Below are 72,089 nucleotides of genomic sequence, written 5' to 3'. Positions count from 1 at the left end.
GATACTAATCCTAAAGTTTAAATGATGAAGAGCAATACTTAAACTAAAACTTACTGTAAATGGTAAATACGTAAATAAAATGGGCTTTTGACTATTAACCTTTTGGAATCTTACGAAATAAATATATTATTTAAATAGATTAGCTTCTCCTACCCCAAAATTATATATTGCACGTCAAATAACTCATTCTGGTTTACAAATGAGACCCGATAATGCCTCGACGGACTCAGGGGCCCAAACAACATAATTCAGGGAGACCCGAGGTGGGTCCTGCATGTACCCGGCACCCCCGGGGGACATCGGCCCTGGGGTGAGCCATCACCCCGAGTCCAGCGACCGGCGAGGCCTCACCGCCATAGCGGGCCGACAGCCCGTTTTCGGCAGAAAAATTCTTAATGTATGTCCGACTTTGAAAAATCATATCTCTCTCGTTATAACTTTAGGTGATTCAAAATCCATATTGAAGCTTGATAAGTCTAGTTTTATATAAAAATAATTAAAAATATATATAATAAAATACTAATATAGTTAAATATAGGTCATTGTGACAACTATTCGAAAATCATTAGTTTGGACAACTGCTGCTTCCAGAATTTTTAAAATTTTTCTACAATATGAAATCTAATAAAATTCGGTAGGAATGAAGTAGACTTGATGATGAACTATTATAAAAATAATTAAAATAATATACTAACTAAAAGTGCCAGAAATGAGCGTATAACTGCCCTAGGACCTTATTCTATCGTAATTAAGGCACGATTTAGTTAAGTGCTAAATTGAACAATCAATAGAATTAGCTCAAATTACTTTAAATATGAACTACAAGACTCAAAATGTATAGAATCATTAACGCTATATTATCTTAAAACTTAAAATCCATCTCAAAACCCAGTTGCTCTCGAGAGCACACCGAAACTCCGTATCAGACCTGGACCACACGTCAAAAGTCTAATTACCCCGAAACTATACAGTTATGACAGCATTACTGAACTTGAAAACTCCTTCGGAAATCAAGTCTTGATTGTATCTAAAAATGCACAACTTGAGCCTAGAGCAAAGTGTGTGAGAAACGTGACAATATTTAGAAATAAAAATTCGAATTTAAGTAATCTGAGTCGTGTCGCTTGCGAGCCAAATATAAAGATTCAGACCATCAGAATCTGACCCAAATATACCCTTGGATAAGGAGAAATGTCTCACACATGTCGATGTACTTGTGGCCCTGATCGAGTGACCGTGATCGTTGAACTGAAACTGGTTCGCTACGGTTTATCTGTAAATTCGATCGAAACGAAAACTCAGCCTGACCTAAATCCATGGTCAAGGAGCTTAAGTCCGACCCCACGTGAAAAGGGGGCCGCCAGAAGTGCTCCGTTGGACCTGAACAGTCCACCTTTGAAAATAACCTAAGTATACCTTGGCCCTGGGGCCATTCCGATCAAACACGGGCCTATATAAGGACCTTAAACACTCCCTCTCGTATGTCATATGAATTTTACAAACCTTAAGGGAAAGAAAAGAGGAGAGAGAAGAAAGTGAGGAAGAGAGAGAGAGAGAGAGAGAGAGATGTTGGGATCTTTCCCTGACGCTCCACGTGCTTAGCCACCACTCCTGTGTTGCTATACGGGCGATACCAATCCCGTTCTTAGGTAAGAAAACCTAACCCTAATCTGTTTTAGGGTTTCAAATAGTGTAAGTTATGAAATAGCTAACCTAATTTATGCTATAGGTTGCCAATCTGCTGTAGACAAAGACTTAGCTTTAAAACTGAGTTTGTTATGAGTCTACCGACGAAAGGTGCGGACTATAAATGTATAGGTTATGGTTTTCAAGGCTTTCAATGTCGGTTAATGGTTTATTACTGACGTGGGTGCTATTTCACATGCCAAATGCATTGTTTGTATCGCGTTTCTGATATATATGAACTATATTGAGTTTAGTGTATTCCATGTATATGTAGAAAGTATCATATACGTATGGAATTTGAGCGTATATTTTTCATGATTAATTGTCGTATGTTTATACTAGTTGTATGTGTAACAACTCCTTGGCAAAAGGATTTGCCCTAATACGTGCTATCACTAACATACGTTTGGAATATGTAGTCTAAGTGTTTGTAGAAATGTCTGAATGAACAAGTGTGTAATAAATTATACGTTATATGGGCGTTGAGAAGAGATTCTCAACTATCTTAACGATGTGTATGATTTCCTCCATGTAACTTACATTCTTTGTCTGTTTTACTTAGACACTGCTTATGTGTGAATTCATGTTTAAGTTGAAATCCATCAAATGCTCACATGCTTGTATGATTGGAATTGTTGATCCATTACTGTTCTGATTAGCTTGTATGATTATCTGTTATAATTGAATGTGTTTGGGACTATGGAATAGTCCAGGCAATCGGTAACGGGCACTGAATAGGTGGTTGAGGTTGTTTCGCCACATAGGACGTGATCGATGAATCTGAGCCGTACTTGGGATGTCGGCAGTGGTTAGGCCACACGGAGTGCTTACGCACTTCATGTCGATCAACTCAACGTGCGCTCGTACTAATCGAGCTCGTCAAGTAACCCGATTGACCCGATGTATGTTCACCATGTATGGACGCTACTGCTTGAATCTAAGATACCAAACTCACTAGTGAAAACTCATTTAACCTTGGTACCTCGATCCGCTAAGACTCATGAGCCGGGAATGGTGGTATGGGACACCATGGTCGAGTTGTCGGCCTACGCTGGGGTGACGAGCCTCCCCATAGTGACCAGTGAGCAACCCAGACTCGTGAGCCGAATACGGTGGTATGGGACACTGTATTCGAGCTGTCGGCCTACACTGATAAGGTGACGAGCCCTTTGTAGTGACCTCGAGCGTACACTAAGACTGGGTAGAGGTGAGAGCCCTTACATAGCAACAAGAGTAGATTACACCTGCACTGATAAGGTGACGAGCCCTTTGCAGTGACATAGAACCGTATCAACTTATGAGATTTACTAGGATTGACAACCCTAGAATGGATCATTATTTGGGAATTGATATAAGGGAGGTACCTTAGCTTTCCAATCCTACTGTATGAAAAGGACTAATAATAACTCGATAATCACGCTCATTACATCGCACTGCATGTGCCCCAGGTTGAAGAGCACAGAGGGAAGAAAGCATGTCGTGACCGTAAGATGGTGTCGCACGAGGGAGTATAGGTGAGGGCATGCATCATGATTACATTTCATCCTTGCATTAATAAGAGTATCTAGAAATGTCTGATATGTCTGCTTTATCATTACCGCTTGACTGAATTGATAACATGTTAACCTTTGCTTTATTGTTCCACTGAGTTGATCACTCACTCCCATGTTACGAGACAGTGTTGTACACACTAACCAGACCCTGTTGTAGGTTCAGATGATGGCGTAGCCTGCGAGGCGGAGCCGGACTTTTATGATGATGAGGAGGGTTTCTCTTATATGCAGCTATCAGGCGGGTCTATATAGACCATGTTCTGATCGACAGGGTTACAGGGATGCTGATTAAATGCCATTATACTTGTTATTTTGCACTTTTGGAACACCATGGATATTCATTTTGTTCATTTTTGGAGTATACATGTATATATTTAACCTGGTAACATGTTCACACTTTGGAGACTTACAACAGTTTATACATTTTATATAATTATTGCAATCTTCCGCTTGCGTAATTTAACAGTCTCTGAAGTATGATATGTTGTTTGGTATAATCCCACTCATGTTTAAGGCACTAATACAGACAACATTTAATTATCATTTTCTATGTTGCGTAAGTGATGTGTTGGAACTCGGGAGTCGAGCACCTGTTCGACCCTCAATTTTCGGGGCATTACACATAGAGATTCGGCCCATTGACTCGGCCCATTTGTATCGGCCCAATTGACTTGGCCCATTGATTCGGCCCATTGACTCGGCCCATTTGATCCGGCCCATTTGATACGTCCCAATGTTATAAATATATTAGCCCATGAGTGAGGCCCAATGTGATGTTTATATGCCTCATAAGTGAGGCCCATGAAGATGTATATTAGGCCCTTGTATGAGGCCATGAGCCCATTATACGATTGGCCCTATGAGCGCCATTCTTTGGGAGCAATGTTGGTTAAAGGTCCACATTGATGGGCAATGATGGTTGGACATGCACATTATGACCTTTCCTTAGGCCTTGTTAGGCCCATTCTCATCATTCTCAAGTGGGTTAACCCAAACGCTTGGGCCCTATTGATTTTAATTGATCCATCATCAACCGTCCATCCATGGTCTCCACCTTGCGTCGAGGTTGATTATTAATGCCGATTATCGATGCCGATTGCTGATACCGGCTACCGTTGCCGATCATGAGTTTGTGATAGCATAACATCATGATACATGCTCATACGCATCATTTGTATGTTTATCATGAGATGTGATTGACCATTGCATATGACATAGTGCAAGTAGTTTATGAGACTCCCTGATAGACGGAGTTACCCCACATGAGCGCACGGTATGCGTAGGATTGATGCATGATTGGACTATGTGACTCATGCACATTTACATTTGTATGATTGTGATTACTGTGTGCCCTACCAACATCAGGGCTGTGGCCTCCACAAACATATCGTGGGTGGCCGGATTGGATACCAGAAATACTGTTTCTAGCATCGAGGCGCCATGGATGTCCCTAAGTGAAAATCCCTAAACCCGATGGTACCAGAGGATGAGTTCCAACGTCGAAACCGAGTGGATACATGAGCCCGCAAGGGTTACCAAGAGGCTGCGTCTCCCACCGTGTCGTGGTCGGTTGAAAAGGGTGTGACCTTACCCGTCGATTGAGGGGTAATTTCGAGGTTAAGTTTGACCACTTGAGGCATAGGTCCGCTATCAACGAGCCAGGCCCGATATTGGCGGCGGATAGTGAGGTCTCTTCCACTCACCCGGTTGTGTGTTTAGATAGGGCGGTAAGTGGTGTAGAGTGTAGTAGACCCCGGTGATTATCGAGAATGAGAACTATATTGATATTTGATGAGTTGTATTGATATGTGGATTTGGATGAGGATTGGCATGCTTGAGTTGCATCTCGCATCGCATGGTCTTAATATGGCTGATAGCATTCATACCTTGCACCGCATAGCTTTGGTACGGCTGATTGCATTTACGTACTCATCAGCATGATTCTGCATTACTCTGACATTGTATTCTGAGCACGTTCATACTACACACACACTTACACTATCATCTAAGCTTTCTATAAGCTTATGCACGATTGACGCGTGCAGATGACACCCGGACGTGGTCGTAGCCTCGGCGCAGTTGGAGTGTGCAATCGAGCTCCTGGAGTTTTTATTATTATCATTATTTTGTATTTCCCTTCATACACATTGTACTCAAAGTTCTTTATCAATGTGAATTTTATGATGGTGTTCTTGTGGTTATTATTCGTGGGTTATGCTTATTGTTATGCTCATTACGAATTAAAACTATGTTAGAAATTCTCTTTGTAGAATCCCAGGATATGAACCTAGTGTATGGGTACTGGGAGCCGAGAATGGGGTACTACGGAGGTCACACCGGATTTGGCGATCGTGAATTTTGTGAGCTCGGTTTCGAGTTTGGGTCGTGATAAAAGTTGGTATCATAGCACAACTTGGGAATGCCTGAGAATAACATCACATATCTAGTATGAGTTTAGATCAATTAGGTTCCGAGTGTGTAACCTTCCGATTTAGTCCCTTAACGTACCTTCAAGAGTTTTCAAGATTGATAGGCACCGAAAATCGATCGAGAGGACCGCGGATGCCTATGGAATGGTATGGTCTAGGATACGGGCCTTACACCAATGACTCCCACTCCACCACCAGATATCCCTGCTCTCCGATCTAAGGATATCCCTCCACCCGAGATCGGTGCGGATTTGACCGTACCCGTGAGTGTCGCCCAGCTACAACAGATGTTGCAGGCTGTAACAGCCACCCTCTAGGGGCAGGGCAGGCACCCCATTGTTACGCTAGCCCAGGCATAGTAGGAGCGTGTGATTGCCCTTCTTCGAGAGTTCTGACAGCTCGATCCACCACGTTTCTAGGAAGAGCCAGACCCGATAGCAGTCGCGAGATGGCCCTCTGAGGTGGAGAAGATTTTTGATATAATGAAATGTACAACCTAGCAGCGAGTCCGATTAGCTATATTTCTTCTCTAGGGTGAGGCCAAGCACTGGTGGACCTCCATCACCTGTGTTGTTAGAGTTGATTTCGTCTGGACATATGAGGATTTCATTGACCGATTCGACCAGTAGTACTTCTCCGACCACATTCGTCGGCAGCGAGCGTTAGAGTTCGAGACCTTAGTGTAGGGAGACATGTCTATGGCACAGTATGCAGCTCGTTTCGTGGCGTTATCGAGGTTTGTGCCGTATTTGGTTGATGATGAGGAACGGAAGGCTCTCCATGTTGAGAACAACTTAAGTTATGGTCTTCAAGGTCGTGTTGTTAGGCATGAGCTCCTGACTTTTTAGGCGGTAGTACAAAGAGCTCAGATTTATGAGACTGAGTGGGCCGACACACAGAGCGATCGAGATCTGAGGAGAGACTGGAAGAGGCAGGCCCCCTCTAGTAGCCCCCATCAGTAGCAGCATCGTCAGTAGCAGAGGCGCACAGGCCAGCTAACCGCCAGAGCACTAGCAGCACCACGGCACCCCCGGTACCACCTCAGAGGCAGCTTCCCGATGCTTGTTATAGATGCAGTGGGATAGGACACTGTAGGTGGGAGTGTCATCGACCGCAGCAGCAACAACAACTGAGAGCATCGCAACAGCCTCCACAACAGCAGCAGCAGCAGAGCCTCCACAATAGCGGCGACAGATATCCCACCATTGAGGCCCCTCAACAACAGATCAACACTAGCCTCCGAGACATCGGCAACAGAGGCGGTAATTTGAGTGCCTCGGGGACATCAACAAAGAACAAGATCCTTAGAGGGGACATACACCTCCCTACCCGACTCAGGCTAGATTCTACGCAGCCCAGCAGGATCCTTAGTCATTTGGAGGGGTCATTGAGGGTATACTTCCAGTCTCTGCATGCATCGCTCGAGTTTTATTTGATTTCGGTGCTTCGCATTCGTTCATGTTCGAGGGATTCTTTCGTTTGACTGGATTGCCGACAGAGTCTGCTTAAGAGGGGTTGACCGTATCGACGCCCTTGGGGAAGAGTATAGTGCTAGGCTCGCTTCTTCATCTTACCCCGTGTTAGTGTGAGAGATTTTCTTGCTCGCCGACTTGTACGTGCTGCTAATGACAGATTTCGTCGTTATCTTGGGCATAGATTGGCTTGCCGAGTACCACGCCATCTTGGACTGTGCAGGACAGTCACGTTCTCCATACCAAGCTTGCCGCAGTTTCATCGTTGCAGAGTCCCGAGGAGAGCCATTGTCTTGCTTGATGTCCTACGCCGTTGAGGAGCCTGTTGCTACTTGTATCGATCGGTGGTCGATTGTCCGTGATTTCCGACATGTTCAAGAGATTCTCGTGATTGCCGACGCACCGTCATATTGAGTTCCGGATAGACCTTGTGCCTGGTAACTGTATGGCACCGATGGAGTTACGAGAGCTGCAGCAGCTGGACGAGTTATGTGAGTTGTGATTCATTCGTCCGAGCAGTTCACCTTGGGAAGTGCCAGTACTCTTCATCGGGAAGAAGGATGGCTCGTTTGAGGCTTTGTGTGGATTACTGTGAGCTCAACCAGGTCATAATCAAGAACAAGTACCCACTCCCAAGGATAGATGATTTGTTTGATCGACTTACAGGTGCACAGTTCTTTTCAAAGATTGACTGCGTTCAGCTTATCATCGATTCGGATTCGGGAGGAGGACATCTCAAGACGCTTTCGGGACACGTTATGGTCATTTTAAGTTTCGGGTCATGTCCTTCGAACTGACTAATGCACCCGCGGTCTTCATGCGATTGATGAATGAGGTCTTCCGTCCATAACTCGATCAGTTTGTTATGGTCTTCATCGACAACATTCTAATATATTCGAGGACCCGTGAGGACCATATGCGATCTGGAGATTGTATTGTAGACCCTCCGTGCCTACCAACTATATGCGAAGTGGAGAAGTGCGAGTTTTGGCAGAGGAGGTGAGGTTCCTCGGTCATGTAGTGACGAGGGAGGGTATCGCAGTGGACCCCTCGAAAGTTGAGGCAGTGCATCAGTGGGGCCAGCCCACGATTGTGTCTAAGATCTGCAGTTTTCTTGGTTTAGCAGATACTATCGGCGTTTTATTGAGGGCTTCTCCCGTATTACAGTGACCCGGTTGACTCGGAAGGGCGTAGATTTTGTTTAGACTGACGCATGTGAGTAGGCATTTGTGGAGCTGAAGGACCGTCTGACGTCCGCTCTTGTCCTCACTCTTCCCTCGGGAGTGATGGATTTGTTGTATTTACCGATGCCTCACATATTGGGTTTAGGTGTTGTCTCGATGCAGCATGGGGACCCGTGGCCTTCGCGTCTAGCTAGCTCAAGGTTCATGAGCTAAATTACCCCACGCATGATTTAGAGCTAGAAGCAGTCATCTTCGCATTGAAGGTGTGGAGGCACTACCTCTATGGGGTTAGATTCGGTTCTCCGGCCACAAGAGCTTAAAGTATCTATTCTCTTAGTCCGAGCTGAACATGAGGCAGAAACACTGGATGAGCTTCTGAAGGACTATGACTTTGATCTCCAATACCACCTGGAGAGGCAAACTCGGTGGCGGATGGTTTACCGTCAACCATGAGGCCTGGTGGTACACATGATGATTCAAGAGTGGAGGATGCTCGAGGATATAGTGGAGTATGACTTTGAGTTTGGTCTCCAAGTCTTCTATCGTTCGGCTATCGAGCCTGCCGATTCAACCTATCGATTCAACCCTCTCTTGTTGCAAGGGTGATCGAGGCTCAGCAGGACGAGTCGTTACAGGATTACCGAGCGAGGCGATCTCGAGAGTCGAGATAGATTGATGATTGGTTACGACGATGGACTTTGCTTGAGAGGCCAATTATGTGCCCCGGATATTCCTGATTTGCGCAAAGATCTTATGATCGAGGCACATCGATCGCAATTTTCTATCCACCCTGGCTCGACGAAGATGTATCATGATATGAGGAGACAGTTATTGGGCGGGGATGAAGCGTCGATTGCCAATTTTGTAACCGAGTGTGATACATGCCGGCGTGTCAAGGCGAGATCATCGAGATCCCCTGGTCCATTACGGTTGAACGTCCCAATGTGAAAGTGGGAGCAGATATCTACCGATTTTATCATGAGTTTACCGAGGACTCGGCGCGGTTATGACGCCATCTGGTTTGTCGTGGACCGTCCGATGAAGTTGGCACATTTTCTTGTGATTTGTGAGACTTGGCATTCAGACCAACTTGCCGATCGTTTGTTGATGAGATCGTGAGATTGCAGTATTCCTATCTCGATCGTTTCAAACCCGAAGTTCATGTCTTAGTTTTGGGGGAGCTTTCAGAGAGAGATGGGCACTAATTTGTAGCTCAGCACCGCTATCATCCAGACCGATGGCTAGACCAAGAGGGTCAACCGGATCCTTGAGGATATGCTCAGAGCTTGCGCGATCAACTTCTCGGGTAGTGGGATGAGCATCTGCGATTGGTGAGTTCGCATACAACAACGGTTATCAGGTGACCATTGGTATGACTCCTTTTGAGGCATTGTATGGCTGACTGTGCAGATCTCGAGTTGTTGGACCGAGGTCGAAGAGCGGCATCTCCTAGGTCCCGAGCTTGTGTAGCAGACGTCGGAGGCTATTGATATCATCAGGCCGAGGATGCGCACAACTCAAAGCCGGTAGAAGGTTTTCTGATCGTCGGTGTCGTCCCTTGGAGTTCACTATTGGGGATAGAGTGTATCTTAAGGTCTCACCCATGAAGGGTGTAGTTTGATTTGGAGCGAAGGGCAAGCTTGCCTCGAGATTTATAGGACCTTTCGAGATCATTGGACGTGTTGGCGTCGTAGCCTATCGGCATGCCTTACCATCTCGGTTGTCTAGTGTCTACAACATTTTTTATGTCTCTATATTGAAGAAGCGTGGGTTAGACACCATTCTAGTAATTGATTGGCAGCCGCTGGAGGTTCGTGAGGATGCTTCTTACATTGAGCAGCTAGTTCAAATCCTTGATCGGAAGGAGTAGGTCCTCCGGACCAAGGTCATTCCCTTGGTGAAGGTGCAGTGGGGTCACCATTCTATTGATGAGGCATCTTGGGAGTATGAGACTGAGATTCGAGAGTGCTATCCCTATCTCTTTAAGGATTAATTATATGTTGTATCTTATATGTTGTCTCCGATTTTATATGATGATGCTTTGTTTCCTCTTCCTAATGAGTTATGTCTAGTTGCGGTGATTATGTAAATTTCAAGGATAAAATTTTTAATTGGAGGGGAGAGTTGTAAGACCCGTATCCTAGACCGTACCATTCTGTAGGCCTTCGCGGTCCTTTTGGTCGAATTCTGGCAACCCTCGACCTGTATCCGACGTTTGCCCGCGATCCTAAGCCGAGTCCTGCATACCTGAGTCGACTCAACTCGAAACTTGTACCCTAGCGACCGCACCGTCGCCATTATTCTAACGCAACGAGTCACGCACCGATCCGATACCCGAGCCAGGAGATGTGGGCCCGCGTTCATTCCAAAGAAACACCGCGCGTTGGGAATTTCAAGAGAATCTCTACGACCCATCACATCAAATCAAGCCAAGTACACCACCATACCTCAATGCCACCTCACCCTATCCCAAGTACAAATGACCACTCTCTCTTTTTCCACAAGTCAACTCTCTCTCCCTACCCATCCCACTTTTTCCAAATTTCAAACAAAACTTTACCTCTCCATCCCCTTCCTTATAACACCCATCCCATATCAATCTATCATTCCTCTCTCCCTCTCATTCTTTAAGCAATTCCCAAATCCCATGAGAGCTTCCAACATCCAAGCTCTCTCCCAAAAACTAAGTGTGGCCCACCTTCTCATCTCCCATCTCAACAACTCATTTTCCATCAACCTCTATTAAAATGGAAGACAATGAGCATAAGAGTCGAAGGAGCTAAAGAAGAAGGCCGATAGGTGGGTGATCCACCGTCGATTTCAAATTTTTGGGACCACATGTGGTGGGACCTGTTTGAAGTATGTAATGTAAGAAATGGAGGGCCCATAGTGGCAGGGTCCCTCCTTTCTCTCTTTCTCTCTCTCTCTCTCTCTCTCTCTCTCTCTCTCTTTACGATCAATGGCCTACCTATGATGTGTGTATTTTATCCATGCCGTCCAACAAGTGGGCCACCTTGATCCCGTTTTGGGGCCTGCATGACCGGATGGTCGCACAAGCCTGGATGAAAGGGAAAAATACATTTCAGCTTGATCCAAATCTAGTGGCCCACTACGTGGGACCACCATGATGTATGTACATCATCCAACACCGTCCAGCTTGTTGGACGGTGGCTGGACGCTTTATATTATAATCATATAATATGATATAATTTTATATTATATTATATTATATATATATATATATATATATATTAGATCTGTATATATACATACAGAGTTACATTTGCGCGTGTGGGCCACACGTGGGACCCACCTTTCTAAGATATTGGATGGCTGGCTTGCGCTGATCAGCAGCCAGCCATACGTCTAATGTACGTGGGATAAATCCACGCCGTCCATCTATATGGTGGGACCCACCGCTGATGGATATGTTCCATCCAAGCCGTCCATCCATCTGGCAAGCTCATCTTAGGCTTGAGACGATAGCACCTCCAGATGGGTCTGAACGGTGGGTCTGGGCCGCCTCCTGCCATGATATAAGTAATGCATTTATACATAATATATAATATAATATATTATATTATATTAAAATAGATGTTATGTGGGCCACTCTCACGTGGGACCCACACGTATGTGTTATATCCACACCGTCCACACCATAGGATGGTGGGACCTCACACGGATATTGTTGCACATGCAGCAGCAGCTGCATGCTCCACGATGATGTATCTATTAATCCTGGTCGTCCATTTAACGTTGGACGGCCAGCAATTGCTGTATTTTGCATCAACAAGTTCTATAAGCTCCCGCCGATATATGTGTTACATCTAAATGGTGAGTCCGTCTTAAGGCCTGAGACTAAAAATGAGGTAGATCCATATGTCAGGTGAAAAACACTACAGAAAACAGTGGAGGATTGAATGCCTACCATTAAAACCCTTTTGGGAGTACAGAAGTTTTGGATCAGTATGAAATTTATTTTTTTCCACTTAAATCAGGTCTTTGTGACCGTATGAACAATTATATGAAAAATAAACATTATGATGGGCCCTGGGAATTTTTAACAGTGGAAATCTTTATCACCACTATTATTTGTGATATGATCCAGATGATCTTTTGGATATGATTTTTAAAAAATAATGCTCTAAAATGATCTCTAACAATGGATGAAGGGTGTAGTAGGTACGTGTAAGACCCGTGTCCTAATCCGTACTTTCCGTTGGCTTCCGCGGTCCTTCCGGTCAAATTTCGGCAACCTTCGCACCATATCCGATGTTTGCGCACGATCCTAAGCCAGGTCTCGCACACTGACGTCGGCTGGATCCGAAACTTATGTCTTGGCGATCGCGTCATCGCCGCGGTTCCAACGCCGTGACTTGCGCACCGAACCGATACCCAGGCAAGAAGATGCCGATCAGCGTTTATTCCGAAGAAACACCGCGCGTTGCGGATTTCGAGGGAATCTCTACACAATAAGTCCCATCAATCAACATTTAATGCATCCCATACATCAAGTACTACACCCATTCCCTCTTTTTCCAAAAGTCCACCATTCTTTCCACCTCACCACTCCTCTTTTCCAAATTTCAACAACAACCATACACCTTTTACAATTTTTCAACCCAACCCATCACTCCATCACCTCACCTCACCCATCCATATCTTCTTTCTCTCCCTCATTTCTCAAAATCTCCAAGCAACCCCCAAGCCTCAAACGTCCAAGCTTCCTCTCCCTCTCAAGTGTGGCCCACCTTCCATCTTCCATCTACACCCTCCCATCTCTCATCCACACCATTAATCCCCCATCATCCACCATCCAAGGCATAGGCAAGGTGCATTTGAAGCCAAGGGATCAAGGAGGAGGCCAACGAGGTGGGTGACCCACCGTTGAAATCTTATCTTTAGGGCCCACTTATTGGTGGGACCCATTTTGTTGTATTTGATTTAATCAAGAGGGGCCCATAGTGGCGGGGTCCCTCTGTCTCACCGTATCTCTCTCTCTCTCTCTCTCTCTCTCTCTCTTTCTTTGTAATGGTGTGGATCCCACCAATATGTGTTACATCTACCCCATCCATCTACATCAGATGGTGTGGCCCACTCTATTGCAGGTGATGATCCACACCATCCATTGTTTGGATGGCCCAATGCATTTTTTTTAAAATATATATATATATGTATATACATATATGTTATATTTTATATAATATATATATAATATAATATGTATCATATATATAATATAACATATAATATATACATATATGATGGTGGGCCACATCTACGTGGGACCCACCATAGCAATGTGATTAGGAGTGTCGTCCAGCGTCCAGGGGACGCTGGACGTTGGAAAGTGAAGTGTGTGCACTGACGTGGATGTGTACTAGCAAAAAAAAAAGGGGGTTAGTTGCCGTTTTGGGGTGGGCCACCTATGTAGGCCCCACCTTGATGTATGTGCTCAATCCAACCCGTTCCATTTCTCCACTCATTTTAGGCGTTGAGCCGAACTTTGAGGGTAATCGATTCTCGGGTGGGCCATACCATAAGAAATAGCGATATCACCCTTGAAAACCACCTAGATCCTTTTTCTCGCAAAAACAAGCCGTATATTAGACTCATTTGATCGGTCTTGGACTGATGAATCCGATGGTCGGAGTGGATTTCACGATGTGGGCCCCACACAGGAGTTTTTGCAAAAATGATTTTCTTTAAAAACAACAAATTTAGGCGGCGCCGCCGCATTGTCGTGACGCCGAGGGCGGGCAGACGATCGGTTCCACGTCCAGTCGTGGGCCCCACCATGATGTGTATTTTGCACATCCACACCGTCCATTCGTTGACCACCTCCCTGGCCGTGGGCCATTCAAAAAAATCAGCCTTATATAAAATTCATGTGGGCCATACCATCTAAAATCATGTGAAGACATGCCTAAAACATATAAAATCGTTGGTGGGGCCTACCTGAGTTTTGGATGCAAATGAAACTTGATTTGGACCCTTAAAATTGTGGGACACACATAATGGATGGGCTAGATTTGTGAACCACCTTTTGATGGGCCCCACGTCCACCCCATTCGGGTGGCCCTATAAAAAGGTTAGACGTCAAATGCATTTTGGTGGGCTCCCTGCCCGCGCGACCCGATCAACAGGTCAGATGAAAAATAAACATTTGGGTGGGCCCCTCCCTGGCTGCATGGCCCTGTGAACAGGTTGGGCACAAATAAACATTTCAGTGGGCTCCTGGTCCACACAATCTATCAACAGGTTATATGGGAAAACAAACATTACAGTGGCCCATTTTGTATGAAAAATAAATATTAGTGGGCCCTATCCAAGCCCATGTGACCTTATGGTTAGATTGGATGATAAATAAACACTACAGTGGGCCCTACCCTGGTCCACATGACCATATGAACAGTTGGTTGGAAAATAAACATTATAATGGGCCCTAAGTTGGGTGGAAAATAAACATTATATTGGGCCCTAGGCTGGGTGGAGAACAAGCATTATGGTGAGTCCTACTTAGGACCCGCCTATGTATGTATTGTAAATCATGCCCTCTATTAGTGTGGGCTCCATCATGATGTATGTGTTTCATCCAACTGTCCAACTGTGTTGGAGATAATTTAAAGCCCATTGTGGAGGCCCATCTTCATGTATTAGTGGTCCTTGTTGAGGCCCGCCTTGATTTGTATTAGGCTCGTATTATGAGGCCCATTTGATGTACTGGAGGCCCATGGGTCAAGGCCCAATAGGATGAACATAATGTCCCTTATAGTGTGACTCCACCATAGCATATGTGTTGACACTTATAACGGGCCACGCCTTGGGAGCAATGCTGGTTTGACGTCCACATTGATAATGTTGGTTAAATGTCCGCATTATAGCTCTCCCTAAGGCCCTCTGATAGGCCCATAATTATGGTAAGTAGGCCGTCTAGAGCCATCTCCATTATACCTAGAGCTCATCTCTTTATACATGTTTAGTATAGATCCATGATTCATGATCATTCGCACCATATGTATGCCTGATGTGAGGAGTGACCGATCATAGCATATACCTTTGGATAGACTGTTTATGGGCTCCCTGATAGGTGGAGTCACCTCATATAAGTGCATGGTATATACAGGGCTGTTGCATGACTGATAGTGTGATTCATGCACTTGCATTTGTGTGATTATAGTTACTGTATGCCCTAGCCACATCAGGGCCATGTCCTCCACAGACACATCGTGGATGGCAGGATTGGAAATCGAAAATATTTGGTTCTAGCATACGGGCGCCATAGACGTCCCTGGGTGAAAATCTCTAAACTCGATGGTACCAGAGGATGACTCCAACGTCGAGACCGAGTGGATATATGAGCGCACGAGGGTCGAATACCAGGAGGCCGTATCTCCCACTGTGTCGTGGTCGGTTGAAAATGGGTGTGGCCTTACTCGCCCGAGGGTAGGGGGCAATACTAGGCTGAGTTTGACCAGCTCGTGAATGGGTCCGCTATCGACGTGCCGGATAGGTATTGGCAGACTATTGGCCAGGCGGATAGTGAGGTTTCTTACGCTCACTTGGACTGTGCGGCTAGGAGAGCGACAGTGCCATTTGGAGTGTATTGAACCCCGGTGATTATCCAGAATGAGAACTGTACTGATACATGATGAGGATTGGCATGCTTGAGTTGCATCTCGCATCGCATGGCCGTATTATGGCCGATAGCATTCATATATTGCACCGCATAGCCTTGGTACGGCTGATTGCATTCATGTACTCATCGCCATGATTCCGCATTACTCTGACCTTGCATTTTGAGCACGCTTATATTGCGCACATACTCACACCACCCTCTAAGCTTTCTATAAGCTTATGCACGATTGATGCGTGCAGGTGACGCCAGGACGCAGTCGCAGCCATAGTCTCGCCGTAGTTGGAGCGTGCAGCCGAGCTTCTGGAGTCTTATTTCTTTCGTTGCATTGTATTTTTCCTTACTGTCGCATTGTACTAAAAAGTTTTTGATCATAGTGAATTTTGTGGTGTTCTTGTGGTTATTGTTTGTGGGTTATGCTTTTGTTATGTTCATTATGAATCAGACTAATGATTATAAATCCTCCTTGTAGTATCCCAGGATCGGAACCTGGTGAATGGGTGCCGGGATCCGAGAATGGGGTTCTACGGAGGCTGTCGGCGCCGGATTCGGCGATCGGGAATTTTGTGAGCCCGGTTTCCAAGTTCGGGGCGTGACAGACGACGCATTGGTATGACCCATTTAATGTATTATGGGCCCACTTAATGAGGCCGATTTGATGTATTTGGGGTCCATTTGATGAGACCCGATTTGATGTATTTGGGGGCCCATTTGATTCGGCCCATTTGATCGGCCCAAATTGACTTGGCCCATTTGATTTGGCTTATTGACTCGGCCCATTTGTATCGGCCTATTTGATCAGCCCAAATTGACTTAGCCCATTTGATTTGGCCCATTGACTCCGCCCATTTGTATCGGCCTATTTGATAGACCCAGTTGATTTAGCCCGATATTATATACATTAGTCCATGAGTAAGGCCCATTATGATGCATATATGCCCCATAAGTGAGGCCCATGATGATGTGTATTAGACCCTTGTATGAGATCGTGAACCCATTATACAATTGACTCGATGAGCATCATTCCTTGGGAGCAATGTTGGTTAAAGGTCCACATTGATGGGCAATGATGGTTGGACGTCCACATTGTGACATTCCCCTAGGCCTTGTTAGGCCATTCCTCATCATTCTCTAGTAGGTTAACCCAAACACTTGGGCCTCATTGATTTTAATTGATCCATCATCAGCCATCCATCTATGGACCCCGCCTTGTGTCGAGGTTGATTATCGGTGTCGATTGCCGATACCGACTACCGTTGCCGATTATGAGTTTGTGACAGCATAGCATCATGATACATGCCCATACGCATCATCTATATGTTTGTTATGATGTATAATTGGCCATCGCATATACCATAGTGTAGATGGTTTATGGGACTCCTTGATAGGTAGAGTTACCCCACATGAGTACACAGTATACGCAGGATTAATGCATGATTGGACTACGTGACTCATGCACTTTGTATTTGTGTGACTATGATTACTATATGCCCTAGCGACATCAGGGTCATAGCCTCCACAGACACATCATGGGTGGTAAGATTGGATACCAAAAATACTATTTCTAGCATTGGGGCACCATAAATGTCCCGGGTGAAAATCTTTAAACTTGATGGTACAGAGGATGACTTCAACATCGAGACCGAGTGGATACATGAGCGCGCGAGAGCCGTATACCGTTGGAAAGGGGTATGACCTTACCTGCCTGAGTGAGGGGCAATTTCTAGGTTGATTTTGACCAGCTTGAGGAATAGGTCCGCTATCGACGAGTCAGGCCCGATATTGACAGGTGGATAGTGAGGTCTCTTCTACTCACCCAGTTGTGCGTTTGGATAGGGGCGAAGTGGTGTAGAGTGTACTAGACCCTAGTGATTTTCCAAAGAGGAACCGTAATGATATTTGATGATTGTATTGATATGTGGATGTGGAAGAGGATTAGCATGCTTAAGTTGCGCCTCACATCGCATGGTCTTGATATGGTCGATAGCATTCATATCTTGCACCGCATAGCCTTGGTACGGCTGATTTGCATTCATTTACCCATCAGCATGATTCCACGTTACTTTAGCATTGCATTCTGAGCACGTTCATACTACGTACACACTTACACCACCCTCTAAGCTTTTTATAAGCTTATGCACGATTGATATCTGCAGTAATGCTCGATGCGCCGTAGCCTCACCGCGATTGGAGCGTGCGCCGAACTTCAGAGTTTCGTTATTATCATTATCTTGCATTTCCCTTCATACGCATTGTACTCAACAGTTTATTTGTGACTTAAATTACAATAGATCTATGATGGCTTTGAGTATTTCCTTTTTCTTATTATGATTATGACATTAGGAAGCCTTGTTGTTCACCATCGTCTCCTGAACATGGTTGGATGACGGAACCCTTCCTAACCTTCATATATCTTTCTGATTGGTTATACATTGGTTTAATTCCGTTGTTTACTTTGTCTCATGGGTATGGTTTGGTGATGGAATCTATTCTAATTCTTATACCTCTCATCTCTTGAAAACTAGATCAAAGGAAGTTCAGATTTGATTTTCATGGTTACATCTTCCAACTGGATGAAGATGGGACTCTAAGTCCAGTTGAGTTCTTGAATTAAGCATACATATCTCCCTGATCTCTACAAGTGGATCTTCTGAATCCCTGGTTCCCTACCTTTGAATTCCCTAAATTTTAGATTAATATTTCACCATTATTCCCTCAATTTCATTCGATTTAGATTTCATCTTAGTCTAGTTTTAGCCTTAGTTAGTTTCAGATTGCGTACAGGTTTCAGTCCCTGTGGATTTGACCTCAGTCTTACTGAGTCTATTACTACATCACAACCCTATACTTAAGGTGTGAACATATATAACTAACATAACTTACACATATGGTATACGGTGCCTACTCGTACGAAATGAGCAGATTTGGTGAGTCTATTTACAATTACCTATATCGCATCGTGGCCATTCTTCGATCTTGTCAATCCTAGAACGAAATCCATGGTGATGTACTCCCACTTCCATTTAGTTACTGGCAATGGCTGTAACTTGCCTGCTAGTTTCTTGTGCTCTGCCTTAACCTGCTAACACGTAAGGCATTTAGACATGTATATTGTTACATCCTTCTTCATATTCCTCCACCAATATTGCCTATGCAGGTCATGGTACATCTTCGTCTCACTTGGGTGCATGGTGTATTTTAACTTGTGATCAAGGATCTCATTTCTCAAACTTTCTATTTATGGGACATATAACCTTCCTTGGATTCTAAATCCATAATCTGTTTCGATTTTTCATTCCACTTCCCGCCCTTTTGTCTTTTTGGCTAAACGAGCTTGAATCCACGAGTTTGACTATTTTGCTTTTATAACACGATTTATGAGAGTCGAGTGAATAGTTAAATTAGAAAAGCGAGCCATGGTATTCTGTGTTTATAGTTGAACATCAAAATCCCTTAATACTTCTAATGCTTTCCATTCTTGTATCTACATTTGGACTATTAAAGCGGACGGTTTATGACTAAGCGCATCGGCTACTACATTGGATTTTTCCTGATGATACTGCAGTTTGAAATCGTAGTCTTTAAGAAACTCCATCCAACGACATTGACGCATGTTAAGCTCTCTCTACGAGAATAAATATTTCAAACTTTTATGATCCAAGAACAGTTCAAACTTTTCTCCATACAAGTAGTGCCTCCACACCTTGAGTGCAAAAATGATGGCTGCCAACTCAAGATCATGTGTTGGGTAGTTCTGCTCGTGCACTTTCAACTACCTTAATGCATAAGTTACCCTGCTGCGTAAGAACACAACCCAATCCCCTGTTAGAGGTGTCACTATAAACTACGAAACCTTCACCACTAGAGGGTATGGTTAGGACGGGTGCTGATGTCAACTTCTTTTTTTAGCTTGATGAATGCCTACGCACACTCCTCATTCCATACATACTTGACTTCTTTCTTTGTCAGACAAGTCATAGGTGTTGTTAGACGGGAGAAATTCTCAATGAAACGACTATAGTAACCTGTTAAACCTAAGAAACTACAAATTTTCAATACATTAGAGGGTCGTCCCTAGTTCCATATAACTTCTACCTTCAATGGATTGACGGAAATTCCTTTATGAGAGATGACATGTCCTAGGAATTTGACTTCCTGCTTCTAAAATTTGCATTTTTTCTACCTTAGCATACAATTGATGGTCCCTCAGTGTCTGGAGTATAATCCTTGAGTGTTGCTGATGCTCCTTTTCCGTCTTCGAATATATCAAAATGTCATCGATAAATACCATCACAAACTGATCGAGGTAAGGTTTAAACATACTGTTCATCAAATCCATGAAGACTGATGGGGCATTAGTCAGTCCAAAAGGCATAACAAAGAACTCGTAGTGTCCATACTAAGTTCGAAAAGCAGTTTTCTGAGCATCTTTTTTCTTAATCCGTAACTAATGATACTCTGAGCGCAGATCAATCTTTAAAAAATATTTATCTTCCCTCAATTGATCGAAGAGATCGTCTATCATAGGTAGATGATACTTATTTTTAATGGTCATTTTGTTAAGCTGGCAGTAATTTATACATAACCTCATGGATCCATCTTTTTTCTTTACAAACAATACGAGTGCTGCCCAAAGAGATGTACTGGGCTGAATAAACCCTTGCTCTTATAACTTCTGATCTTCTCTTTTAATTCCTTCAATTCCACTCGCGTCATTTGATATAGGGCCATATACACTAGCGTAGTCCGAGGTATCAGTTCAATCTCGAAATTAACCTTCCAACATGGAGGTAATCCCAGTATGTCCTAAAATATGTTATGGAACTCACATTCAATAGGAATTTGGTCCATATTATCTTTTAGTTACTGACTTCTATCTTCTTTTTCTTTAATCATCGACATCAATAGTCCTTTTGACGTTCTATCCTTCTGCTTACTTAAGTATTGGAAGGATTGCTGCTTGGGTATTTGAAAGGTGATCGTCTTCTCTGAACAATTAATTTGGGCACAATATGTTGTTAGCCAATCCATTTCTAGTATCACTTCAAAATCTTCCATCTCCAACACTATTAAGTCAGTGGGCATTATGACATATGAAATTTTGATAAGATAGGACCTGCATACTTGATTTATCACTAAGGATCTTCCAACTGGGGTGGAGATCACTAATTCTTTTTCTAATTTCTCAGGAATCAAGCCTAATGAGTGGATATAATGCTTAGATATAAAGGAATGTGTATGTAGCGCCCCAAAAATCGGCACTCGAGTACATAGAGTCCGATCCTGAGTTACTAGGTGTTGATCAAATGAAAATACATATGTGACCTCATTCAAATTTAAATCCATTTCACACATGAGCAATCTAAGTAGCACAATTCAAATTAGCAGATCAAATGCGAGGTATAGATAACAAAAATCAATGAATGTAGGGATAACAATCATGATACAATTAAAAGTGTTATTCACCCAAATGAAGATTATACAAGCCACAATATACATACCTAAGATGATTAAAATGTAAAGTTTTCAGTTTTCGCCCTATCCTCCAAAAAATAACGACGGTGACATAAGTCGTTCTATGCCTACCCATTTGAGGTCTCTCTAGTACCTATATCAATAATATTACCTGTTTGATGTTTTAAAACATCTTCCTAGGTGGGAGTGAGTAGCTTAGTGGTTTCATTAGTTCTAAGTAATACATGTTATCAACTCAATCAGCATAGTTAATGATAAACAAGACATCAAGTATTTCCTAAAACTTTTTTTAAATGCACGAAAGAGATTATGTAATGATGCATGCGCCTTACAATCCAACACTCCCTCATAAGCGACTTCAACGCCTATTTCACAAATGCCAACACTCCCTCACAATTGGTTCTAACGCCAAATCATAACATCCTATCTAATACATTGCGGTGAATGTGTATGTTATCCAACTAATTAATAAGTTCCATTCATCGAGCATATTAATGAAGTTAGGATACCGATGTTATATCATGAGTCCTTATCCGAATCATGTGGCTCGTTACGACACGTTGCGGCTCATTACGACACGTTACAGCTCTTCACTAGTGTCCATTGATCCAAATTTAGCTATCACCCGTTTATCCCATAAATCAACGATTCCAAAGGTATAACATAATACCAAAGGTATGAGGATCAACTCGGTATAAGTCGTCACCCAAATACCGAGTATGATCACTCAGTTCCGAGGTATGGGCTTGTCACATAAAACTAAATCACATAAAGGAAATGACCCATCGTCAAATTTCATTAATGTCCGGGTCGTTCGAATGGTACCCTAACACGAAACCATTGGCCGGATAATTTGACGGGGGTCGTTCGAACAATAATCTTTCACCTCCATCAGTGCTCACTGGTCACTACGGAGAGGCTCGTCACCCTAACATAGGCCGACAACTCAGACATAATGTTTTATACCACTATTTTCGGCTCATGAGTCTTAGTGGGATCGTATTGCACTGACGATTATGAATGGACTCATCAATTGAGAATGAGGTATCCTAGATTCAATTTAATCGTGTCATACATTGTGAACATACATGATTAGTCGGCTAGTAGACTAATTTAATTAACTTGGGAGAACTCCAGCGCAACCATCATTGGGTGCAAGCATCTCGTGTATTCCATCTACTGTCGATCATCCACGTTTGGCCTGGGTCGATTGAATAAGCCTAGACTGGCGGACCTAACTCGGGCCATCCCTTGGTTTAGGCGATTTACCAACTGACCCAACATTGTAACTAATTATAAACATTTTTAAAGACTAATAATTCATCAGGCAATCACAACAAGATTTCACATGAAACCTAAATTTAGCAACACAACCACCTAAGCATTTTATCGAACATGTGAGCATCAATAACATAACACCATCACTTAGGCATTTTATCGAACATGTGGGAATTAATAAAACTACACATTCACCTAGGCATTCCATTAAACGTGTGAGCATTAATAAAGTAATACATTCAATCATTTGGGCATTTCATCAAACATATGAGCATCCATAAACAAGTAATAACACATTTTGCGATCAAATTGAAATGTGAACATGTTATCATATACCAATTTATATACAAATAACAAATTATTAACCGATACCCTTAAGGGTCGATAAATGACAATGTAGGAATAATTGTCTGCACCTTTAAGAAGGAATCAACAATTTTGAGCTCCTTGGGTTATGAATTTTTGAAAAAATTATTAATTTCTAATATGAAGTAAGAAAGTATCATTAATCGCAAGTAAAGTAGGTATAAGTTACGAAATCGAATGGTTGAATGCAAGTCTTACTTCTGGTTGCAAGTGTCAATAGATTCAGTAAGTTCAAGGGTTTGATCGATGGGATACTAATCCCCAACTACCAAGATCATTCCCTCTCTCTCACACTCACTCTCTTCCTCCTTCCCTCTTCTCTCTCTCTCTCTCTCTCTTCCTTTTTCTCTTTCTCTCATAAGACATGAAATTCGTATGGAGCAAAGGAGGCCCTCAAATGCCTTATATATAGCACCAGATTTGTTACAAATGGCTCCAAGGGTTGAGTTTTTACTATACTAGCCCTAGGGGAGTGTGTTACTACCCTTTGAGGGCCACCACGGGGCATAGGGGTCGACACCCACTGTAGGATAGTTGGCCCTAGTGATGATCTACGCATAGACACAATCAGCTTGCCATTTGGAAGCATTGATCGATGGGTATGATCAGAAGTCAGTTTGATGGTCACCGACCATCGATTGGGCTCGCGACTATATAAATCTGTGTAAGACATTACTATACGTTGTTGTCCTAAATTTGGTCAAATCTAAAGCCCAAAAGCCACAACTTTGGCAAAGACTAGACACACAGGAAACTAACTTAAGTTCTAGATTAATTTTAAGAATATTCACACATCTCATCACTAGCCTTGCAAGTCTAAGTTGAGTAATTCGAGATGCGATCTCAGCTCGATGTCCCGCAATGGATATTAAGCCCACTAAGATTGTCTTTCTAAATCATCAGGTTTTGTGGCCTGCTAATGAGCGATTTTGAGCATGTTTGGATGGTCAAGGCATTTCTTGAATGAATTGGGTATCAAGATTTCTTAAATGCAATGATTAAGGTGTGGATTAGCTAAGTTCTTAGTGTGGCTTATTTGTAATTAGCGGAAACGGTAATTCGATCCTAATAACCCTAAGCCGTTAGTTTTTAGGCTAAAGGAGTAACTAGATTAATTTAGTTTGTTAATTAAGATCTGACCCTTAGTTTTCTTAACTTTTGGTAGGTCTTTATTTAGTTGCGGTTGTCTTAATTAGTTAGTAATAGGACGACTGGATTTGGGATCTATGTGAACAAATCACGTAGCTAGACTTGAGGTTTAAGTACTCGGGTAGATTCATTGACTTCATACTGTTGATTAATTAGATTTGTGCGGTTCTTTACTAGTACCACCCATGTATACTCTCACATTGAGCGTCAAAGTTAGTAAGTGACAATGTAGGCTAGTTATATGAAAAATTTTCAGGAATTTTTGGAAATCCAAAATATCAAAAATCTGAGATGTTAAAATCTACCCCCCTTAAAAATAATTTTGTCCCCAAAATTGCCTAATGTCAATATGTAAAGATATTCTAATTTCATACGCTTAAGTTTCCATTGATTTCATGTTCATACACGTGTTAGGGCGTATACTAAGTACACAAACCTGTTGCCTTATTACAGTCTACCCCCCTTAAAAGTTTTGCCATCAAGATTACCTAAAAAATTTCAAGGGATTAGGATTTATGACGATAGTTTCCCATTATTCGGAGTAATTTTTTTCAGTACTCGGCTAACATGGAGAGACGGTTGTAGTGGGCTTGAATCTGATACGTCGATCCTCTACCTGACCAGGGTAGAAAGCTCGTTGTATCCCTTCCTAATCCTGGTGGATTCTGATCTTCTACTCGATTAAAATAGTAAGTCCATAGGTAATTGCCCAGGATTGAGAATTGGGTCAAGCCGCGAATGCCTCGCAGGTGTATAGTTCCGTATTTCCGTAATCTGATTATTTTAGACATTTTGGGAATATCAAAATTTATTAGGAAGTTTAAGTTTCACATTTATAAGATTATCTACCGGGTCTTATTCAAAGAGAGTTCTTGTTTAATTTATTTTTAACTTAGTAGGTAATGAATCTCCCATGGTGTCAATAATCAAGCGACTATCTTAGAAAGGTTTCCAATACATCCACTGAAAAATTGGCTTTCGGTTGTCATCTTCACCACCATCACCGCACCACCATTACATCACTATCTACAGTCCTATTCCATTTTTTGTCACTTGCTTCCTCAAATTTCATTTTCTGTCATTAGCATAATCTCTCGATTGGACTTCACAACCCCGACACCTATTACAAACCCAACTTCATCTAATCATTTATGACCAACTTGAAAACTCGACCTCGTTCTTGAAAATTTGCCAGTGGTGTAATGGGATTACCATGGTTGCACGTGCGGAGCTAGCTGAGCTAAGGAATAAAGGCTATGTCCTAGAGGGGGGTGATTAAGACCAATTAAAAATTTCATCTTTTAAACCTAATTACCTACTTAAGCAAATATGCAAATTAAGCTAAGCAAGTTAATTAACTTTAAGGCTTCCAAGCCAATAAAGAGTCCAATTACCTAGACTACAAATGATATACTAATTAAACAAAGAGTCTGTAGACATGATAGTGTATATTTGTGTGTAGGATGTGCTAATTATCAATTCCTAACATTAATCTAATCATGCATATATATAATTAGACATTTAATCACATAAGCATAACCAAATAAGTGCTTAAATAACAATCTTAAACACAAGCATATATAGTGGTTTGATTGCCCTACTGCACTCTCGACGGACGTACTCAACCCATGAGTGTATCAAATTTCACTATCGGAAGGTTTAAGTCAGGTGCACCTCTAACTTTTACAATCCTACATAAGGACCAATTCTCGTAAGAGACTTTATGTGGTTTTTCATATGTTCGCCACAAACCTCAGTCCTACACAAGAACCTACTAACGTACACTCCTTTTGAAGGCTCTCGCAACAGATTTTAGTTGGTTTTCTATCGGCTAAATAACAACCTCGATCTTAATCCAAAGACCTACATTTACTCCTGTCAGACACTCCCATGGAGACTAACACGCACACACCCGTGTTCGATGGCTTATACAAGGACTTTGATTTAGGCCCTATACAAGAACCAACTCAAGTTTAGTAATTTAAACTCTACACGTAATCCTAAATAATGAAGGAGTGTACCTGCTTATAATTGACAACTTGTTGGATTGAGCCCATTTTGTAGCGCCTTCTCAGGTTACTTGATTGATGCGCTCCTGTGCTTTAATCAGCTCCCCTTCGCTCCCCCAATCATGATGACGATACTTTGCCAAGGCTTCAGCTCGAAGATCAAATACCTTGCATGTAGTGCTCCCTAGAGGTGATCAAGGTGATGGGAAATTGGTTGAATCTCCTTCAACTAATGGAAAGCTGTAATTTTTAGGGGATTCACCTAGATGGGTCTTGTAGAGAATTTAAACAATGATATGCTTATAGACGTTGAGTCTAATATGTAGAAAGTAGTAGAGTTCAATCTTATCTTTAAGGTAGAGGTTGGAATCCTCATTAGAGTGTTAATCTCAAAAAAGATGACTTAGAACTCATTGGTTTAGAAGCTGAGGGATATGATCATAGAATCACCTAAACTTCTATTACACTAAAAACCTATACATATGCCCAAGAACCGAATGCCCTTTATAAGAAGTTCAAGTTCCAACAGTAAAAAAAGGTAGATAACGGTTCTTTTGATGGGATCGAGCAAGGCTTCAATGGCATCGAGTAATGATTCGATAGCATTGAAGAAATTAGATTTCCAACTGAATTGTTGATGGACAGTTTACACACTGTTATCCGGTGCTATTAAGTGGTCTTCGATGGCATCGAGAGTATATTTTGATGTCATCGAAGGTTCCTCGATTCCATTGAGAAACTTAGATAACTTTATTGGACATGTCTGAATTACCTACTCGATTCCATTGAGTTATCTTTGATACCATCGAAGACCCGTTGAGGTCTGCTTGATAGGATTGAGAAGCACTCAAAATTTGTTGTTTTAGGTGTATGATTTCACAGCAGCTTTGTACCTCTTCTAGCCTTTTTAATCATGTTCCAATTAGATTTCTAAGGAAGCTGAGAGATATGATCATGGAATCACCTAAGCTTCTATTGCACCAAAAGCCCAGACATATGCCCAAGAACCGAATGCCCTTTATAGGAAGTTTAAGTTCCAACAGTAAAAAAATGGTAGATAACAGCTCTTTTATTGGGATCGAACAAGGCTTCGATGACATCGAGTAATGATTCGATAGCATTAACGAAATTGGACTTCTGGCTGAATTGTTGCTGGATAGTTTACACACTGCTATCCGATACCATTGAGTGGTCGTCGATGACATCAAGAGTATATTTTGATATCATCGAAGGTTCCTCGATTCCATTGAGAAACTTAGATAACTTTGTTGGACATGTCTAAATTACCTATTCGATTTCATCGAGTGGTTTTTGATGCCATTGAAGACCCCGAAGACTCCTTAAGGTCTGCTCAATAGGATCGAGAAGCACTCAAAATTTATTGTTTTAGGTGTATGATTTCACAGCAGCTTTGCACCTTTTCTGGCCTTTCTAATCATGTTCCAATAAGATTTGTAAGGCTATGAGATGATCAACAAGGTTTACCTATTAAGCTAAGATCATGTAGAGGTTCAAAGGTTGTTTTGGGTCAAGGGTTAGGGTCACTAATGCACCTCATTTACCTATTCTTTACTCCTTGATGCTCTTGTTCTCTTGTGTCTTAAGTGTTCAGCTTCCAAATGTTCAACCAACTACATGACATAAGGACTCACGTGATTGACACACAAAATGCACAAATCAGTGCACTAACAATTCTCACACCATCTCCCTACCTAAAGCATATCTCTGTCATCTTCGACTAGCTTGAAAACTGATCAGATCTCCCGTTACCGTAAAACCCCCTCTCGACCGACATCATTGTAAACATCTCACCTAGGAGCCGATAAGCTTATGAAAGCACCCTGTCAAACTCAATCAAACCTTGTTAGCCATGTCAAACATAATCAAACCCAGTTAATCTACTCAACTCAATCATCTCTAAACTAAGCCTAGTTCAAGCCCATACCTAAGCCCAATAGTACTTATGACCACAATAATGCAAGTACGGGAGAACTAGAGGGAATACACAACCTTAGGGACCCCCTATAAAAAATGGGGACAATCCATGTAGTGGGTGGCGCACAATGTGTTGCCTACCATGTGAACAACCTCCATCTTTTGCAGGAAGGTTAGGTGGGGTGATGACGTAGGCTAAGCTCCTTAATAAGCACATTAGAAGAGAAAAAGACCCCATTGTCCCTACCTTTAACCGAAATTACACCTTTACCACTTAATCTAACTACTCTGATTATACCATGTGGCAATAGCTAATCTTAGCCTTTGAAGCCTCATTCACCCTTAGCTTTCCAAGAATAATCAAAATGCCACCCTAAAAGTCTATAAATACCTCATTCCATTTCATTCTAAACCATCCTCCACATCTCTCGATATTGTAATCCTCCACACACCAAATCACCTCACATCCTCCACTACACATCTCCCATCTCTCCACCAAGGAGAAGCAAGAGTTGAAGGAGAGGAGTTACAACCTACATTAACTTAGCCAAGCCTAGCCACAGCCACATGAGACACCAAAACACTAATCCATCCACTCAAGTCTACGCTTGTGATAAATTACCCACCCATTCACTCAACTCTAATCGGTTTCACTCATAATTACATTGGCATCATGCATCATTCTCTCCACTCCAACCTCTTATTGGTCTAGTTGGTCTCAGTGTGTACTCTGCAACTCATTGATTTACCAGATCTTGCTCATCAAAAACTTAGATTGACTAGGCTTTAACCACTTCTTCAAGTGGGTGAGTCAGGGCAGATTTATCTAACCCAGTCTATTGCTTGCTGTAGGCATTACATTGTCATACTGCATTGCACACACATTTGTATCATTAATGTATAAGAACCCAAATAATCTTTAATATTTCGTTTAGTCTTGTGAAGTGGAGATTGTACAATTTTATGGGCAAAGAGAGTGCCTAACACTTTCTCTCTTTATAATAGTGGTCCCTTACCCAAAATTTTCGATCGTAGATCGGGAGTCATTTAGGATAGGGAATCCAACAATTCCTTCTCATAAGGTTTCTACAAGGTCTAGCCAACTATGAAAATATATATAATTGGCTAGTGGTGACTCCAAGTCAAATATAATACACACACGCCTCAAATATACAACAAAAGCCCTGAAAGGTACTTGTAGCGTGATTTACCTGCGATTTAGCGTCCACAGTCATCCAACTGAAACCTCTCCCCGCCCAAACCCTATCCCCGCCTGTTGTTTCCTCTGGAACAAACCCAACACCGTAGCCCCGTGCCTGCCACATTAACCCACCTCTGATACCCATAACTGTAACCCCTTTGTTGCTGGCCAATTTTCCCAACCACCAAACCCAACGAGCTATTAGGCTCTGATACCACTTGAAAAGGCCAAGCTATATGTCCTAGAGGGGGGGGGGGGGGTGTGAATAGGACAATGCCAAATAAAAACTTATAACAGCGGAATAATAAAGAAAATGATAGCCAAATTAAATAACAATGCAGGAAAGTAAAACAACCTCAAAATTCAGATCTTGAGAGGTTGATACAAACGTTATTCTAAGGACAACCTTACACCAAAAATAGAGTTTATGGTAAGACAACCTTATTTCTAGAAAGGTCTTTGCATCAAGTCTCAAATCGAAGAGGAATACAGAATTAAATATAAACTGAAATGAAATAACTTGTAATTGAAAATGTATTGTTCTAGGGACAGCCATACACCATAAAAATGGCAGGGCAACCTTGCTGGAACAACTTTCAAATGAAATTGAAAATCAAGCTTATAAAGAAATAGCAGAAACTAAATTCTAAGCTATTACAACATTCTCACAAAGCTTGAAATAATTACAACATTCACCACCATACATACATCCCACAAAAATTAATTAAAAGATTAAAAGAATAAATCAATCAACCACAACTCAAGGGATTATAGTGGTTCCCCTGTGTGTTCACCAACTGTTATACAACAGCCACACAAAAAGCTACTCCACTCCTAATATCCTCACACAGGGGATATTAGCGTTCACTAAAAGTAGGTTTTCCCAGGTTCAACCAAAACCCTTACAATTGTGTCTTTGTCTGTGGGCTTACACAATTAAAAAAACCCCACTTCTGATTTTCCTGGCTTTCCTCAGATAACCAAAATAACAAGATTTTTCGCAAATCTTGAAATAAACCAAAATAATATAAAGGAATTTACAATATGTAAAATACCGAAAATCTCCTTCGTTGTAGCGCGGTAGAACCAAATCAAAGTAGATGATTGAATGTCCAAGTTCAATGTCCAAGACTCGATTACAATGGTTCTAGTTCTAATAGATTTTAAAGTAAACAAAATAGGGCTTGCCTTAATTGATTTTGATTCCAAAGAAAGGGAATAATAATTCCTCTTTATCAAATCGATTGGAATATAAGAAACAAAATCAATTAAAATAAAGCTAAGGAAAGAGAATATTAAATAAGCACACTTAGCTTAGATGGAGCAGAATTATCTCTCGAAGTTCGACGAAGATTGGCTTGAATACTTTAATTAAATCGATAATTTCTTCGAGATTCGTGCACTATTTATAGGTGAGAAGATCGGGTCTTCGATTCTAAAGTGCTCTTCGACTAGTCGAAGCAACAAAAGATATTTGAAAAATCCGGCGGAATATGCTCTGACCATTCTACGATTGGTCGTAGCTCTCCTACGACCGGTCGTAGGTTTCCTTCGATCGGTCGTAGGTCCTGCAAAGGTTCGTGGACTTGAATCGTAGATTGTACGACGTCGAAGATCGGTCGACATCGTTCCTACGATCGGTCGAGCAGTCTCTAGTCGAAGGCTAACAGATTTTATCCGAAATTTGTAACAAACTTACGACTGGTCGAGGAATATCTTAGACTGGTCGAAGCAAGTCTAGGACTAGTCGAAGAAGGCCTAGGACTAGTCGAAGAACAGACCAATCACATGTAAAATAACATTCGGCTTATGTATCCGAAATGACCTACTTCTAAGGTCAACCTATGGTCAAACAAACCTCAATCATGAAGTATGGACATTGAAGCATTAGGAACAAGTGACCTTGAAGTATCAGTCTTGAAGTCTTGATGTAGTTGAACTCTTCATGTAACTCAATCTTGAAAGTGGCTTGAGTTTCAGCTTGAGTCTTGAGTTCAGCTTGACTTTCAACTTGAGTCTTGAGATCAGCTTGAGTTTCAGCTTGAGTCTTGAGATCAGCTTGAGTCTTGCCTTGTACTTTCTTTTCAGCTTGAGTCTTGTTTTGTGAGCAGTTCTTGCATTCAAGAGTCTTGTCTTGTGAGCAGTTCTTTCATTCAAGATCTTGAGTCTTGTACTTGAGAGCTTTGCTTGTTGTGAGCTTAGCTTGTTAATGAATGTTGATCCTTGAGAAAGCTTCACTTATGCAAGTTATATATAACAGAGTATAATAGTGATTTTGGCACTACAAATTTGACAACAAAGAGGGATAGAAACTATAGCACTTACAATCTCCCCCTTTGTCAAATTAGTGACAAAACACATAACCATAATAAACAAAAGTAAAACAACTGGTTAACACCTGCAAATCAATATTCAATATTCAACATTCAACCAGTTTCAACATTCAACCATTATCATTCAACAAGATCAAACATATATTCAAGATCAAACATATATTCCCCCTAACTCTTCAAGATCAAACATATATTCCCCTTAACTCCCCCTGGGTAACATAACCACTGCTACTCCCCTCACAATCACATTAAGAACAAACCATTCTCCCCCTTTTTGTCACAATATGACAAAGGAGAACTAAAGAAAGGAAGTCATGAGAGGAAACATGAGGAAGTAAGAGAATAAGAGGAACTCAAGATAGCATCACATATATCCAACATTACATCAAGAACAAATATTCAGCATAAAACATAAATAGAATCCAAATCAAAATCAGTCAAGTGCTAAGTAAGAAAGTTATTACATACAAAAAGTCTCATAGAAACTAGTCAGAACTAGAACTTGAAGATGGAGCAGGAATAGAAGGATCAAGTTGGTGCATGCCTTTGTTCAAGCGCCTAAGATATTTGCGCATATACTTGAATTGCAAATCATGAGCAATGGACATGCTTTCCAACTTAACATTAATATTCTCAACTTTACCCTCTAATGCACTCAGACGTGCATCAACATCAGATGGTACAAAATCTGGATTATTAGCTGAGTCAGAATCCGGTTCCTCAAAAATGTCATCCATATTAATATCAACACCGACTTCTTCAGGACCACCACCACCACCACCACCTTGTTCAGGAAGCAGATCCAACTTCATCTTATTAATATTTGTATTGTTGAAGATCAGATGATGGATTGGTGCTTCATCAACAGGCATATCGACTAACATATGAGTAGCCAATACAGTCATAAAGTATGCAAATGGAATGTCACTATGACCAGGATGGAGACGAACTGAATAATATGATGACAGATAAGGATGGCAAACAAATCCGAGTACCATTTGAGATAGCATGGATAACACGAACCATAAATGAAGTCAGTAGATTTATTACCCGAACGAGGATACAGATTAGACACAAAGATTCTGTGAAGAATTCTGTATTTGGGTAACAAATACCTTGCGGTGAGCGCATTCCCTTTTTGAGTCCATTGAACATCCATATTGCACAAGTCTTTAGTTAGCATACGTTTTTCAGCCATTGAGGGTTTATCAGTCAAGTTATGAATTGGAATACCCTCATCATTCACAGGAATTTCCATAAGGGCTAAAATTAAATGACGATCAACGTCAAATGGCCCTTCTCTAGTAGAAATTTGGAAAGTTAAATTATCCTGTGAAAATGCACTAATACATGAAAACATGGATTGGGCAATGGACCGGTATGCAGGCCCACCCCAATGCAATAAGTTAGTCCAACCTACAGCTTCAAGCATAGGAAGGATGTCAAATGGAGCAATGTGATTGACATCAACAGGATGTTCAACGATAACCTTACGAGATCTAATGTCCCTAACAAATGATGGATCATCATTGGGAACAAGAAGATGACGTTTAGATATAGGGGTTGATCTGGAGGAAGAAGAAGGACCACGTGAAGTAGTTTTTCTTCCTCTAGAAGCCATTTGCAACAAGGAATTAAAGGAATAAAGAAGTTGCAAAGGATTGAGATGAGGGTTTGCTCAAAACAGATTTTTCACAACCCAAACCCCAAATCTCAATGATTTTCAAGATAGAAAGCTTCAAGAGAGAAAAGGAAGCAATCTTGACACAAATATGCAAGAAAAACGGATTTGGAACACTAACCTTGAAGAACTTGAAGGATGGGTTCGACGAGTCGAAGTTCGGCTCCAAGGAGAAGAAAGAAGAAATGAGGAAGAAAGAGAAAAATCCCCAATTTGAAGTGAAACCCGTGCTCCACGACTGGTCGTGGGTATCTACGACCGGTCGTAGTACGACTGGTCGTGTATACTCACGACTGGTCGTATAAACCCCAAAAATTCAATTTTCTTGCAATTTTTACAAAAATTGAAATACAATCTAGCAAATATATACAATATTATACAAGAAGGCATAAATTATCAATTTAAAATGCACATGCCAAGATCAAATTTCATCTTTTTGAACCTACTTTTATCAAGAGGTTTTGTGAAAATATCAGCACGTTGATCTTCAGTAGGAATATATTCTAGAGATATAACATTTTCTTCTACTAATTCCCTTATATAATGAAATCTAATGTCAATGTGCTTAGTACGAGAATGCTGAATAGGATTTTTTGAAATATTTATCGCACTGGAATTATCACAATGTAATAACATAGAATCTGTTTAATTCCATAATCACTTAGCATTCGTTGCATCCAAACAAGCTGTGTACATGCATTACCAGCTGCGAACTCAACTCCAGTTGTTGAAAGTGATATAGAATTTTGTTTCTTACTAAACCAGGAAACTAGACAATTTCCAATGAAAAACAACCACCACCGGTTGATTTTCTATCATCTAGATTGCTAGCCCAGTCAGCATCAAGTACCCAACTAATTGGACATTGGTTTCATGAGGATACCAGAGCCGAGATTTACTATCTGCGACATATCTAATAATTCGCTTGACAAAGAATCAAGTGAGATTCTTTTGGATCGATTGATATCTTGCGCAAATACCAACACTTAGAGAAATATCAGGTCTACTAGCAGTTAAATATAACAAACTACCAATCATACTCCGATAAAGTTTTGAGTCAACATTTTTACCATTAGAGTCTTTTGATAGTTTCAGGGTAGTACTCATAGGAGTATCAAAATTTTTGCCATTTTCAAATCCAAATCTCTTGATTAGGTTTAAGGCATACTTAGATTGAGAAATGAATATTCCTTCAGGTTGTTGCTTTACTTGCAATCCAAGGAAATAAGTCAATTCCCCAACCATGCTCATTTCGAACTGTGATTTCATCAAATTTGCAAACTCAGTCAAGTCAGTACAAGTTGATCCATAAATGATATCATCAACATAAATCTGTACCATTAAGATATGATCATTATGTTTCTTAACAAACAGAGTTTTATCAACAGATCCCATTTAAAAATTATGAGTTAAAAGAAATTTTGTTAGTTTCTCATACCATGCCCTAGGTGCTTGTTTTAATCCATAAAGTGCCTTTTTAAGCCGATATACATGATCAATATTTTTAGAATCTTCAAAACCCATTCTCTGTTCAACATAGACTTCTTCATATAAATCGCCATTTAGAAAAGCACATTTCACATCCATCTGATAGATCTTTATCTTTCTAAAACATGCAATGGATATAAATAGTCTGATAGATTCAAGACGTGCTACTGGTGCAAAGGTTTCATCGAAATCAATCCCTTCAATTTGAGTATAACCTTGTACCACCAGTCTAGCCTTGTTTCTAATTATATTTCCACATTCGTCAGACTTATTTTTGAAAATATATTTTGTTCCAATGATGTGTTTATCTTTAGGTCTTGGTACGAGATACCAAACATCATTTCTTACAAATTGGTTGAGTTCATCTTGCATTGTAACGATCCAGTTCTCATCAGCCAGAGCTTCTTTTACGTTAGATGGTTTAATTTGGGATGTAAAACATACATAATTACATATATCCTCAAGTTGTCTACAGGTGCGAACACCGGTGAGAGGGTTTTCAAGAATTTGTGTGGTTGGATGATCTTTAACAGTCCTCAACTCAGAATCAATCTGATTAGATGAAGTATCGGGTTTATCAATGATTAGTACTTCATCATTATCTGAATTAGAAATTGGTGTGTTTAAGTGATCATCAATGACAACATTAATGGATTCTTGAATCACACCAGTCCTTTTGTTCAGAACTCTATAAGCTCGACTGTTTAAAGAGTATCCTAGAAAAATACCTTCATCACTCTTCGTATCGAACTTTCCCAAATTTTCACGATCACATAAAATATAGCACTTACTGCCAAAAACTCGAAAGTATTTAATAGTAGGCTTTTTATTGAACCACAATTCGTAAGCCGTTTTATTATTATCTTTGCTAGTGTATACTCGGTTAATAATATAGCAAGCTGTGTTGACTGCTTCAGCCCAAAGATTTTTAGAGAGCTTCATGCTATTCAACATGACGTTAGCCATTTCTTGAAGCACCCTATTCTTTCTTTCTACAATTCCATTTTGTTGTGGAGTTTTGGGAGCAGAGAATTCATGTAATATTCCTTGGTCGATACGAACTTCTCAAAATTGCTATTCTCAAATTCAGATCCATGATCACTACGAATTTTACTGATTTGAGAAGATTTTTCAGTTTGAATCCTTTTGAGAACTTTTCTTACTTCTTCAAGGGTTTCAGATTTATCCCTTAAGAAGACTACCCAAGTGAATCTGGTAAAGTCATCAACTATTACCAAGATGTACTTTTTACCACCACGACTTTCCATTCTGGTAGGTCCTATCAGGTCCATGTGGAGAAGTTCGAGTGGTCTTGATGTGGTATTTGAATTCACCTTTTTGTGTGAGTTCTTTGTTTGTTTGCCTATCTGGCACTCACCACATATTTTATCTAATTTCTGAAGTTTAGGTAAACCTCTTACAAGTTCTCGTTTGCTCAATCGATATAGATTTCGATAATGTACATGTCCAAGACGTTTGTGCCATAAGTCGGTCTCGTCTGTATGGACCATGTAACATGTTTGATTAGATGAGCTGGATTCACTAATAATATAGCAATTTTCAGACGTTCTATGTCCAGTTAATATTACAGAACCCTTATTGTTTAGTATTTCACAGCTTTGATTAGAAAACCGAACATTATGGTTATTATCACATATTTGTGATATACTAAGCAAGTTATGTTTTAAACCTTCAACGTATAAAACATTTTTAAACACCGGAAGATTAAAAAGTTGAACCGTACCTTGGCCTATAATCTTGCAGTTGCTACCATCACCAAATGTGACTGAACCATCAGTCATATCTTTCAGATCGGTGAATAAGGCTTTGTCACCTGTCATATGCCTGGAGCATCCACTATCTAGGTACCACTTTGAATGACTTGTTACTTTGAAAGCAGTGTGAGCAACCAAGCAGGTGACTTTAGGAACCCATTTCATAACTGTTTTGGGTTTAGGAACATAGTTGGTCTTCTTTTGTGTATATTTGTAGGAATGACCTGTAGAGTTAGATTTTAAGAGCTCCTTGAGTAAATCAACTATCTTTTCAGCTAGTGGATTTCGTTTCTGATTAAAGTTGACATGGCTGTGAAAAGTTTTTGAATTTTTAGAAAAATCTTGATAAGTACTTTTCCCTTTTGAGTTTGAGGACTCTCCTTTAACAAACATAGGAGGAGTATACTTTTGTTTAGGAGGTAGATTTTTATCATAGCCCAACCCGGATCGATCGCCACATTTTCTAGATCCGGATAAAAGTTTTTCTAACTTTGGATCACCTTGGGCATATTTCCATGTGTCCTTTAAACTCAAAAGAGAAGATACTTCTGTTTTAAGATTCTCAATTTCAGATTTTAAATCAATAATTAGGGAGTTTTTGAATTCCAAATCGCATTTCGATTTTTCAAAACAATCTGAAATTTGTGATTTTTCTAAAACAAGCGATTCAAAACAATTTTTGAGTTTAGAAAACTTTTCTTTTTGAAGTTTAAGTTTGACAGCAATTTTACAACTTTCCTTATATAGGGCATTGTAAGCGTCTTGAAGATCATCTTCATTTTCACATTCACTATTCAGATTTTCTTCACTTGTAGAGTCATTATCTGAAAATGTGAATTTGGCTAAAGTCATAAGAGCTTTGACCTCATTGCCAGACTCGGTTTCAGAATCTTCTGATTCAGATGAACCTTCAGGATCAGATGATTCATCCCATGTAGCCAACATACCCTTCTTCTTGGGTTTGTCCCTTTTAGGACATTTATTTGCTAAGTGCCCATAATCTTGATAGTTGTAACATTAGAAAAATCTTGATAAGATTTTCGAGATTTGGGTCTAAACTTCTTTTTATCATTTGATTTTTGAAAATCAACTCTTTTCTTGCTTTTGAAAATTTTGTAAAATTTTTTTAGCTAAAAGAGCCATATCATCTTCTGAATCAGAATTTTCTTCTGAATTACATTTAGAAGATTTTAGTGCGATAGATTTACCTTTAGGAGCTTTAAAGTTTAACACGTAGGTTTGTAGAGAACAAACTAGTTATACAAACAACAAATTATCAGTATCACGAAGTTCCTGGATTGCGGTTACTTTAGAATTGAACCTTTCAGGAAGTGAGCGTAGTATTTTTGCACACACTTTACTTTCTGGGATTTTATCGCCAAGACCCCACATTGAGTTTACAATGTCATTCAATCTAGTGTAGAAGTCCATAAACATTTCATTTTCCTCCATATGAATTTCTTCAAATCTGGTTATGAGGAGTTGGACTTTAGATTTTTTGACAATTGTAGTACCCTCGTGTGTCATTTCTAATACATCCCAAGCTTGCTTTGCAGTATCACAAGAAATGATTCTTTTGAATTCATCCGGTGATAGTGCGCAAGTAATTGCATTTAGTGCTTTAGCATTTGCACTACTCTCACTTTTCTGAAGGGTGGTCCATTGGTAATATGGTGTGACTTTCATAGATTTTGAACCATCAACCCCAGTAACTTCCATGATAGGAGGATTCCATTCAGTCACTGTGGCTTGCCACACATTTTCATCCATTGATTTGAGGAAGATCCTCATTCTGGCTTTCCAATAAGCATAGTTGGAGCCATCAAAGGGTGGAGGCCTAGTGACTAAAAGGCTATCAAAATTTGACATCTTAAATAGCTTAAATCGTTAGCTCAGGAATTAAATCCAAAAAAATGAGCTATTAGGCTTTGATACCACTTGAAAAGGCCAAGCTATATGTCCTAGAGGGGGGGTGAATAGGACAATGCCAAATAAAAACTTATAACAGCGGAATAATAAAGAAAATGATAGCCAAATTAAATAACAATGCAGGAAAGTAAAACAACCTCAAAATTCAGATCTTGAGAGGTTGATACAAACGTTATTCTAAGGACAACCTTACACCAAAAACAGAGTTTATGGTAGGACAACCTTATTTCTAGAAAGGTCTTTGTATCAAGTCTCAAATCGAAGAGGAATACAAAAATAAATATAAACTGAATTGAAATAACTTGTAATTAAAGATGTATTGTTCTAGGGACAACCATACACCATAAAAATGGCAGGGCAACCTTGTTGGAACAACTTTCAAATGAAATTAAAAATCAAGCTTATAAAGGAATAGCAGAAAGTAAATTCTAAGCTATTACAACATTCTCACAAAGCTTGAAATAATTACAACATTCACCACCATACATACATCCCACAAAAATTAATTAAAAGATTAAAAGAATAAATCAATCAACCACAACTCAAGGGATTATAGTGGTTCGCCTGTGTGTTCACCAACTGTTATACAATAGCCACACAAAAAGCTACTCCACTCCTAATATCCTCACACAGGGGATATTAGCGTTCACTAAAAATAGGTTTTCCCAGGTTCACCCAAAACCCTTACAATTGTGTCTTTATCGTGGGCTTACACAATTAAAAACCCCACTTCGAGTTTTCTGGCTTTCCTCGGATAACCAAAATAACAAGATTTTTCGCAAATCTTGAAAGAAACCAAAATAATAGAAAGGAATTTACAATATGTAAAATACCGAAAATCTCCTTCGTTGTAGCGCCGGTAGAACCAAATCAAAGTAGATGATTGAATGTCCAAGTTCAATGTCCAAGTCTTGATTACAATGGTTCTAGTTCTAATAGATTTTAAATTAAACCAAATAGGGCTTGCCTTAACGATTTTGATTCCAAAGAAAGGGAATAATAATTCCTCTTTATCAAATCAAATTGGAATATAAGAAACAAAATCAATTAAAATAAAGCTAAGGAAAGAGAATATTAAATAAGCACACTTAGCTTAGATGGAGCACAAAATTATCTCTCGAAGTTCGACGAAGATTGGCTTGAATACTTTAATTAAATCGATAATTTCTTCGAGATTCGTGCACTATTTATATGTGAGAAGATCGGGTCTTCGATGTCTAGAGTGCTCTTCGACTAGTCGAAGCAACAAAAGATATTTGAAAAATCCGACGGGATATGCTCTGACTCTACGACTGGTCGTAGCTCTCCTACGACCGGTCGTAGGTTTCCTTCGATCGGTCGTAGGTCCTGCAGGTTCTGGACTTCGAGTTATAGATTGTACGATCGGTCAAGATCGGGCCGACACTATTCCTACGATCGGTCGAACAGATTCCTGGACGTTGAAGCCTAACACATTTTATCCGAAATTTGTAACAAACTTACGATCGATCCAGGAATTCTTAGACTGGTCGAAGTAAGTCTAGGACTAGTCGAAGAAGGCCTAGGACTAGTCGAAGAACAGACCAATCACATGTAAAATAACATTCGACTTATGTATCCGAAATGACCTACTTCTAAGGTCAACCTATGGTCAAACAAACCTCAATCATGAAGTATGGACATTGAAGCATTAGGAACAAGTGACCTTGAAGTATCAGTCTTGAAGTCTTGATGTAGTTGAACTCTTCATGTAACTCAATCTTGAAAGTGGCTTGAGTTTCAGCTTGAGTCTTGAGTTCAGCTTGAGTTTCAACTTGAGTCTTGAGATCAGCTTGAGTTTCAGCTTGAGTCTTGATTTCAGCTTGAGTCTTGCCTTGTACTTTCTTTTCAGCTTGAGTCTTGTTTTGTGAGCAGTTCTTGCATTCAAGAGTCTTGTCTTGTGAGCAGTTCTTTCATTCAAGATCTTGAGTCTTGTACTTGAGAGCTTTGCTTGTTGTGAGCTTAGCTTGTTAATGAATATTGATCCTTGAGAAAGCTTCACTTATGCAAGTTATATATAACAAAGTATAATAGTGATTTTGGCACTACAAATTTGACAACAAAGAGGGATAGAAACTATAGCACTTACATATTCAACTGTTTATATTATTTGCTTGCACCAGAACTCCGTCGCCCCACCTTTGTTCAATTATTCAAAAATTTGGCATTGCATGATATTTTACATGTGCCTAGTTTTCATTTTAACATTTTATCTGTTAACAAACTAACCCAAAAGCTTGATTGTGCTACCATATTCTTTTTAACCTTTTGTATTTTTTAGGACCTGTTATCGAGAAGCTAATTGGAGTGGGTGAATATAACGTCTCGAATTTCGGGGGGCGAGTAAATGCTCGACTCCCGATATCTCGGGTGCCACTTATGCTTTACAGAAGCAAGATTCTATAATTCGTTTCACATGAAATTTGAGCAGTTTATAAAATTAAAATGGACTATGCGATGTACCCTGGAATAAACATAAATTTTAACGTAAGTAAATCAGTTAACAAGTAAAATATGTCTATCCAGAGTATGGGACTACAGCTGAGAAAAATTTACAGTTTCAAAATACAAAATGCATCAACTCTAAAATCCCATTGACATCCCGCAAGTGTCCAACATTGGCCCACCCAGCAACTGGAAGTACGAGGAATCCTCCTCCGAGTCTGTGTACGCCTCCTCCAACACATCAGACTCTATAATACCTGCATCTATAACGGTGTCTGGTTGGTGTTTTAAAACATCGTTCCAAAGTGGGAGTGAGTGATTAACTCAGTAGTTCCATTAACTCTAAGTTACACATGTTATTGATTCCACTAGCACAAGTAATGATAAAGCAACTTAAACACCTAGTTCCTAAATACTATTATTAATGCACATGTATGTTATATGAAATGATGCATGCCCACACAATTCAACACTCTCTCATAAGTGACTCCAACACCACATTTGCAAATGCCAACACTCCCTTAACATGTGATCATAACTCCCAAGTCGTCACAACCTAAATAATGCGACGCGATGAGTGTTCATGTTAGCTAAGTGAATTAATTGAGTCCATTCATCCAACAAAATTAAGGAAGCTGGAACATCTCTATATATCAATGGCCTTATCCAGATTGCTAGGCCTAGGGTGGCCATATCAGCTCTGTGCCTGCGATCCTTGATCCATATTAGGGTTTACCACCCAGACGACAACTCTCTAATCAATGTGAGGCTAACACCAGCCCGACCAATCACTCAGGACCAGGATGACACAGCTCAGACACATAGGGTTAGGCCACCCTTCAACAGGTGGAGGGCGCCCATAAATGATGTAAGGGTCATCACCCAAACACAATTGTGGAATGGTCACAACATCATTACAATTTGATATGCTAAGCTCATAGCCTTATTTATTGCTTATTAGTCACTACAGGGAGGCTCGTCACTCTAACGTAGGCCAACAACATGGACACGGTATCCCATACCACTATGCCCAGCTCCTGAGACTTGGGAATCGTATAACTAACGGTTATCAGTAGGCCTCTCTAGGGTACGGGAGTGCTCTAAATTCAAACAGATGTAAACATACATGGTGGACACACATGGTTGGTTGACTTATTAGGCTAGTTCGGTTGACTCAGGCGAACTTTGGCGTAACCGGCATTGGGCGCAAGCATCCCGTGTAGTCCGACTACTATCAATTATCCACGTTTGGCACGAATAAATCGGACTAATCTGGGGCGGCCAACCCAAATAGGGTTACCCTCGTAAATTTATGGTTTACCAACCAACCCAATTAACTAAATAACCACAATCAATTCATATACTTAATAAATTAATTATCACAACTACAAGAAAGAGTACAAAATAGCAAATTAGGAAAATTCTATCAATTAAACATATTTATGAATCAGTACAATCCAATATATCTCAATACAACCCAATATATATTAATAAAACTAATTAAATGGTATAAAATAGTTCTAATAGTAAGTATTTTATATTGATCAAGCATTTTTATCAAACATGTTTGCTACCAACAACAACTAACATTAGGGTTACGATAATAAAGCAATACAAGTACAAATATTATATAAAATCTTAACAATAATAAAAAAATTATTATCTAATACTATCAAGGGTTGATAAAGGAAACTTAGAAGAATATTCTGTACCTTAGAAAGAAATTTCTTAATTTTTTAGCACCTAGGGTTAGGGTTTTGAAAAAAAATCCAATTTTCTAACCCAACCATAAGGAAAAACTTTATAAGAACATGGATACATTACTAGGTTGCTTGAATTGGAGGGTAGGGTATATTTCTTACCTCCAATTCCTCGATACACTTCAATTGGATGGAGGGATAGGTAACTTCTAGGGTTTGCATTGTAGCAATCGTAGACCCAAGAACAAGGAACCCCCAATTTAAGTTCTCAATCTCACACACACAAACACACACACACACACACTCACTCTCTCTCTCTCTCTCTCTCTCTCTCTCTCTCTCTCTTCCTTTTCTCTCAATCTCTCTCTTTCTCTTTCTCTTCTCCTTCACCCAAGTTATGGCATGAAATTTCTATGGGAGAAGGGGGTGCCCAAATGAAGGTCTTATATACTTTTAGAAATTGTGCAAATGGCCCTGAGGGCTAGGTTTTCATTATATTAACCCTATGGGAGGGTGTTTTTAACATTTGGGCCCCACTATGGGGTGTAGGAGTTGATATACATAGTAGGATAATTAGCCCTAATGATGATTTACGTAGGGATACAATCGGACCACCATTTGGATGCGCTGATCGACGAGTATGATCAGAAGTCTTTTCAACGATCATCGATAGTAAATCAGGGCCATAGCTATACGAATATGTGTGGAAAAATATCTTTAGTCAGTACCCCAACTTTGGTTGCGATATGACGATCGGAAAGCTACAACTTTGCGAAAGAGTGGGAGGTTTATTTCACTTAAGTTTCAGGTTTCAGCCTTGGGTATTTGTGCATTTCAAGGGCTAGGTCTCTAGCCCAAGTTGAGTACTTTTGGGCACTTTTTGGTTCGCCACCTACAATGGACGTCAAGCCTACTAAGACGAACGTCTTTCTATAGCCTTGGGTGTAGTGGCCCACTAATGAGCAATTTAGAACTTGTTCGGATAATCAGGACATTTTTTGAATGAATTGGGTAGGGAGATTTCTTGTGCGTAGTTGTTAAGGTTTGGATTAAGTAAGTTCATAGTGTGGCCTACTTGAAATTTAATGAAAATGACGATTCGGTCACGATCACTCTAAACTATTGTTTCTTAAGCTAAATGAGTAACCGGGTTGATTTGATTTATTAATTAAGATCAGACTCATAGTTGTCTCGACTTTAGCTAGGTCTTTATTTGGTTATGGTTGTCTCGATTGATCAATAATAGGTTGGATAGATTTGGACCCTAGATGAACAAATCATGAGGCTAGACTTGAAGTTCAAGTGATTAGGTGGATTCATTGGCTTCTTACGGTTGATTAATCGAATTTGTGTGGTTCTTTATTGGTATCACCTACATATAGGCTCACCTCTAGCGTTAAGGGTCAATAAGTGACAACATAGGCTAGTTATATAAAAAGAAATTTAAGAATTTTTAAAAATTGAAAATAGCAAAAATTTAGGACGTTACTGTGAAATAAAAAATGGACTATATCATTAGATCTATCACCCATTGCCATACTAATAGCCATGCCTATTACTCACACTCATGGCTTTAACCTTTGGCACATGTGTTGGGACATTCTTATGTGGCTAGCCTCTTTCGTCTTTCTTCTACTTCTAGTACTATTTTTTCTCATTAATCTCATTATGATGTTTGTCATCTTTCTAAATAAACAGGTCGACCTATTCACTTGAGTTCTAATATGAGTATTCATACGTTTTACCTTTTTATTGTGACATTTGGGGAGAATATCCCATACAGTCACATGGGAGCATACTACTTGCTCACCATTGTGAATGATTACTGTTATTGTACTTGGGTATCTCATGAATTACAAATTTGAAGCTTACTTATCTCTCAAGAAATTTTGTGCCATGATCCATACTCAATTTCCATGGAAGGTTCAACAAGTCTAAACTAATAATGGCACCGAGTTTCTATCCTATAGAATGCAATCCCTTTTTCACACACATGGATCATTCATTAGCGTACCTATGTTAAAACACCTCAATAGAATGGGATCGCATAGTCTAAGCATAGACACCTCTTTGAGATAGCCCGATCTATCTACACATCGATGGCTTGTTGGATGTCTCATCTACTCAATCGTCACCAGAATTGTGATGGTTTATTTGGTCAACATCCTCAATCCATTCACGGAAGCTCCTTGCCAACCTCATTACGATGCAGCTATTCAAATCTTACACTATCTTAAATCTTTTATGGGATGGGCATTTTTATGTCCTCAAATAGCTCTCTTCAACTCTCCGCTTATTTTGACTCGAATTGGACCACTTGTGTCAATACACGATGTTCTACTATGGGATATTTCACCATGCTTGGCCACAGTCCACTTTCTTGGAAAATAAAAAATTGGACTACTATTTCACGGGTCATCTACTGAGGTTGAATACCGTGTCATGGCCAATGCTGCATGCGAATTCATTTGGTTCAAAGCTCTTCTTTCAGATTTCAAGCTTCAACATTCCCAACCCACGAAGCTTCATCGTGACAGTTAGGCCGCTTTTCACATTGCCAATAATCTGGTTTTCCATGAGCACACCAAGCATAATGAGATTGATTCCCATATTGTTCAGGGAATTTTTTTTTTTTAATCTTATGGCATCCTCTGCACATGCTACATGTTCTCCCAACATCAACTTGCATATGTGTTTACCAATGCACTTAGGCAGGACCATTTTCATCTCTTAATTAACAATTTAGGGGCTACAGATCTTACACCAACTCTACGGGGAGTATTAGGTAACATTGTATTTCCCATTACATTTTCTCTTCTGTTCTTCTACCTAATTGTATTTTGATTTATTTTTTTTCCCCTAATGAGGAAACTTTTTTCAACCTTTCTTTTATAAATTCGTTGTATTCTTTTTTTTTTTTTTTTAAGAAAAAAAAATTCAAGAAAAAGCAACAGTCATTTTCTCCAAATTAATTTTTACATTATCTAAAATTTTTCACCATGCAATGTTCCATCCATTCACCAATTCTTCATTGATGATTTTATCATCCCATTTCCATCTCGTGGAGCGAATCTCATAACGACCTTAGTTGATGTCTCATCCACTAATCCTTCCATGTTGGAGTCGGGCATTCTCCCCTTACCCATGACTTTAGTTGGGAAATGCAAGATCCCATCTTCCTTGATGCCATCTATCAACTATAAGGTTGAGATCAATCCAACCTTGGCTTTTCCCTCGTGCACACAAGGATCGTACACAAAGTTCCTCTTTCATGATGGACAGTACTATTCTAAGTAAGGGCATGAGAATCTCCTTAAAGTCGTCCAGTGAAATAATGAAGATTCTTGTTTTGTTGGCCCACCAACCAATGCATAGCTGAACATCCTTGGCCACACCTTAAGAATATGTTTGAGCATCTTTCCCCAAGTCCTTCACCCACGACAGACCTAGTCATTTTTGTCTCCTCTCCTTAGACAAAATCATGCTTTTTGATGTGTGATCAACATAGCTTGAGTGGACTTCCCATTGATGTGTACCTCTTTTAGTAGGAAAGGAAGCTTATTGCTCCTTCCTCGTCAGCTTGGAACGTGCAATTCGAGTTTCTTTTCTTATTTCTTATACTTTCCTTTCATAGCATTAGGAGTTGCGTCAACCCAATTGCAACTCTATGTTGTCTCCCTCCTCTTTCTTTTTCAAGTTCTTTAGGAGGGCAATGATAGCCTGACGCATTGGTCACTCCCTAGCAAGATTAGGCCCATCACATGTGAATGGTTTGTATATAGCCCTTTTTTCTTATGAGGTAAAGAGGGTCACGGACACTTTCATAGCGAAGATGGACCAGAGAAGACCTGACTGGAGGTGGAAATGATCTGGACCATCAAAACCTTAAAACAGGCATATCTCGCAAATCGGAATGAGTTATTCAAAGCTACTTTAGCCAACCAACCTTGCTACGCCAGATTTCCCATGCCGAATTTGCGAGATTCCATTAGATCGATGGTCGAAAGTTAATTTTAATTTCATTTTTACTATTTGATCCTTTGAGCTTTAGGAGTCATGCCCAACATGAAAGGGGCTTAGAAAAATTAGGAGAATAACATGGTTAGGCCAAATTGGACACTTACTATTTTTGGCCGAAAACCATGAAGTCTAGTAGAAATCGTGACCGTCTATAAATAATAATTTTACTATTTATAGTAAGTCACGTTTTTAGGGAGTTTGGGTTGGAGTTTGATTTTGAAACTTAAGTTTGATATCATTATTTAAAGGGTTGTAAATTCATTTTTATCATCAATTAATTTATTTTCAGAATTATTAGAAATTATTTTCTATTTTCTTCTCTTGTGGATTTGAGGAATCTCTCTGAGGAGTCCAGAGAAACTCCATAAATTCGGAGTAGTTATCCTTGAGAAAACGGTGTTCGACCTCATCATGTCCTTTCCTGTGTCACCTTACCACCCTTCACATTAGGAGCCTTTATCCCATTCCCAACCATAGCCCCCAACAACTCCTAAGAGATATAAATTAGCTTGCAAATGTCACCACTCATGAATTCTATTAATTGACCCTGCTACCGTCACGGCCGTTGCAAGGTCCTGCACACCCATATTCCTACTAGGATCCATGTTGTTGCTCATCCATGAAGTTGAGTAATTCCTTTTCAGGCATGCCATGAATATCTAGCATAAGTATCAGGAACTCAGTGACATTCTCACAAATCAAACCCCTATGTTTCAACTGATTAAAGTCAACTGAAGGTCACAGATTTGATGTCCATTGATGTTCCCCTTATGGCCATACTCACTGCCGGCCATCACCTTTGTCCGTAAAGCCTAAACATTTCCTTAACATGCTCTTATAGCCTAGAGAGGATTCTTCAGCACCCTTAGTCTAGAAAGATTCACTCACCTGAAATTGAGTATTGGCCAGCTTATTTACAACACCCAGCATCTACCCCTTCAGAGCTTGGAGACTACTATCAAAAGCTCTCTTTGCTAATCTGCCCCATCGACCATAGCATTCTCTGTCCTAGACTTGCTAATTGGACCTTCCTTGGTTCCTATGTTGTACTTGGCTGTTGCTGGTCACTGAAGATACGGTAACTCTCTTAGTTTTTTAGGTGTCAGGAGCCTTTCTTAACCTTGTTTCCATGCCACTTGTCATGGTCTAAGTGTTTTCCTAGTTGTAGACTACATGACACTCGACTCAGCTGAGTTTCCAATCCGAGCCACCATGTTTTACAAATATAGTCTTCAACCCTTTATTATTATTATTATTAATTTAAATAGTGAGGTGCATGTGTACCTCCCATCTCCAATTACAGGACCAGCAACAGATAAAAGGTGGATGATGATGGATTTTCACATGGGGTTTCTGATAGTGTCATTACCCCCATAAAATAAGGAAACTAACACAAGGTACACACATAACTTAGGATATCCACCAATCCAGGCCATCAAAATTGTGGGCCCTACTATGAGTACCCATAGCTAAAAATCGCATTGTTGGATTGGATTGGAAATGGTTGGGCTCATATTCAATGGGTTAAATCAGATCAATTGATCAATGTGGTTTGTGGGCTATCTTCCATCAACTATCTGACCCTCAATTTCGACAGTCATGCATGCACGCCACGTGTATTGTGGACAGATCCCTGAACTGGGTAGTCGTGCAGAATGGCAAATGACGGGGACAGATAACTGTTGTTTTTGAGTCCTCAAATCACATCATGATGCAATCAGGGCCCCACCAGAAATTTACTAAGGATAAAATCACTTGGACTAGATGATTCTAAAGGGAGGACATCAGCAACCCATAGATGGAGATGAAGTCACGTGCAAAGTGACGAGCCAGTGATCTTATAAATATATAGACGTAAGCTATGCAAACGTTACTGAATTTCATGGGATGGAATCGATGAATCAACTTAGGGGAGCTCCTTTGATACTCTGCTGCAGTATTAAGCTTGATGCACATGCACTTAGAAATTGTACACTTTGACCTATGTTAACTCAAACCAAACTAACTAAATTGTGAAACCCATTCTCTCTGCGTCACAATCTCAAAATCAGATTAATTGAACAATCCTAACCTCAGATTAGTGGACGTCTGTTTCTTAAAATATGATGGTCAGATATTTTCATTTTTAACCGTAGAGTATGTCTAGCTATCAATCCGACAGTCAGATTATCAAATAAGCTTAGTTTCCCATGAAATGTGTAGGACTGAAAGAAGAGTTCAAAGACCCTCAGTAGGGTTGCCTTGTGTAGGGGTGGCAATGGGTGTGATTCAGTCGCATGCAGTGGATCAACTGGACCAACCCGTTTCTGAAATGGGTTTAAAGTCCAGCAAAATGAGAAGCGGATCAGGCTCATGCTAGAAAGTGTGGACCATTTAAGTAAATCATCTGACTTGGGTTGAAACCTACCCAATCCAACCTGCCCACCTGGGTTATCAATGACCTGGGCCAAATGACCCCACCAGAGACGACCCAAAACCCCAAAAATAATAATAATAATAATAATAATAATAATAATAAATAGAAGAAAAGTGTATATTTGTATATCATGCATGGCCAGCAATTCACGGGATGCTGCCAGCTAGCTTTGTACATATGTTATCACCGACCAGTTGTTTCATTCCTTATTTGCAAATACTCTAAATCATGGACGTGATGGATTGGGGTAAATGTGGAGACATTAAAGATTGATTAATGGCACAATTACTCATGCATGCACAACCTTGACACCATGCTACATTTTTTAGCGCTTGATAATTGATGGCGGCACATATGCACATGTTAGCTGCTTGGACTTAGACGGTCACACATGTGGCATTTTGAAACATGTCATGCATGTGCATGAATAAATAGGATCATCATGTCTACCAAAGCCATAGTGTCGCTGACAGTTAGTTCCACCTCATTGACTACTTATCAAAAAGTAGATGTTCTTCGACGCACAAGAGGGTTGACAAGCTTGGACATCTGTGGCTCTGCATAACTACTAGTTGGTATACAACTTTGCCCAAATCCAAACAGCTTTACATGAAACACAAGCTCTCGAACACTAGTGTTTGATCAATTTTATACCCTTGCGGGTAATTTTCTCAAGGTGGATAACTCTTAATATTTGAAGCATATGCAACAATACTGAAAATGAAGTTATGAATATTTTAGGAACTGAGAAAAAATTAAAAATAAAAATACTACTATCTAATGTATGGTTTAGATTTACCCACAAAAAACCTAGAAACGGCTTAGATTTACCCGTCGAGGGGTCAAGGATAATTTGACTCCCTGCAATTAGTTTTAGAGTTAGAACTGCTTGACATGGGAAAGATTTCGTGATTTAAATAACTCCCCTATTGCTTCTTAAAAGCACAGTGCAACAACTCTCTCCCCCCTTGTCTCTCTGCCTTCCTTTTCACCTATCATACCCCAAGTGTCATAAAATTCTTACTTAAAAGTGAAATTACGTGGGTGAGAAGGGAGGACCGGAATATCACATAGCCATTTCTTCACAGTACGTGTAGCAGGGCAATGCATCCATTGCAATGATCATAAATGGTTTTTTCTCTTTTCAAAAAATCATATATATATATATATATATAAGACCTCTCCACCATTTTTTCTTCAATTTACATTGGTATTTCCGTTTTCAACCCTCTTTGAAGGACAATGATCAAATGGCAAGGACTGGATAATATGTATGAATTTTGAAGAATGAGCCTTTTGTGCTAGGAAAATTATATGGATGGACCTGATTGATAGATCACCTTGCCACATATAGCAAAGAAAGGGCTTTTTACCATATCATGGTTTCCTCTCTTCAATATTAGGGTGTTCAATGGAGCGGGTTAGATCTGAGATCCGAATCGCTCTGAACCTGTATAATGTGGAGTTGGATCTTATAATAGGTCTAATTAATTAAATGAACCAGATTTGGGTTCACGATCTCAACTTCCACAGTAGTGAGTTCTGAGTGACTATTCGACTTCTTCTCTTCAGACTTCAATACTCCTGCGTGATTCAAATTGAAAATTTTCAAATTGCACCAATTTGTTGCTAAATTAAATATATTATCTTATAATTTTTTTAGATTTGCGATGTGGTGAATTCGAACCCAAATCCGACCTGAATTCGATCGCTATATAAATTTTTGGATTAAAAATAGATCTGACTATTTATAAGTGGATTGGAGATGGATATCACCTTTTGAATCCGAGTCGAATCCAAATCTAAACCCCAATCCGGCTACAGATTTTAGGATTTCGAGCTGGATCCAACTTGATCCGATCCAGATCCGACCCATTGAGAGCCCTATTCGATATCATCTCCCTTCTTAAAAGAGAAGTGGAATCCCGATTCCCTGGGTTATTCTCTACCAGAGAAAGTGTGCCCATACGAGTGCAAAATCACCATGCATCTGCTCAAGGTCTAAACCATGGCCCAATAAAAAAGTTGCTCTATTTTTCCCGTGAGTTGGATTCTAGACTCACAATGCATTTTTTATATAAGCATATTAATTGATCTAAATTTAAAATTAACAACTTCCAAACCATTGAAGCAATGATGCTTTTACAGACAAGGTGAAAAAAGGGAGTGCATGGCTAGTAACTGATGTGATGGCTAAGATCAGTTACATGTGATTTTGGACCATGGCCCATCATGAGGCAGCTCATTCGTTCAAAGGTGCTGATCATGCTAAGTGCTCCATATATGGTGGAGATGCAAGAGATGGGTAGACTCGCATCATCGGAGGTCCCCAGGTTGGAATGGATCCGCAGTTGGACTGAAGCACCAATTAAACCTATTTGAAACCCACTCCAGTACTTTAAACATTGCAATAGAGTTGTTTTTGTACATTTCTTCTTCTTCTTCTTCTTCTGTTTTTGAAAGGTAACAATACCAGGGATTGAACGGAAGGTAACACTACCAGGGATTGAATGCTGGATCACTCATACACTACACTGTCTCTACCAGCTCATCTACCAAGCAGGAGACTGAAAAACAACCCAATAACCTTTCGTTTTCTGAAGTAGTACTTCAAGAAGCCTTGAGTTGGAGCATGTAAAGTGGCCCAAATTACCTTGGGACTGAATGCACCCTACCACCCACAAAAAGAGGTCATGGTCAGATCAGGGTTTTTGATTGATTGGTTACTTGGGTTCCTGAAACATGTGGCCAAGCCAAAAGCTTATAGATGGACTCAGTTGTCCGGCAGTTGGTTTGGTTCCAGATACATTAATGTTTTGCAATATGAAAGCAGACACAACAACTCAATTGCTGAGGACTGTTGTTAGGCAACTAACATATTGAGAAAATAAACAAAATCAACTGCATCACGTGGACTTCTCTCAATGCTCATAACAAACAATTTACCAGCCAGCCAACTGCACCTACTACAAAGTTTTGATAGGTCTCAGTGCCACAGTATGGTGTGGTGGCAGGTTTCCACCCTTGGATTGCATCCTTAGAATGATCTGAACAGTTCATGTTCTTGTTACTACCATATAGAATCTATGGTCTTATAACCATGCCTCATTGCTTATCCTGACCTTTGAATCCTGGATTTGAATATGAGCCATTAACTATTCACCTGTTCAACAAATGCTTGTCATGATGGCCTGAGTAGCACATTCAGATCATCGGGGGTGAAAACCTGTCACCGTACCACAGTTGCTCTGTACCCTATTAAAGTCCCCTTCTACAATCCCCATTTCAAAGAGATAAAAAAAAAAAAAAAAGGTGGTTACCAAGTTATCTCTAGCACAACACTGAAGATTTCCAATGACAAGCAGGTACGAAATTTTTTTCCAAGGGTTTTTACCATCCTGTGAAAAGACCCTCGTGTGAAAGGATTGTGGTCAAAATCTGTTTTAACAGCTCCCCTGTACAAAACAATAGTTTCAAAGAGACTAAAAGATCATCATCATAAAACAAACACCAAAGAAGCTGCTTTCATCTGTTATATTAGCAGAATTTCAGAAGATTGTATTGCCTTTCAGAAATGCCCATCTTTTGCTGCAAATAAACAACTTTCCACAGAAGTTCAAATTCGGCAGGATCAAAATTTGTGTTGCGACTTGCGACAAGCCCCAAAAGGCCTGTATGGTTCTTTACTCAGTTGAGATCCTTCAATCTCCCATGAAATGGCATATAGACATTGGTCCATAAAAAATATAAAAAAATGAGGCCGCCCTACAATTTTACATTCACGCTAATCAGAAGGTTTCCCTCCCTTGGAAGAATTCCAGAGAAAAGACCAGCTGTGTCAGTTGCATTGCGTGCATAAGCTACTCCTAGAAAGAAAGAAGAAACTCTGGTGCCATTTCTGCCAGCAAAAGATTAAAGAGGCTAGTTCAAGGTATTCAATAATGGTAACAGCTAACAGTTGGACCGTTGCATTAGCACCCCGTAATGGTTGAATTTAATTTTTAAGAAAAAATGTGAAAACAAAATACTAAGAAAATAGAGAGGATCCCAAATATGTACTATTTTCTAGTTTTGAACATGTTCATGATGGTGTAATGGGCCATTCTTTGGTAAGAATGCTATCTAGGGCTGCCTGATGATATTATTCACTTGAGAGGTTTAAACTGACTTCAAAATTCTTATATTTAATATTCTAAATATATAATATCAATGACACGATACAAATTTAAGGAATTTTTTTTTTTTTAATTCGAACGAATAGTGTTGGGCTAATTTGGATACATTTGAATGCCCCCAAATGGCCTGAAGTTCACACAATTTGCACAACTCATCCCATTAATGCACATCCCTAACCATTTGACACCAATTCCCTCAAGAAACTTGAGGAAAAATTAATTTCGAATTAATAGTTACATGAGATTTTTTACTATTCGAATAGGCCCAAAACAAGTAAAAAAATTCATGCATCCATGGTAGTCATCCTACTAATGCATATACTTAAGCATTTGACATAATTTCCCTCAAGAAATTTCAGGATTTGTTTTTTTAAATGTCACTATTCATCCCACAACCAACCCGGAATTATTATCATTCAAAAAAGAAAAAAAGAAAAGAAAAAGAGAGAGATAAAAAACACTAATTTAGTACATGCGTGTGTAGATCTACATTACATGATGTATTTAAACAATCTACACTTCAGATATTTTACAAAAACTTTAAAATAATAATAATAAATAATAAATAAAAATTTGAAAATTGCTGGAAGGTATATAAAAACCAGCAAAAATACAAAAAAGAAAAAGAAAAATAATACAAAGATGGCTAAAAAAACACAAATCTAGCAAGATTTGATCGATTTGGTAATATACTGTTGAATCCATACATTTGTAACAAGAAAAAAAAAATGCCTATTTTTCAATTTTCCCCAAATTCAGCCCTGGATCATCAATTCTTTGAAAGTGACTTAAATCTTATACTTCAATCTTCAAAGAGTGCAGAAATCTAGTTGAAAATAGATTAAAAATAATCTAAAGAAACAAAAAAGTCAAAAAGAGAAGGAAAATTTTGGGCAAAAGTGAAAAACAACCCCCAAAACGTAACCGTTATGCATGGTCATAATGGACCATTACAAGCTTGTTACAGTCTGAATTTTTAACTTGGGCTCTTACAACCCCATATCATGTAAGGCCCATGCCATTACCGTTACGTAACAACCATTACAACCGTTACGTAACCGTTTTTGTATACCTTGGATTAGTGCACTCATCAGGTGGGTATAATCCGTTGGTGGTGATTTCCTTTCTAACCTCCTATTTTCCTCATGGCCCACCTGATGAGAGTGGACTGACCTGATTTTTTTTTGGCCAGGGCATGTTCCCAATCAGCCCACATTTCATATCGCAAGTTTACCTGGATCATGGGTCACTCTGGCAGGTGGTATTGGAACCGGTACATGGTGCACTACTTCCTCCAATATGTAGTACACAAAGGGTACGATCGTATGGGTAGCTCCAGTACATATTGTCAAATATATGCAAATGCAATATAGTTATATACACAAATTGATATTGATTATATTCATGGTAGCCTTGTCCAACAATTTGAATACAAATTGATATTGTTATTTTTATATAAAATGATGAATGCTATTATTATATATCCTACATGCATAGTATCCTATTCAATGTTGTCAAAAGCGATCCCATAATTGCATAATGCCATCCATATGGCATATGCAACCATCCGATCGCATATCGCATAAAGCAATCACATAACGGCATATGTGATCGCATACCCTCCAATGGTCAGAAATCTGACTGTTGGAGGTTTTTTATTTTTTATTTGAAGTTTTGCCTATAAAAAGGCACTTCCCCCCTCCATTTGTGACATATACATCCTAAAACACTCTCTTGCTCTCTCATACATCATTCTAAAGCTCTCATTCTCTCTCTTAGTCTTAATCTCTTTCATACTATTCACTCTATCAAGAAGCAAGAATCAAATTCAATATCTAGTCAAGAAAAGAAGCAAGAAGAAGAATCAAGGATTCAATCACTATACTATTTTCTATATCTCTCTCCTCTTCTATGAGTCTATTCTCTTACTATTCTAATTTTTAATCTCTTTTTCTAAGTTTCTAACTTTTTTTTTCTAATCTCTATTCTAAGTTTCTATTTTCTAACTTGTGTTTGTGTAATCTATTCTTGATTTCTTCTTAGAATTCTCATTTATCAAGATTCAAGAGTCAAGAGTCAAGAGTAAGACTCAACTCAAGAAACTCTCAAGACTCAAGTTTCAACTCTCAAGTGGCAATCAGACACCCAGTCCCAACAAACCGAACAAAGTCTTCTATTTTGACTCATACTTTCATTGTAATCTGTAGACTTGTAATTTCTACTTTGTAATTTGTAGTTTGTAGATTCTAGATTCTAGACTTCTAGTTCTAGTTTATTTCAACTTTCAAGTTTGAAGTTTATAGTTTTTATTTCTATTTTAATTATTTCTAGTTTCTTGTAATCTTGTTTATTTCTAGTTTGTAGTTTCTAGGATTCAAGAAAGAGTCAAGAAGTGTGATCATTTACAACTTTCAAGAATCTAGAATCAAGACTTTCAAATTCACTTTGAAGAATCAATTCAAGACACACACACACACACACACACACACACACACACACACACACACACTCTTGCTTATTATACTTATTTAGTAGTGCGTACTACTTACTACTTATCTAGTTTAGTACTTACTGCTTAGACTAATAGACTCAAAATTCTAAAACACACACAGTCTCATACACATACTATGGCCAATTACCCTACCCTACTAGGGTACTACATAGTGTCATCATGTCTTCTTCCCAATCTTCTACTTTGAAGCCAAAGTCAAAGGACCCAGGTTGGAAGTACGGGCACTATCAAAGTGCCCATGAAAAGTCCCAAGTAGTGTGTGACCTATGTGGATTTGCAAGTTCCGGTGGTATTGGCAGGCATAAACAACACCTTATACACACATCGGGAGCAAATGCAAGAGCATGTCCCAATGTTACTCCAGAGATCCATAGGGAAATCATGGAGTACATGGATAAGCATGCTCGGAAAAGACATTACACAGCGGCTATGCAAGAGGAATTTATGGAGAGAAGCTTATGAGGATATTAATGTAGTAGATTTGGATGAATCTACACCACCCTACATTCACAAGGCGATGTAGACCAGCCACCAAAAGAGCTCATGGGCATGGGCCTATGGATAGGTGAGTTATACTACATCCGGAATATGTGGTTGATCAAAGGGATAAGGGACCCACCCAAACCACTTTGGATAACCGGTATAAGAAAAATGATTTAAAAAAAAAAAAAATCATGATTCAGTACATTGCGAAGTGGTTATACCAAGATGGTGTAGCTTTTAACACCATGAAAATGAAGAGTTTTAAAGTTATAGTTGAAACTATAGGTCAATTTGGACCTTGCTTAAAACCCCTTTCCGATCATGAAGTGAGGGAGAGTTGCCTAAAAAATGTGGTGGAGTTTACTAGAAACTTTATCTCTGAATATTAAAAAAAACTTGGAAAATATATGGTTGTTCGTTAATGGCAGATGGATGAACTGATACATCCAGTCGGACATTGATAAACTTTCTTATAAATTGTCCAACTAGAATAATATTTTTTAAGTCCATGGATGCATTGACCCATTCTCATCTGATCAATTATTTATTTAAATTGTTAGATAGTGTAGTTGAAGAGGTAGGCGAGGAATATGTTGTCCCAGTTATCACGGATAACACAGGTAATCATGCAGCTGCCGGTCGCCAACTTATGGAGAAGAGGCGATGTTTATTTTGAACACCATGCGCGACACATTGTGTCGATTTAATATTAGAAGATATAGGTATGTTTTATCTTAAAGTAATTGCTAGGGCTAGGAGAATTACTGTTTTTATGTACAAGCATGCCCTTCTTCTCAATCACATGAGAAACCAACTTGGATGCAAATTGCTTCGTCTAGCAGTCACCTGATTCACAATAGCTTTCTTAACACTATAAAGATTACATTCAAAGAAAGTTGAACTTGGGTCCTTTGCATTGTCAGCCAATTAGAATAATGGACCATGGTCAAAGAAGACCGAAGGAAAGTAAGTCCAACAAACCATTCTTTCTGCTCGATTTTGGGCTTAAGTAGTAAAGGCCTTAAAATCATCTGAACCCTTAGTGTGCTGTGATTGGTGGATGATGATGAAAAGCCACCCATGTGTTATATCTATGATGCGATGGAGAGGGCTAAAAACAAAGTAATGGAACACTTCAACTATAAAGAATATGATTATCAACCCATCCTAAATATTATAAATGCTAGATGGGATAGCCAAATGTCATCGCCTTTATATTTAGCTACCTACATCCTTAATCCGGCCGTATTCTTTGCATCCGTCGATAGGACTGCGGCAGCCGTGTTTCATATGGTCGGATTTCTAGACACTTTAGAAAGAATGGTCCCAGACAAAGAAGAATAGGATAAAATTTCTCGGGAGCTGGACTTCTACCTGAAGTGTAGGGATTTGATCAAGAGAGATTGTTATTAGGCATAGAAGTATGAAATTTCCAAGCATGCAATTCTATGAAGTTCTACGACTTACAATGTACGAAGTCTAAGTGAGAAAGTGTCTAACTTAAACTTATTTGCATAGTTGAGTGGTGGTCTGTGTATGGAGTTGACCGGACTAGGAGGGATCCAGCACTACGGAAGCTGGCCATGAGAAATCTTGGCCTTATGTGTTCTTCGAGCGGTTACGAGTGCAATTGGAGTACATTCGAGTCGGTAAGTTTTACAAATTACAACTTAAAGTTCTATAATTTACTTTTTGTTTCAAATTTCATTGCTAAATTGTTAATAACATATTCTAAATGTTAATGGCATGCAAATTCACCAAAAAAAAAAAAAAGAAAAAAAAAAGAAAGAAAGAAAGAAAGAAATCACCTCAAACAAAATAAACTTAATGACTTGGTCTTCGTCCGGTATAACCAGAAGCTGCAAGAAAGATTCCAGGCTAGGCAAGAAAAGCCTAGATTCTATGATCCTATCAGCCTACATGATTTGGAGGCAAATAGTGAGTGGCTTGTGGAGACATGATCTAGTCTTTGCAGACGAGTCCCTTACATGGGCCCAAATCGAAGATGCCACTTATGGATCGGCACCTGGCAAAGGTTCTCAATCTCAACGGCGGAGAAGAGGAGCTAGAGGGGCGAGTAATGGCATGAGGCCTGCGGTTGCACGTAAAAGTCAAGGAGAAGACGACGATGATATTGAGATTGAAAAAGTACAAGAAGAAGATGCTCGACCATTAGATATGAATGAGCAACTACTACGGACAGATGATGAAGAAACAAAAGAAGATTAGTATACATTGATGAAGGAAATGACTTTGACAATGAGGATGACGAAGGTGATGGTGATGATGTGCCACAATGGGAGAGGGGACAATGTATATAGTATTATAATTAGTAAATTAGTAGTTTGTACTTTGTAGATTTTGTTTATCAATAAAAGTGTTAAGTTTTTACTTTTTATTAATAAGTTGTTGTTAATTTTTAGTTATTAATAGCTTAAATAGTATAGGTAATAGCTTTAAAAATTGATGGAAGTAGTGAAGTCTTTGTGGGAAAAAAAAAAGATTTTTCACAAAATTTCCTTCTTTTTTTTTTTTTTGATTTGTTTTCTTTTTTATGATATAAAAAATAATAATAATAATAATGTTGTGCGATCATATAAGCGATCACACAATGGTGGTTGCATACAACCGCTTAGGCGATTTGACAACATTGATCCTATTATATGCTAGGATTGCATAAATCAAAGTAACGAAACTCCACATTATAGATACTGGGGCATGATAGTATGGCATGTGGATGGAGTAACGGAGAGAGAAAACGAGACAGAGAGAGCGGGAAGGTGCATCTACAAGCAAAAAGAGAGAGAGAAGGATGCCCAAAATGTTTTCAACAGTGGGGAACACAACTCCACTTTTTCCAATGTTGTGGCCCAATATAGTTTTCGATCTACCTCGTTTTTGGGCTCATGTCCTAACATGAGCGGTGTAATAGATGTACAGAATGGATTTCACAAAGTCATCATGGTGAACCCCACAGAAGGTTTGTTACACGGGCTCTTAAAATGACGTCGTCTAGTGCAAGCTAGACACAAAGGGGGAATGTGGGACTGGACCACTCATATGAATGGAATGAAATGACAAAATTGCCCTCGGTTGAAGGCCTGCACATCCATGTCCTTTTAGAATATGCCCCACTCCGACCAATTGCAATGGTAAATTTGGCAAAACGCTCCTCGCATTATGCAATGTCAAGATAAATTTACATTATAACTTAAACAATAGTATGAGTAGAGAACAGTAATTTTAGGTTGATAAAAAATTGATCCAGATCACAAAGAACCAGTAAGATAGAATGGAAATGGTAGGGAACTTGAACTCTAGGTTACACTTGGCACATGTTCAATGTTCCACCTCTCTAATCTCTCCGTGTGGAAATCACCATAATTCCTCCAGAAAGAATGGAAGACGAGAAAGTATAAAGACCATGCACCAGCCAGTTCCAATCTCTGGGTGAATGCTGCTTGAAATATTAAGAGACTCATCGACTATGGAAGAAGATAAATGAGGTATTATAGAATGCTCGGTGCAGAGCAGTTTCAGGGCAGCCACATTTGGCAGTGATCCACATCATTCATCTGGTTGGCTGCATCGCATTGCCATGGTCGGTCAGCAGACCAAAAATGGCCCTGTTAAATAATCCCCATCGATAAATTGGTAGGATTTCTTCATGTTGGCTATTTGTAACTTCTACCCATTCATTTACAGGCCAACAATTGAGGGTAAGGATGGTGTAATGGGGGTGTTTTCTTTTCAGCAGTGCCCATCAAATGACTGGTCCAGATCACTGAAAGGCAGGTCTGGCTCCCAATTTATCTGTGGGCTAAAATGTGTTGCTTTAGGCTGAGCACAAATATTTCCTAAGGACCTGTTTGGATTGGTGGAATCAAAAGGTCAATTTGTAGAGGAAAATGTCGTGAATAAAGGAATCCTAGAGGTTGCTTGTTTTAATTTCCATGATTTCCAAGAACAAGTGGAACGGTAATATTAAGTTTTGTACCAACGAATATTAAGTTTCCAAGAACAAGTGAAACGGAAAATTTCGTGAATAAAGGAATCCTAGAGGTTGTTCTCTTCTCCTCTTTTCTTTTGTACCAACGAATATTAAGTTTCCTTTGATGCACCACAATGACGAAGACAACAACGACGAATAGAAATAGCATCGATGAATGACCATGACGACAAACGGAGTTACATCAGGGCGAAATGTGGAACATCAAAGTAAAGGAGATGGTATGGGCATCACCTCGGATCATGAAATAGAGCACAAAAAAGCAAGCAGCCACCAGGATGATTTCCCTTCTGAACCCCAGAAGGAAATCACGGGAAAGCACGACAATGGGCCCTAATCGGACAAAATCGGAAAATGGCAACTGGTCCGAAACAGACAAAGGATGGGCAAACCCAAGCAACATGACGGAGGAAGAAACGCAGGAAGAAACACATATTCAGGACTCCCTACCCTTTTCGTAAAGGGCTTTTCGGAAGGTTGGGCTCCCATCAACTTCGCCAGAGTGTTGGCCGTGCTGGAGCGGTGATGGACGTGGTGAGACCAAGGGACAGAAATAGTGGTGATTTCAGGGACTTTTGTGTTAATAAGGATGAGTTCCGAAGAGGAACTTACAAGGGCCGTATGAATGCTTCATGGCGAAAGCTTCGGAGGAGTTAAACTGTTGGTCCAGCAAGCAAGATTCGGGCCGGAACACAGATCAAAAAAAGCCTCTTATTTTTCAGTTCCAATCCCATCCAAGAAAACCCCTACGAGACATTCGTACCAAATGAAAGATCTATCGTTCAAAGAGGCTCTACTCCATCCGATGGAGGCAGATCTGGACATTCAATCATCTAACATCAACATCGACAATCCCCAAAAGAAGGTGAATGGTGAGACTCCAGTATCTGACCACCCACGTCCGAAGCAGGTGATTAGTATATCGCTTTCGGCCCTGGAAGAATCCAAAATGAACCTTAAAAATACAGTGGTGATAATGACTAGAGAAGACGCTTCGATTTCTCAAATAAAAAACTGGATTTAGAAAACAACCAGCATTCGTCCAGAGCTGTACTCCATCCATCCGATAGGTTACAGAGAAGTCTGGCTTACTGATGGGGACATCGCGCGCGCACGCGCACTCACGCCGCCCCCCCCTACGCACGTACGTACGTAGGAGGACCCCACCATCGATCTGGCTCGATGACGATGTCCAGGGAGGGCTTCCTAGCTAGAAGTCAAGTTTTGGTTCAGAAAAGTGGCCCGATAGTCAAGAAAAGCCCACCATGGGATCTCATGATCGTGGCCCACTCGTCGGATTGGTTTTATATTTTAGGTTTTGCTTATTGTTATTATTTAGAATATCGTGAACACTTTAGATTTTCTTATTTGGTTTTTATTTTAGTTTACTTCATCGCCAAGTAATAGGTGTCGCACATGGTGCGAGTTTTTGGGTATAGGGTTCTCCCTATAAATAGGCACCCTTTGTAGTTCTTTTCATTCATTGAAGTTAATAAAAAATTCCTGCTTTATTTTTCTACTCTCTTCGTGAGTTGTGGAAGAATTCAAAAGTAGGTAAGAAGCCCTCCCTTTTCGAAGGGCTAACTACCGTGGTGCGAAGCCACATCGATCCCAATTCACCCCCATCTTCCATCATCTTTTTTTTCCATCTTCCCCCACCATCCGTACTTCGAATTTGTCCTTTTGTTGCATCAGATTTCTTCATTGAAGCAGGTTTCCAGATTTCGACCCACAGGCGAGCTGAAACTTCGGCGGAACACCACGCACAAACCGTACATCGGATCGAGCTGAGATTTGGGGGTTTTGGAGTCCATCCCTGGCCGACCAGGGCCAAGGTGGCCTTTTTCTGAATAGTGGGCCCCACACACGTGCGGCCGGGATCACACGCACGTCCGTCTGGGCCATTGTTGCTGTCCACACGCGGGATCATCTTTTGGCTCAGGTTTTTATCCTCTTTTATCCTCTCATAGCCATTTTTTTCATGAATCATAACCCTATATTACATGATCCCTAATTGATTTGCCCATTTTTATCACCTTAGGGTTCCTTGAATTGAAATTAGGGAATCCCTTGGATTAGGGACTGATTTTTATGCATGACTAGTTGATTTTATTTTCCCTTTGACATCGTTTGGCTTATAATTTTATTAGTCCAGTCCTAGCCTGTGTTGGCTTGGACCCGCATAGATTCCCCTTTAATTGAATGTTTGGATTTTCATGTGGGATGTGGAATTTGTGTGATTGTTTCTGAATTGGTGTGATCTAAGCCTACAATCTTGCATATCATATTTAAATTCACGTCCTGCGTCACTTACGCTAAACCCAGAAGTTAACCAGGACCTCCTTATCTGCGCAGGCGTGTTGCATTCAGAGGGGCCGATCCTCAGGGTCTAGACCTGGGACAAAGTTTCCCTCTTTGGCATGGAAGAAATATGGATACTCATATGGTCAGTTCCATTGGAGTGTTGGAACGAAGAATTCTTCCTCAAGGCAGGAGGGGCCATTGGAAAATTCATAGAACTCGATTCCAAGACAATCCGAGGTGAGGAGATGGGGGTGATAAGAGCTAGAATTAGACGGAAGAAAGGTGAGTCAATCCCTTCACACATCCAAGTGGAGGTGGAAGAGAGGATCATCTCATTGCCTATCCAAAGGGGGATCAATCAAGACCTTGTTCCTCGTTGGGGAGATCTCTGGCGAACCAGGGAGACTGCTCAACGCCGGTCAGTAGAGCCGGCAGCCATGGAAACAAATGCCGGATCACAATTTCCATACTCTGTTGGAGCACATCCCCTTCGTTCTAATAGTCCTGCACCCATGGTTGGCCACAGCTATCGTGGGAACAGATCTTTCCCTACGCAATCAACACGTGGCCTCGAAAACGACCCATTGCAGCCTTTGAGCACCGTGCTAGCACACTCGCCACGCGGCTCCGATCCAACCCCTATCCAGTCCTCGAGTCTCGCTCCCTTTACCGCATGTGCATCGGAGATCTCTCCACGCGCTCCTTTCTCGACAGGCGCATCGAACAACCTTCACATCCAAGGGACAAGTGTTCTCTTTTTCTCGAGCCAACGGTTCGGAATCAGGGTGGGGAATGTTAGCAAGTTAAGGCCCCACAACTGTTCTCTTAGGCTCTCTCCAACCTACCCGACCCTCCCACTTTTAGATCTTAACCGTTCATCCCACCCGGAGCCATCCTCCGAACTGACTCACCGACGCAAAAAGCTCGACTCTTTCTCATCTTTGGAGAATGCAGACCAAATCGCTCGAGTTTTCAAATCCCCTCGGTCTATACTCTTCCCCCAGCATCATTTGGCTGCGGAATCTTCCTCCACCCTTCCTCTGATTTGGGAATCCAAAGACCCTCTAGAACTGGACTGCCGATCTTAGAACTCGAAGCATCAATCCAGCCTTGCCTCCTCCCACAATGTTCCTAGAAGTGTATCACTTGATAAAGATCTTTCCATTCTCTTCCAAGAGGAAAGCATGGAAGACTGCATCGACGCAGAGCCTCTCCAGATCCGGGTCGAAAACACTCCACGGCGTACGGACTTTTCTCTAAAGACGATCAAAAGTGCTAAATCTCAAAGGTCCAATCTCATCAATGTTATCCAAGGGAAGAAGTGGATCAGGGATGCCACCAGTCATGTTGGTAGATCCCTCGGTCTATCATTTGGGGATTGTCCAGAAGACTTCATCGTCCTCTTTCAATGTGTAGAGTCTCGCGGGAGAGCACTGCCAGCTTTAAGATCTCCAAGACTTCACACCTTCAAGTCGGTCCACAACAGAGAACTCCTTAGCCTCTCATCCTCTCCCGGCTTCTCTCTACGACTCACATCAGGATCAACAAGCGCAGTTAAAAGGGGCAATCCGGTTTCTCTATGAAGATCCTCTCTTGGAATGTAAGGGGAGTTAGCTCGAAGTAGAAAAGAAGACTGCTCAAAGCCACAAGCAATCGTTACAATCCGGATGTTATTTGTTTCCAGGAGACCAAAGTTCAGAACTTCACTCCCCTGCTTCTGCGATCCCTCTGGAAAGCTAGTGATGCTAGATGCGTTTCGCAAAATGCTACTGGCACTGCGGAAGGAATCCTAGTAGCTTGGAAAGCCTCGGTTTGGTCTCTGGTCGATAGTTGGCATGGTGAATACTCTTTATCGGTAATCCTAAAGAATCCCTCTTCAGATACCCACTTCCTTATTACTTCAGTGTATGGCCCTACTTTCGAAGCTAACAGGGATGATTTCTGGCGGGAGCTAGACGATACTAGAAGCAGATTCCTTGGTCCCTAGTATGTATGTGGGGATTTTAATATTACTAGATTTGCAGAAGAAAAATCACATGGCTCCAAAGTCTCCCCAGCAATGCGGAAGTTCTTCGTCTGGATAAACGACCATGAACTCTTGGACCTTCCCCTTCTTGCATCCAAGTTCACTTGGTCTAACGGCAAACTGAATCCGATGAGATCCAAATTAGACAGATTCCTCCTTTCTCTTGATTGGATTGAAATCTTCCCCTTTCATTTCCCAATCAGCCCTTCCAAAAACCACTTCTGACCATTGTCCAATACTCCTCTCTGTAGAAGATCAGAATTGGGGCCCTAAACCCTTCAGGTTTGAAATATCATGGCTTCAGATTTCAGGTTTCTCCCAGCTCATTAAAGATTGGTGGTTGGGCTTTGATGTTGATGGTTTCGTAGGCTACAGATTGAGCAGAAAATTGAAGCTTCTAAAAGATAAAATTAATCAATGGAGGGCTGAGGTGCTCAGCAAGAGGGCCAAGGAAATGGATTCATTACTCTCGGAATTACAGGATTTCGATGCCAAGGCAGAGGATGGTTCAATTTCCACAGATCAGCTATCCAACAGAATTCAGATTATCCAAAATATCTCCGCCAGAGTGCTGGAAGACAAAATCGCCTATAAACAATGTTCTTGAGCCAAATGGATCAGAGAAGGGGACAAAAATTCAAAGTTCTTCCACAGTATAGCAAACGCGCGTCTCAGAGTTAACATAATCAATAGTATCAAAGTAAACGAGAACTGAATTGAAGATAAAACGCAGATTGGAGAGGAGGCAGTTAGATTCTTCAACGACCTTCTGAAGTCAGAGGATTGGAGAAGGCCTGGTCTCGACTCCCTTTAGTTTCTTAGATTATCTTCTTCTGATGCCAACAGCCTGGAAATTCCCTTCTCACTGGAAGAAGTTAAGGTGGCAGTGGACGAGCTTGATGGTGATAGGGCTCCAGGCCCTAATGGGTTGCCAATTCTCTTCTTCCAAAGATTTTAGGATGTCATTCAAAGCAACGTCATGGACTTTTTCAGAGAATTTTTTGATAGAGGGCGCCTGTCTAGAGGTATCGGAGCTTCCTTCATCGCATTAATTCCTAAATCTCCGAGAGCAGAAGGCTTTAAGGATTTTCGTTCGATCAGTTTAATCAGTAGCCCTTACAAGATTCTCGTCAAAGTCATGGTTAATCATTTAAAACAGGTGATTGGGAATGTGATATCAAAGAATCAAAGCGCCTTCATTCCTGGCAGACAAATCATCGACTGTGCTCTTATTACCAACGAATGTCTTCATTCCAAATTCAAATCTGGATCAAAGGGGATTTTATGCAAGCTCGATATTGAGAAGGCTTATGATCACGTCAACTGGGGTTTCCTGCAGTATATGCTTGTCCGCATGGGTTTTGGTGAAAAATGGAGAGGCTGGATCAAGGAATGCGTTGGGTCAGCTTATTTCTCAGTCCTCCTGAATGGTTCTTCCAAAGGTTTCTTCAAAAGCTCCAGGGGGCTTCGCCAAGGGGATCCTCTATCGCCCTTTCTCTTCCTCACTATCGTGGAGGCCCTATCCAAAATGCTTGTTAAAGGGCAGACATAAGGTATTCTTAGCGGCTTCAGAATCAAAGGTATGATCAGTCCGATTTCCCACATCCAATTTGTAGATGACACGCTCCTGTTCAGTGAAGCTAATCAGGAATCGGTGGGCAACATGCGAACAATGATTAAATGTTTTGAGGCGGTGTCTGGTCTAAGAGTCAACATGGCAAAGTCTAAGATATTCGGGGCCAACAAGGAACAAAGTGAGGTCAATTTTTATGCTGAAATCCTTAACTGTGGCAGCGCTAATCTCCCCTCTTCCTTTGTGGGCCTCCCGTTGTGTTCTGGTAAGCTACCTAAAGCCCTTTGGGATAAGTTCATCAATAGGTTTGATCATCACCTAGAAAGATGGAAATGTAGATATCTTTCGTTTGGAGGTCATATCACATTTTATGTCATTATTCAGATGCCTTGCTCCGGTTTTGGCGATTTTGGAAAAATCTAGACGTGACTTCCTTTGGCACGAATTAGAGAACAAGAAGAAATTTCACTTGGTTGATTGGAAGGAGGTTTGCAAGCACACTAATGTTGGAGGAGCGGGGATCAAATCTCTCAATACTATGAATAGGGCTTTACTAGGAAAAATGGGTCTGGAGACTTGGAACCGAAAAGGGATCCCTATGGAACAGCTTAATTAAAAGCAAGTACGGTTGCTCCGCAGGCGGATGGTGGACCAAAGATTCCTCTATACAAGTCATCAACTCTATGGAGGGGAATTCTATCTATGAAAAAAGACATCTCCAAAAACATCAGTTTTGTCGTGGGTAATGGTGAGAATGTGCGATTCTGGGAGGACAGATGGGTGGGAGACCTTCCACTCAAATTGGAATTTCCACACATATACTGCATTGCCCCCAACCAAGCCATTTCGATAGCTAACTGTATCTCCTCTTCTGATGGGAATCTGGTTTGGAATGTGGAATGCAAAAGAAACTTACAGGACTGGGAGATTGCTGAATATGTGGCCCTCCTCCAGCGCATCTCAAACTGCAACCTGGATCTCTTATCCGAAGATAATCTTTGTTGGAGGGCAGACAAATCAGGTATTTTCTCTGTCAAATCTTTCTACAAGCTTTTGGATTCCCTGTGGTTGAATCCATGACCAATCATATCTAGCAGTACCCTGCCCCTCCAAAGATAATCTTTTTCGGTTCGTTGGTTGGTAAGAACAGAGTGCTCACTATCGACAATCTAAGGAAGAAAGGTATGATTCTTCCCAATGTTTGCCTATGCTGCGTGGCCAACGAAAAGACAACCAACCACTTGTCCGTTCACTGCCCTTATATCAATTAGATTTGGCCCCACATTCTTTCCTCTTTTGGCACCTCTTGGTGTTTTCCTAATTCCACCCGGTCGCTTCTTAAGGCCTGGCACAGTACGAGGCTGGGTCACCAGCAAACCGCAATCTGGAGATTGGCCATCTTGGCAGTTTGGTGGACTGTGTAGGAAGAGAGGAATGGAAGATGCTTCAGAAATGAATCTAATTTGGTGGAGTCCCGTGTGCGCAAATCTATACAGCTAATTGTAGAATGGGCCGCTACTGTCGATAAGCTAAAGGACTATAATCTTTTCCCCCTAGGAGCGTAATTGATCCGCTTTCTCAACGGATCCGCTTTGTTTTGCTTTGTTCCCCTCTTTTGTTTTAATACAAATTTCGTATCTCTTCAAAAACAAAAAAAACAAAAAAAAAAACAAAAAAACAAAAAAAAAAAAAAAAAAAAGTGGAACGGTAATGCAGGGGCATTTTCATAATGGGCTCAAGTGGGGTGGTCTGTGGAATGCAAGGGCACACTCGGCGAGTGACTCGTGTGAAGCAGAACCCATGTGAAGTGGTGCCCACGAGAGGGGTTCGGCCGAGGTCCTAACCCATGGGATGTGGAGCCTGGGCTTTGAGATAAAGGGGTTAATTCCACAGAAAGCATCACAACTATGGAAAAACACTAAAGCATCACAACTATGGAAAAACACTTTCTTTTCCACAAGTACTTTCAGGACCAATCTAAACAGGGACTAGGACAACACAACCAAGGCAATTAAGAGTGATGCTCTAAAATACCAATTGAAAGAGAAACAACCCAACTCAACAGAATTCACACCTGAAATCTCATCGCCACTACATTCAATTGACAAAGAAAAGTAGTAGAAGAAAAAGGCAGAATCAAAGATAATCTAAACAATAAACAAAGAAAAAAAGAAAAGAAAACTTACATTGCTGCCACTGCAACTGTTGTGGCGGCAGCAAAGAATAATATCTAACTGCTTCCGCCGCCCTGCTCTTCCAACTTGCTCACATACGCTTTCAGTGTGAGCACAAGATCCCTGGCCGGCGCCTGCAGCGTGCTGACCAACGACACAGCAGGGTTCTGCAATGCCCCGAGGAGCTTAGCATAGACCTCCGCCCGCGTCGGCATTGTCTCCAGGGCTTTGAAATCAGCAGGGGCGTAGAACTTGCCATCAAAGACAGCACCAGTAAAGTCATTTTCTTCGAGGCGCTTCTCCCGCTGGAAATCACGGTAGGGCTTGATGGCACCGGGAATCTCCTCGGTGTGGACGAAGAGCCAGGCATTCATCCCTTTCATGCAGGGTTTGAGGGCTTCCCATGGAGTTCCCTCGATAGCCTTTCCAACGAGCGTGTTCTTAGCAACAACGAGCCTTACGGTGTCAGGCAGTGTGCTTCGCAGATCCTGGAATTGCTTGACGGTCAGGCCTTTGTAATTGATGGCCGCGATGAGGAAACAATTCTCGAGCTGGCTCTTCACGGTTTCCACCGTTTCTTCTTTTTTGGTGCGGCTGATTGCAGCGCGAGGGATTGATGTTCTTCTTCTTCTGTTGGGGAATTTTAGGAGAGAGGGCGCACCGACTCTTGGTAGGTGTGTGGGCGCACCGAGGGTTTGGGAGGAGAGAGGAAGAGTCTGTCTTGGAGAGGGGAATGCGCACAGAGACGCTTCCATGGCTGGATTCGGAAATGGGAAAGATGGGGAGGGTGGTGCGACTGATGCCTGCGATCCATTACAACTGCCTTATCTTTGTTTTATCTTCTTTAGCAAATGGGCCACGGTGAGAAATGTGAAATGATAATGGATTTAGATTTTATACCGTCCATCATGTGGGACGTGAACTCATCTGCCAATACGAACTAGATCTCGATGGATTATACATGGCCCATGTGATAAGTGTCCGTGGGTTGTATATGAGAGCCATTTATCAGACACCCATGTGTTTCAAACTTTCAATAGTTAAAAAACGAGGGGACTGAATTTCGAGCCGGGTTGGGTTAACTCGGAGGAACTCACTCGATTGAGTTTTTATGTTAATGAATGAGGTCTTAATTCCAACCCGTTGGACAACGGGTAACCGTCCACCTAGTGGACGCGGATTGCGTGCTACCCCGCCCATCTCTAGCCACGAATAGAGGTGGGCACTGAGTCGAGTCGGACCGGATTGGGTCCAACTCGACTCGATCTGAATTTTCAAGTAACTGACCTGAACTCAATCCGATCCTGAACTGAGTCCGGGTCAGCTGACTCGATCCGATCTGATGCACGGTTGGCCTGACCCGAACCGAGTCCGACTTGGTCAGGGAAACCGAGTCGAATCGGGTTGGGTACAATTTGGATCAGGTTGGGTTTGTGAGTCAAATTATGAGGTATGTGTTATATCCAAACCGTCCATCCATTTAGAGAGCTCTTCTTAAGGCTTAATCCCAAAAATTAGACAGATCCAAAGATAAGTTGGACCACAATGCAAAAAACAGTGGGGGATTGAATGTTTACCATTGAAACCCTTTTGGAGATCATAGAAATTTCGGATCAATATGAAATTTGTTTTTCCTCTTCATCCATGTATTTTTAACCTTATTAACATATTAGATGGAAAGTAAACGTTATGATGGGCCCTACAATTTTTTAACGTTGAAAATCATTATCCTCATTACTATTTTTGGTGTGGTCCATTTGAGCTTTTAATATGATTCATTTTTTTTCTAATGCTCTAAAATGATCTCGAAAAATGGATAAACGGTATGGATATAATAAATACATCATTGTCGGCCCCATATAACTTTGATCTCATTTGAGTCGTTCGTACAACTTGGAGCACGAGGCGCATCCGCGCTCGTCTTCGCACAAAACGTATCTACACCAGCCCAGTTGTATAGCTAGTATCGTGTATCACACACAATCAGATTGCATACTGAGTAGTCACAAGTCAGATTCGAGGGGGTGTGGTTTTCCTGCGAAAGACTTTTGCAATAAGTTCCTGTGCAAGGATACAAGGTGGGGCCCACCTAGATGTTTGTGTGTAATCCACCCCGTCCATCTGTTTTGATACATGTTTTTAGGACGTGTGACCAAGAACGAGGTGTATCCAACACTCAAGTGGGAAACACTAGAGGAAAAAGTGGGCATTCAGTGAGCAACGTTGAAGCATTATTATGGTCATAAAAGTTCTATATCACGCTATATATTTGGAGTTTTCACTTTATCCCATTTGGAATGACCTTATAAATGGTTTGGATAGCATATAAACATCAAGGTGGAACCCAAGAAGATCTCAACGGTCGAATTTCTTTCCCCAATTTTCTCTTTCGCCTGACCCACTTTAGTTTTGTATCCACCTCGGGTTTGGTTTCACATCCGAAAATGAGCTCGCAAAACGGATGGACGAAATGAATTTCTCACACACATTGCAGTGGGCCCCACCCAGCATCCTTGCGCGAACTTCATGCGAAAGGCTTTCGCATGGAACCCACGTCCTGCTCGAGTGCCAGTTGAGATGACTGAGGAGACAGATCAGCTACTCCTCCTGCCACCAGCCAATGGTTGGTGATCGGTGCTGTGGACCCCACCATGATGTATTTATTTCATCCATGTCGTCCATCTATTTTTTGTTAGATCAGTTTATTCCGTTAAAAAAATGAGGTATATCCCAATCTCAAGTGGACAACATTGCAAGAAACAGTGTTGAATGAATGTTGTGGAGATCGGGTCAAATTGGATTGGATCGGATCCATTTGGATCGGATCAGTCTAGATTGACCACTGATCCGAACTTGATCTGATGTAAGATCTGATCTGAGTGGTCCTACTCAATCTGCACTGATCCAGGCCTTCGGTTCGGTTTAGATTGGGTCGGATCCGCCGGATCAGGTTGGATTCTGCCCAGCTCTAGCCACGAATGGGCAGTTCTGTGGGCAGGCCCACCTTGATGTATCAGTTTATCCCCACCGTTCATCCCTTCTCTTAGATCATTTTAAGGCATGATTAAAAAAATGTGGCAGATCCAACGCTCAAGTGGACTACACCAAAGATTACCCTTGCATTTAATGTTTTGTGAATTTAAAGCAACCAAGCTTATTATTTGGTGTGGTCCACTTGGGCATTGGATCTGACTTATTTTTGTGCATATACCTTGAAATAATTTAAGAGAATGGATGGACTGCGTGGATGAACAAAAAAAATCATGGTGGACCCACCCATAGAATTGCCCGTTCGTTGCCAGAGACGGGTGGGGGTAGTATGCAATCCACGTCCCCACCCATTGAGTAACTTTCAACCTTTCATGCGCATGTGACATAAAAACCGTCTAATAGGTAGGCTCCACCAAGTGATCCTTATGGTAGAGCCAACTTATTAGATAGGGAGGATGTCGCACATGCATGAAAAGTTGAAGCTTATCCACATGGTGGACTATTAACTTATAGTCCAACCAATTAATACTCAAACCTTCCCTTTCATTATTAATTATTAGCTTGAAATGGTTTTTTTTTTAAAATGCCATCCACTTTTTGGCTTAAGTAGATAATCACCCAACCTAATAAATTTTTGAAATCCACGCTTACATTTTATTTATTT

The 72,089-nt window shown here is 40.6% G+C and overlaps 1 protein-coding gene across 4 annotated transcripts; it reads right to left on the bottom strand.

The window, feature by feature from the left end:
- Nucleotides 1-51,553: 51,553 nt before the first annotated feature.
- Nucleotides 51,554-69,258, bottom strand: LOC131243206 (large ribosomal subunit protein uL10c). Of its 4 annotated transcripts, none has more exons than XM_058242377.1 (2): nucleotides 68,447-69,258; nucleotides 51,554-51,913 (listed from the first exon to the last, which is right to left on the bottom strand). In XM_058242377.1, the coding sequence occupies exon 1, from the start codon at nucleotides 69,187-69,189 to the stop codon at nucleotides 68,491-68,493; it is 699 nt and encodes a 232-aa protein (XP_058098360.1). In that variant the 5' UTR covers nucleotides 69,190-69,258; the 3' UTR covers nucleotides 51,554-51,913; nucleotides 68,447-68,490. The 4 variants fall into 4 exon arrangements, with proteins under 4 accessions (XP_058098360.1, XP_058098359.1, XP_058098358.1 ...); XM_058242376.1 differs by having other exon boundaries at nucleotides 51,554-51,849; XM_058242375.1 differs by lacking the exon at nucleotides 51,554-51,913 and adding an exon at nucleotides 52,529-52,633 and having other exon boundaries at nucleotides 68,447-69,257.
- Nucleotides 69,259-72,089: the final 2,831 nt, after the last annotated feature.

Source organism: Magnolia sinica, chromosome 4 (genome assembly GCF_029962835.1).
Source record: "Magnolia sinica isolate HGM2019 chromosome 4, MsV1, whole genome shotgun sequence".
Classification (NCBI taxonomy): Eukaryota; Viridiplantae; Streptophyta; class Magnoliopsida; order Magnoliales; family Magnoliaceae; genus Magnolia; species Magnolia sinica.
Note: the sequence above shows the minus strand (reverse complement) of the source record. Positions and strands in the feature narration are given on the sequence as shown.

What these genes read in the sequence shown, in the direction of transcription:
- LOC131243206 (XM_058242377.1), bottom strand. Translation starts at nt 69,189, where the DNA reads ATGGAAGCGTCTCTGTGCGCATTCCCCTCTCCAAGACAGACTCTTCCT.